Source organism: Hevea brasiliensis, chromosome 1 (assembly GCF_030052815.1).
Source record: "Hevea brasiliensis isolate MT/VB/25A 57/8 chromosome 1, ASM3005281v1, whole genome shotgun sequence".
In the NCBI taxonomy this organism is placed as follows: Eukaryota; Viridiplantae; Streptophyta; class Magnoliopsida; order Malpighiales; family Euphorbiaceae; genus Hevea; species Hevea brasiliensis.
The window spans coordinates 114,670,758-114,742,846 of NC_079493.1; the positions used below are offsets into that span (position 1 = coordinate 114,670,758).

General features: G+C 29.6%; 1 protein-coding gene and 1 non-coding gene across 2 annotated transcripts; both read right to left on the reverse strand.

The window, feature by feature from the left end:
* Positions 1-26,765: 26,765 nt before the first annotated feature.
* LOC110640326 (wall-associated receptor kinase-like 22) lies at positions 26,766-40,168 on the reverse strand. Its single transcript, XM_058154190.1, has 3 exons — positions 39,058-40,168; positions 28,372-28,487; positions 26,766-27,956 (listed from the first exon to the last, which is right to left on the reverse strand). The coding sequence occupies exons 1-3, from the start codon at positions 39,959-39,961 to the stop codon at positions 26,766-26,768; spliced, it is 2,211 nt and encodes a 736-aa protein (XP_058010173.1). The 5' UTR covers positions 39,962-40,168.
* A 15,302-nt stretch (positions 40,169-55,470) lies between these two features.
* On the reverse strand, positions 55,471-55,577 carry LOC131169969 (small nucleolar RNA R71). The gene has a single exon (XR_009140918.1). It is a non-coding gene; the product is annotated as a small nucleolar RNA R71 (small nucleolar RNA).
* Between the last annotated feature and the right edge of the window lie 16,512 nt (positions 55,578-72,089).

Here is a 72,089-nt window from a genome sequence, read left to right on the forward strand (position 1 = left end):
TTTTTACAAAACGTATAAGAAATTGTGATTTATTTTTTTTATATGATTTGTTATTAATTTTTATACATTATATAATATTAGCATAGTATTATAAATATTATAGTTAATTATCTAAATTAACATATTATAATTTTAATATCATTTTAATTATATATATAAAAGAAAAATATCTATCAATTAAAAATTTTTTATTTGATTATATTTTTATGAAAATTATGTGTTATTAACATAGAATATTAATTTACTTATAAAATTAAATGTAATATAATAAAAAAATAATAATAAGTTTTAAATAATGAATAATACATCTCCACTGAAACTTTTTCCCTGCAAACTTCTAAATTATGTTGAAAGGATTGGATTTGGTCGTCCAAACATATATTTCGTGGAAATATCTTGAATTAATTTTATATTCAATGTGCAGAATCCACTTTTGTTGATAGATTTTGGCCAACAAATTAAGTCAATATTGACCATTAAGTATCATAAATTTAATAAATGAATTTTAATATAATAATTAATTATTAAAATCATTTATAAGACTTTAAAATTTTAAATTTAAACTTCAATTAATATTTAATTAATTTAAAAAATATGTAGTGATATTTATACTGATTTTATATTAATAAAAATAAATAATATAATGGTTCTTCAATTTAATTCGTTATCACATATGTCGAATGAAGAATATTTATTATATTTGATAAATTTTTTTGTTTAAACCATTCATCTAAAACTTATATTGCCACATTAACCGAAAACATGAATTACTAAAAATCTATTGGATTAATATTTGTCTAATATTGTAATTATTATTTAAATCATGTTATTTTATAAAAAAAATATTATAATTATTTTTTAGATGATTATGCTTAAATATATTGTATAATAGAAGATTTTTTTTTCTTTAGAATTTCTTAATTGTAATTGATATGAACAGTTCTTTTTGTTGGAGAAAAATTAAGTATATGTACACATGAATTAGTGACGAGAATGAATCACCTGATATCAACAGTTTACGAACTTAATATATTAATGAATAAAAAGTGTTTATTAATTATTTATAATATTTTAAATCTTTAATTGTTTAGACTAATGAAAAAAAAATAAAAAGTAAATAGAGGAACTAAACTATTAAACAATAAAACATATTTAAATATTTATTTTATTTGGCACGTGTTTGTCACTCGATTGGAGCATGACCATTTTGAGCTTAAAGAGATGTTTCTCTGCACCTTCTTATTTGAAAGTACTCTGTTGTCCCTAAACAAAAAATCTATTAATAAAAATAAGTTTTATGTAAATGTAATGATGAATTAAGTATTTAATGTGCGGATCCCACTTCTGTTGAAAAGCAAAGTTGAGAGAGAATATTCAAACGGTTGTAGGAGGTTTTGGCAGAGTGAACTTTTTGTGCATTTGCGGAAAGATACAAAATATTGGACTATAATTTTGGGAAGAAAATCTCAAACTTGAGTTCTAAATTTTGGAGAGAAAAAAATAGGTCAATAAAATAATTCGGTTTAGAAATATAAAAATTTAATCACTAATTGTAACAGTACCTTAGCTCCAATTGATTCAAATAATTTGCAAATCTAAGCCGTTGGTTAAAATCAATAACATAAATTATTTTGCATTGGATTTGGCACTAATGTGGGACAAGGGTCATACAGTCTCTGCCAATTGGTTGATCAAGTGGGAAATCTTATACTTAAGGACATAATGGAATCTACATAATATAATGTACGTGGTATTTTATTTTTATCCTCATGGAAAAAAAATAATATTGATTATTATCATAAGAAATAATATTCAATCTGATTAAAATAGAGAAATGACATTGAAATTTCTAATAATATTAAAGTCTAGTAGTAAAAGTGTACCTTTGATGAGAAAAAAGAAGAAAAAAACGCAAATTTAGTTATTAGAAACATAAGAAATTGTAAGAGAAGTCATTATTTCTTAGAGAAATTTCAACTCTCGGAATCTTTTCTTTTCAAAAACATGCCATTACTAACATATATAAAAGAAGACTTGATTTATCATAAATTCAAAATACAAATATGAGAGTTACACTTATTTTATAGGTGGATTCTATTATATATATACTATGTCTTGAATTCATCGTAGATCGAATTTAGGCAAAGATTTTTTTATAAAGCAAGGCATTATTTAGGTTCTTTAATTGGATTTTTTCTTTAATTAGATTCTTCAACAACTTTCATATAAAAGAGGAAATAGAAGACGATAGTAATGGACCAGTCTAAGAAACAAAATGAGACATCTGCTTTAACAGAAATGCACATAGCCTTCTTCATCTTCAGGTTCTACTAATCAATATTATTACACGTTCTATATAAAAAGAACTAACATTATTATTGCATGTTTTAGAGTTTCTCTAACAACTTTCTTATAAAACAATTGATAGTTCGAAGATCTATTGTTACAGCTTCAACACTGTTAAAATCACAAGTAACTGATGTAGGAACATCATCCATCTCCAACATAATTACTTCAGCAGCCACGACCTTTTCGGTCTCTTCAATATTTTGTTGAACATTCAACTTATTACTTGGTGATGCTCGAATCCTTTCCAACTCTAATGCAACTTATTTCATTGTACGTCATTTCTTTCCATTCAAATTTTTTTTAATTCACTAGAGGATAAGGGTAGAAGCTAGAAAGTGGGGAAATTTTCTTAGTAATAAAAGGAAACTTCTTGTTTTATAATTAATAAGATTCTTGCACTCAATAAAATTAATCCCCCTATAGGGAAGTCATTGTAATAAAAAGGAAGTCATTGTTTTTTTATGTATTAGATACGCCACTGAGTTTGTATAAAATTTTATGATGTTTTGAATTTTTAATTATTTTGACTAATGAAAAAGGAAGAAAAATAAATTTTCTTTGCAATAAAAGGGAACAAAAAGTATTTTTAATTCACTAGAAGACAAGTGTAGAAGATAGAAGTGGGGAAATTTTCTTTGTAATAAAAGGAAAGTCGTTGTTTTTTATATATTAGATACGCCACTGAGTATGCATAAAATTTTGTAATGTTTTAAATTTTTAATTATTTTGACTAATGAAAAAGGTACTAAACTGTTAAACAATCAAATATTAAAAACTAATAATTCAATTTCAAGAACGTAAAGACAAAAATGTGAGCTTTTGCCTTTTATTTTCTGCATTTAAGGATATTAAAAAAATGTTGAAAATATCATAATATTTAAATGTAGTATTATGTCGTAAATAGTGAAATTACTATAAAGAATATACTAATTTTTAAAATATAAGAATTTAATTATTAATTGCAACAAGTACATAAATGATAGAATTTTTTTTTTAATTCACTAGAAGACAAGTGTAGAAGATAGAAAGTGGGGAAATTTTCTTTGTAATAAAAGAGAAGTCGTTATTTTATGATTAGTAAAATTCATGCATTCAATTAAATTAATCTCTCAATAGGGAAGTCATTGTAATAAAAGGATATTTGTTGTTTTTTATATATTAGATATGCCACTGAGTATGTATAAAATTTTATAATATTTTAAATTTTCAATTATTTTGACTAATGAAAAAGGAACAAAAAGTAAATTTTCTTTGTAATAAAAGGGAACAAATTTTTTTTTTTTTTTTTTTACTTCACTAGAAGGCAAGTGTAGAAGATAGAAAGTGGGAAAATTTTCTTTATAATAAAAGAGAAGTCATTGTTTTATAGTTAATAAGATTCATGCGCTCAATTAAATTAATCGCTCTATAGGGAAGTCATTGTAATAAAAGGGAAGTTGTTGTTTTTATCTGTTAGATACGTCTCTGAGTATGCATAAAATTTTATAATATTTTGAATTTTTAATTATTTTGACTAATTCATAAGGAACAAAAAGTAAATAGAGTGACTAAACTATTAAACAATTAAATATTAAAAACTAATAATTCAATTTCAAGAATATAAAGACAAAAATGTGAGCTTTTGCCTTTTATTTTTTACATTCAAGGATAATCTTAAAAAATATCATAATATTTAAATGTAGTATTATGTCGTAAATAGTGAAATTACTATAAAAAATATACTAATTTTTAAAATATAAGAATTTAATTATTAATTGCAACAAGTACACAAATGATAGAAATTTTTTTTTAAAATTCACTAGAAGACAAGTGTAGAAGATAGAAAGTGGGGAAATTTTTTTTGTAATAAAAGGGAAGTCGTTGTTTTATGATTTGTAAGATTCATGCACTCAATTAAATTAATCTCTCTATAGGGAAGTTGTTGTAATAAAAGGGAATTCGTTGTTTTTTATATATTAGATATGCCACTGAGTATGTATAAAATTTTATAGTGTTTTAAATTTTTAATTATTTTGACTAATGAAAAAAGAACAAAAAGTAAATTTTCTTTGTAATAAAAGGGAACAATTTTTTTTTACTTCACTAGAAGGCAAGTGTAGAAAATAGAAAGTGGGAAAATTTTCTTTATAATAAAAGAGAAGTCATTGCTTTGTAGTTAATAATATTCACGCGCTCAATTAAATTAATTCCTCTATAGAGAAGTCGTTATAATAAAAGGAAAGTCGTTGTTTTTTATATGTTATATACACCTTTGAGTATGCAGAAAATTTTATAATGTTTTAAATTTTTAATTATTTTGACTAATGAATAAGGAACAAAAAATAAATAGAGCGCTTAAACTATTAAATAATTAAATATTAAAAACTAATAATTCAATTTCAAGAATATAAAGACAAAAATTTGAGCTTTTGCCATTTATTTTTTACATTCAAGGATAATCTTAAAAAATATCATAATATTTAAATGTGGTACTATGTCGTAAATAGTGAAATTACTATAAAAAAATACTAATTTTTAAAATATAAAAATTTAATTATTAGTTTCTATAATTACTCAAACGATAGAAAAATATTTTATTTAATTTACTATAAGACAAGTGTAGAATAAAGAAAGTGGAGAAATTTTCTTTGTAATAATAGCGAAGTCGTTGTTTTATAATTAGTAAGATTCATGCACTCAATTAAATTAATCCCTCTACAGGGAAGTCGTTGTAATAAAAGGGAAGTCGTTGTTTTTTATATATTAGATACACCACTGAGCATGTGTAAAATTTTATAATGTTTTAAATTTTTAATTATTTTTACTATTGAAAAGGGAACGAAAAGTAAATTTTCTTTGTAATAAAAGGGAACAAAAAAATTTTTTAATTCACTAGAAGATAAGCGTAGAAGATAGAAAGTGGAGAAATTTTCTTTGTAATAAAAGGGAAGTCGTTGTTTTATGATTTGTAAGATTCATGCACTCAATTAAATTAATCTCTCTATAGGGAAGTTGTTGTAATAAAAGGAAATTCGTTGTTTTTTATATATTAGATATGCCACTGAGTATGTATAAAATTTTATAATGTTTTAAATTTTTAATTACTTTGACTAATTAAAAAAGAACAAAAAGTAAATTTTCTTTGTAATAAAAGGAAACAATTTTTTTTTTTTTACGTCACTAGAAGGCAAGTGTAGAAGATAGAAAGTGGGAAAATTTTTCTTTATAATAAAAGAGAAGTCATTGTTTTGTAGTTAATAATATTCATGCGCTCAATTAAATTAATCCCTCTATAGGGAAGTCATTATAATAAAGGGAAAGTCATTGTTTTTTATATGTTAGATACGCTTTTGAGTATGCATAAAATTTTATAATGTTTTAAATTTTTAATTATTTTGACTAATGAATAAGGAACAAAAAATAAATAGAGCGATTAAACTATTAAACAATTAAATATTAAAAACTAATAATATAATTTCAAGAATATAAAGACAAAAATTTGAGCTTTTGCCTTTTATTTTTTACATTCAAGGATAATCTTAAAAAATATCATAATATTTAAATGTAGTATTATGTCGTAAATAGTGAAATTACTATAAAAAATATACTAATTTTTAAAATATAAAAATTTAATTATTAGTTACTATAAGTACTCAAACGATAGAAAAATATTTTTTTTAATTTACTATAAGACAAGTGTAGAATATAGAAAGTGGAGAAATTGTCTTTATAATAATAGGGAAGTCGTTTTATAATTAGTAAGATTCATGCACTCAATTAAATTAATCCCTCTATAGGGAAGTCGTTGTAATAAAAGGGAAGTCGTTGTTTTTTATATATTAGATACACCACCGAGCATGTGTAAAATTTTATAATGTTTTAAATTTTTAATTATTTTGACTAATGAAAAGGGAACGAAAAGTAAATTTTCTTTGTAATAAAAGGGAACAAAAAAATTTTTAATTCACTAGAAGATAAGCGTAGAAGACAGAAAGTGGAGAAATTTTCTTTGTAATAAAAGGGAACAAAAAAATTTTTAATTCACTAGAAGATAAGCGTAGAAGACAGAAAGTGGAGAAATTTTCTTTGTAATAAAAGGGAAGTCGTTGTTTTATGATTTGTAAGATTCATGCACTCAATTAAATTAATCTCTCCATAGGGAAGTTGTTGTAATAAAAGGGAATTCGTTGTTTTTTATATATTAGATATGCCACTGAGTATGTATAAAATTTTATAATGTTTTAAATTTTTAATTATTTTGACTAATGAAAAAAGAACAAAAAGTAAATTTTCTTCATAATAAAAGGGAACAAATTTTTTTTTTTACTTCACTAGAAGGCAAGTGTAGAAGATAGAAAGTGGGAAAATTTTTCCTTATAATAAAAGAGAAGTCATTGTTTTGTAGTTAATAATATTCATGCGCTCAATTAAATTAATCCCTCTATAGGGAAGTCGTTATAATAAAAGGAAAGTGGTTGTTTTTTATATGTTAGATACACCTTTGGGTATGCATAAAATTTTATAATGTTTTAAATTTTTAATTATTTTGACTAATGAATAAGGAACAAAAAATAAATAGAGCGATTAAACTATTAAACAATTAAATATTAAAAACTAATAATTCAATTTCAAGAATATAAAGACAAAAATTTGAGCTTTTGCCTTTTATTTTTTACATTCAAGGATAATCTTAAAAAATATCATAATATATAAATGTAGTATTATGTCGTAAATAGTGAAATTATTATAAAAAATATACTAATTTTTAAAATATAAAAATTTAATTATTAGTTACTATAAGTACTCAAACGATAGAAAAATATTTTTTTTAATTTACTATAAGACAAGTGTAGAATATAGAAAGTGGAGAAATTTTCTTTATAATAATAGGGAAGTCATTGTTTTATAATTAGTAAGTTCATGCACTCAATTAAATTAATCCCTCTATAGGGAAGTCATTGTAATAAAAGGAAAGTCGTTGTTTTTTATATATTAGATACACCACCGAGCATGTGTAAAATTTTATAATGTTTTAAATTTTTAATTATTTTGACTAATGAAAAGGGAACGAAAAGTAAATTTTCTTTGTAATAAAAGGGAACAAAAAATTTTTTTAATTCACTAGAAGATAAGCGTAAAAGATAGAAAGTGGAGAAATTTTTTTTGTAATAAAAGGGAAGTCGTTGTTTTATGATTTGTAAGATTCATGCACTCAATTAAATTAATCTCTCTATAGGAAAGTTGTTGTAATAAAAGGGAATTCGTTGTTTTTTATATATTAGATATGCCACTGAGTATGTATAAAATTTTATAATGTTTTAAATTTTTAATTATTTTGACTAATGAAAAAAGAACAAAAAGTAAATTTTCTTTGTAATAAAAGGGAACATTTTTTTTTTTTACTTCACTAGAAAGCAAGTGTGGAAGATAGAAAGTTGGAAAATTTTTCTTTATAATAAAAGAGAAGTCATTGTTTTGTAGTTAATAATATTCATGCTCTCAATTAAATTAATCCCTCTATAGGGAAGTCGTTATAATAAAAGGAAAGTCGTTGTTTTTTATATGTTAGATACGCCTTTGAGTATGCATAAAATTTTATAACGTTTTAAATTTTTAATTATTTTGACTAATGAATAAGGAACAAAAAATAAATAGAGCGATTAAACTATTAAACAATTAAATATTAAAAACTAATAATTCAATTTCAAGAATATAAAGACAAAAATTTGAGCTTTTGCCTTTTATTTTTTACATTCAAGGATAATCTTAAAAAATATCATAATATTTAAATGTAGTATTTTGTTGTAAATAGTGAAATTACTATAAAAAATATACTAATTTTTAAAATATAAAAATTTAATTATTAGTTACTATAAGTACTCAAACGATAGAAAAATATATTTTTTTAATTTACTATAAGACAAGCGTAGAATATAGAAAGTGGAGAAATTTTCTTTATAATAATAAAGAAGTCGTTGTTTTATAATTAGTAAGATTCATACACTCAATTAAATTAATCCCTCTATAGGGAAGTCGTTGTAATAAAAGAGAAGTCGTTATTTTTTATATATTAGATACACCGCCGAGCATGTGTAAAATTTTATAATGTTTTAAATTTTTAATTATTTTGACTAATGAAAAGGGAACGAAAAGTAAATTTTCTTTGTAATAAAAGGAAACAAAAAATTTTTTTAATTCACTAGAAGATAAGCGTAGAAGATAGAAAGTGGAGAAATTTTCTTTGTAATAAAAGGGAAGTCGTTATTTTATAATTAATAAGATTCATGAACTCATTTAAATTAATTCCTCTATAGGGAAGTCAGAAGTCATTGGTTTTTATATATTAGATATGCCAATGAGTATGCATAAATTTTATAATATTTTAAATTTAATTTTAATTATTTTGACTAATGAAAAATGAACAAAAAGTAAACAGAGGGACTAAACTATTAAACAATTAAATATTAAAAACTAATAATTCAATTTCAAGAATATAAAGATAAAAATGTGAGCTTTTGCCTTTTATTTTCTGCATTCAAGGATATTAAAAAAATGTTAAAAAATATCATAATATTTAAATGTATTATTATGTCATAAATAGTGAAATTACTATAAAATATACTAATTTTTAAAATATAAAATTTTAATTATTAATTACTATAAGTATTCAAATGATAGCATTTATTTAAAAAATTTTCTAAAAGACAGGTGTAGAAGATAGAAAGAGAAGAAATTTTTTTTATAATAAAAGGAAAGTCATTATTTTATAATTAATAAGATTCATACACTCAATTAAATTAATCTTTATGGCATATCAGTCGTTAAGGCACGGTTGTTGAAACTACTGCACTAAAACAGTGCAATTTGAGACTCAAGATTTTTCTATAATTTAAAGGATTTGGTAAATTTAGTGGAAAAATCTTGAATTAATTTTCATATTCAAGGTTTGGAGCCCACTATTATTTATTTGACTGATTCTGACCAATAAATTAAGTCAATACACTATTATTTATTAACTAATTTTTTTAGACAACGTATAAGAAATTGTGATTAATTTTTTTATATGATTTATTAGCATAGTATTATATATTAAATATATGTACACATGAATTAGTAATGAGAATAAATCACCTGATATCAACAATATACGAACTTAATATATTAATGAATAAAAAGTGTTTATTAACTATTTATAAAATTTTATAATATTTTAAATCTTTAATTATTTAGACTAATAAAAAAAACTTAAAAGTAAATAAAGGAGCTAAACTATTAAACAACAAAACATATTTAAATATTTATTTTAATTGGCACGTGTTTCTCACTTGATTGGAGCATGACCATTTTGAGCTTGAAGAGATATTTCTCTGCACCTTCCAATTTGAAAGTACTCTGTTGTTTCTAAACAAAAAATTTATTAATAAAAGTTTCTTTTATGTAAATGTAATGATGAATTAAGTATTTAATGTGCGGATCCCACTTCTGTTGAAAAGCAAAGTTGAGAGAGAATATTCAAACTGTTGTAGGAGGTTTTGGCAGAGTGAACTTTTTGTGCATTTGCCGAAAGATGCAAAATAATTTTGGGAAGAAAATCACAAACTTGCGTTCTAAATTTTGGAGAGAAAAAAATTTAATCACTAATTGTAACGGTACCTTAGCTCCGATTGATTCAAATAATTTGTAGATCTAAGCCATTAGTTAAAATCAATAACACAAATTATTTTGTATTGGATTTGGCACCAATGTGGGACAAGGGTCATACAGTCTCTGCCAATTGGTTGATCAAGTGGGAAATCTTATACTTAAGGACATAGTGGAATCTACATAATATAATGTACGAAGTATTTTATTTTTATAATTTAATTTATTGTTTGCTTGGAGTTTTTATCCTCATGGAAAAAAAAATAATATTGATTATTATCATAAGAAATAATATTCAATCTGATTAAAATAGAGAAATGACATTAAAATTTCTAATAATACTAAAGTCCAATAGTAAAAGTGCACCTTCGATGAGAAAAAAAGAAGAAAAAAACACAAATTTAGTTGTTAGAAACATGCGAATTTGCAAGAGAAGTCATTCAACTCTCAGAATCTTTTTTTTTGTCAAAAACATGTCATCGCTAACATATATAAAAGAAAATTTGATTTATCATAGATTTAAAATATACATATGAGAATTACACTTATTTTATAGGTGGATTCTATTATATATATTATGTCTTCAATTCATTGCAGATCGAATTTAGGTAAAGATTTTTTTATAAAGCAAGATATTATTTTGGTTCTTTAATTGGATTTTTTCTTTGATTAGTTTCTTCAACAACTTTCATATAAAAGAGGAAATAGAAGACAATAGTAATGGACCAGTCTAAGCTTCTTGATCTTCAGGTTCTACTAATCAATATTATTACATGTTCTATATAAAAAGAACTAATATTATTATTGCATGTTCTAGAGTTTCTCTAACAACTTTCTTATAAAACAATCGATAGTTTCAAGATCTATTGTTACAGCTTCAACACTATTAAAATCACAAGTAACTGATGTAGGAACATCATCCATCTCCAACATAATTACTTCAGCAGCCGCGACCTTTTCGGTCTCTTCAATATTTTGTTGAACATTCAACTTATTACTTGGTGATGCTCAAATCCTTTCCAACTATAATGCAACTTATTTCATTGAACGTCGTTTCTTTCCATTCAAATTTAAGCATCTTAGAGCTAGATTAGCTACTGCAACAATTTCTTCTTCATGACAATCCTCCATAATAAGCGCATCAACAATGTCAAAAAGTCTGTTCTCGTCTATCAAAACAATGAAATGTGGGTCAAGACTCATGATTTCTTGTGTGCTATTTGAACAAATTGGCTTTTGTCCGCTTAAAAGCTCCACTAGAACTACTCCAAAGCTACAAACATCACTCCTATCTGTAAATTGGCTAGATTGGAAATACTTTAGATCCAAATAACCAGAAGTACCATGCACGTGAGTTGTCAAATGAGTACCAAAGACTATTACCACAACTCCAATAATCCCACCAACACACTAAATAACACACAAAAGAAAAAAAAATGAATACAAATAAAAATGATTACTTACTAGCTTAACAAAGTCGATGCAAGTAAAAAAATTATGATTACTTAGTCAAAGTAACAATGTAACTTAGAGAAATCGTTAGCCAAACTCATTTATAGATTAATCAATAAAAATTAAGAAATAATAAATCTCATATTTATTTATGATTATATTATCTCATATTATTTATAAATCAAAATTTTTGAAAATAATTAAATCATAAATATATTTATAATTATATTAAAATAACATAATTCCAATAATTTATTTAAGGAAAACATGATATAGACTAATTAAATTCACTTAACATTTTTTTAGATCATAAAAATGGTAAAAAATATTATAGCTCTTTACATTATTAATGATATGATATTGTTGAGCAAAAGAGGACTTACCAATAACATTTTTTTTAATATAATTTGATATAATTAATGAGTTGTTCCACGTATTTCTGTTTTTTGAGTGAAGTTCCATGTATCTTGAGATTGGAATGAGTAAGTCTTTATAATTTGAATTCATTAATGAGTTGGTCTTTTCATCCAAAAAAATATCTTTTCCTTTGACTATATAAGAAGTGAATTCTCAGTTTGGTAAAGTGGGCCTTGGCCGGGTTATCAGAGATGCATAGCGTCAGTTAATAACAGCTTGCATTCTTCTTGTTACGGGTAATTTGGGTTCTTTTCTTGCTGAAGCTCTTAGCTTCCATGAAGCTCTCAGCTGGATTAAAGACAATGGCTGGCATTCGGTTAATTTTGAAACTGATTCTACGCTTCTTGTTCATGCTATTTCAAAGAAGGATTAGGACTATTCTTATGCTGGGTCTATATTTGAAGATTGTTTTACTTTATTGCAGGGATTGAATGATTGTTCACTGCATTTTCTTCGTAAGTCAGCGAATCAGACAGCTCATACTTTAGTAAGAGCTGCTGTTTCTATGTCTGATTTTAGTGAGTGGAGAGATGATTTTAGTGAGTGGAGAGATGTTGCTCCTAGTCTTATTGAAAACGTATTACAATTTGATTTGAGTTTTGAATAAATCATCCTCTTTATTCAAAAAAAAAAAAAGAAAAAAAATATTTTCTAATCCTTGAAATTTTATAGAGTTAATGTTTGAACCCTTACATCATTTTTTCAATAATGGCTTGAGAAAACATTTCTAATAGAAAATTATTTTTTTAAAAAAATTATTTCCAACAATAAAAATTTCAAGAAAAATAAATTTTCACAAGAAAATCTAGAAAATTTTATTTCTTAGAAAAACTTATTTTGAAGAATAATTTTTCCAATAAATTTTAAAAAGAAAAAAAATAGTGTTTAAATTTTACCATAGATAGGTCTCAAAATTTCATAATTATCAATAGGGACATATCCAGAAATTTTTTAAGTGGGGCATTATATTTATATATACATGTCACGACCCAAATTCTGGGCCGACCGGCACTAGGACTTTGGTTAGCATAAGGCCCCCAAAGCCTGTAGTAAGCCTAACTATTTTCTAACCCAACCTTAAAGCCCATATCCAAGCCCATTTTCAAGAAATCAATCGGACAAAATCCGACTATAAATTAGACTATCCAACGGGGAGTTTTTTAACTCGCCTGACTTGTGATCATAATATATATTTATATGAGAAGCTCAGCTCACTCTCACAACCCACAATCAATCAGTTTAATCTTATCCAAAATATATGTCCATCCCCATTCAACCATACATACATAATATTAAGTTTACAATCTCAATTAATAATCTCTTATAGCCCTAAATCAATAAAATATTTCTAGCACATGCAGAGTTCTAGAGTTTAAATCAATAACGTAACATAAATATAAATATAACGATTAGTAGACCTGCAAGAAAGAAAGCAGGTAAGTCACAAAGAAAAGCACTCCTGTAGCTTGAAAAAAATGGTGAACAGGAGTGAGTGTTCAATTTATAGAGTAAGATATTGATTTTACATATAATTTCTATAACTATCTAAGTCTAGTGCATCCTTAAGAATGAAATGCAACATTTTCACACAATTCAAACAAGTCAAGTCATAATCACACCAAAGGCAATCTGGAACACTCATACATCCGTGTGTCAGATCCATATTCGCACATATATATATATATAGAAAGAGAGAGAGAGAGTAAGATATTAATTTTACATACAATTTCTATAACTATCTAAGTCTAGTGCACCCCTAAGAATGAAATGCAACATCTTCACACAATTCAAACAAGTTAAGTCCTAATCACACCAAAGGCAATCTGGAGCACTCACACATCCGTGTGTCAAATCCATACTCGCACATATATGTATGGGAGCTGATCCTCTATACAGCTCTCTTAGTCCCAACCTCTGCCAGCGAGATCAACTCAAAGTCAGACTTTCTCTTAATATCCAAATGTGGGGGCCAGCGAAATCAACTTGAGCCATGCCTACCCTGACTTATCCATAATAAGGATCGAGTCCTAGTGAGTCAGGCTCTAGCCGTGACTACCCGTCCTACCCATATCCCTATACACACCACATGCACACCAACTCACATGCGTAACTCTAGGTTGCCGTAAAGCATCAACCATAGCAATGTTATCAAATACAAATGCAATACAAGACATGCATAGCAAATAACTATGTACATATATCTATAAGTGATGCATTAACATATGTTGAATACATAATAATATTGAGATTATAAGTAAAATCAATATCTACTCATAAAACTTCACAAGTCACTGCAGCAGCTGGGCGGAGGAGGAAGGCTGGCCTAGCTCATCTAAAGAATTACGTTACAAACTGATCAATATTTATTTAAAATAAAACTTTGAAAGAGTCAAAGATAGCCTAGGTTTTGCCAAAAATTTAGCAGAATTTTTTCTATACCTAGGACCTACCCAACCTGCAAAATAGCTTAAATCACACTTCTAAAATTACAAGTCTCAAATTCACATCTCAATAATATCATCTGGCCCCTCCTGAGCCCTCCAACTAGTTAAAACTCACATACTACACATAAAATAACATTTAAAAATTCGGAGTGTTATATTATTCCCCCCATACAAAAAATTCATCTTTGAATTTTATACAAGGCAGAACAATGACACAGAGTCACATATCAAATAAATATGGGTACTTGCTGCTCATATCTCGCTCTGACTCCTAAGTGCATTCCTCTACATATTGACTCCTCCATAGAACTTTAACCATAGGCATCTATCTTGACCGAAGTTGTCTCATCTGATAGTCTACTATGGCTACTGGTTGCTCCTCAAAGGTCAAATTCTCATTTAACTCCACTGTGTCTGGTTGCAACACATGAGAATGATCGGGAACATACTTCCTAATTATAAAAATGTGGAATAGTGGGTGAACATGAGAAAAGTTTGGTGGAAACTCCAACCGATAAGTAACTACTCCCACTCTGTCTGTGATCTCAAAAGGTCCTATATAATGGGGTGTTAATTTGCCTTTCTTTTCAAATTTCATAACCCCTTTCATATAAGAGACCTTTAAGAACACATAATCACCTACTGCAAATTCTATATCTTTCTTTCTTAGATCTGCATAACTCTTCTGCCTGCTCAAAGTTGTCTTTAAATGTTCCTGAAGGAGCGGAAGCATGTTGATTAGTTCATTGGAGCATTAAATTTCAAAATTTTCTTGTAGGGTTTCATGCATCATGCCACATCTCTTATATGCCTAATTAATTTTAATGCTCAATTGCATATTAAAACACTTTTAATATGTATTAAGATCTATGTTTGCCATTCAAGATTGTGAATTAACAAATTAATTCATTTAAACCCTAGTTTAAAGTATGAGTTTAAGCACTAACCTCTTTAATGCACTATGGATGTAATTGGCACCTTTAGGAAGCACTTAGGACCCCAAGTGTTATCCCTCTAGCTTGTCCACACCAAGATCACCAATGGGCAGCCCCCAATTTGCTTCTCAAGCCTTTGCCAACCAATTATAAATTAAGTTTTTGCCTTTAGAGATGTTATATGTATATATAGGACACTAGAAATAATTTCTAGCAATTTTAATTCAAAGGGAATGGAGTGATTCTCTTTGAATTGATGAGAAAAGGTGAAGAGGAGAGGGAGAGCAATGTGTGCCGCCACCTTGAGGGAAAATAAGAGTGTTATGTTTCATCTTTTCTTTTCCCTTTTATATAAATAGGTCATTAAGTCACTTAAACCCTATGCCACATGTCACCACCTCATTGCATCTTATTTTTAATTGAGTCAATCACATTAAGCCAAGTATCAAAGCTAGACTTAATTTTGACTTTGATCATCTTACATGATAGGAAGACAAATGGCAAGCTTATATGATGCCCTGTGTCACCATCTCATGGTGCCACATGTCACCATGTGAAATGACCAAATTACCCTTATATTTTAATTTTGAGTTCTCAATCCAAAAATCATTATTTCTCCTCTTCTAATCAATTTATATCAAATATAAATTAATTAATTAATCTCCATTAATTAATTTCTCACAATTAAATTCATATTTAAACACTTTAAATATAAATTTAGCTTATACTATACATCCAATAACCTAGATTTAGTTTTAAGCCATGCTAGGGACTTTGCAATCTTATTGCAAACCAAACCTATTTAATTAATCAATTAAACTCTTTAATTAATCAATTAAATCACATTTTTCTTGGTGATTACCTTGTGTATGTGTGTGACTCACTAGGCTCATCACTAATTGGCAATGAGATATGATATTAACTCTTAATATCATCAAAACTCTTTCTTACCATAAATGATTTCTCTAAATCATTTTAGGCATCTCATAGACCATGGTTGACACCTAGCATAGCATGCCATAGCCACCCAATCAGTAATAAGGAATACCTTAAATGAACCTATAATCATATGTTACCATGCACTAGAATCTCTCTGTTATAAAATCCCAATTCAAGCTGGAGTCATGGTTAATGTCAAATCCCATTTGCTATGAACATTATGTTCTCTTTTAATTCTAGTTCTTGATTAATTAGATTTTCTTATCAGAAACTCTTTTCTGAATAAATCTGTCTGTTCTGGCCAGGAACTTGAAACATCAAGAATAATTAAATGAACATAGGATTTTATCCCTATTTACTTAGGGTAACAGATTCTATTTTGATCAACACTTATCTCCATATATAACTAGTAGGAGCCAACACATGTCCATATACCCATACACAATACAAGTATGAAAGCAGTATCAAACTCAAACCACCTATATACAAGATAACTATGTTATCTCAGGTCTAAAGATTATATGCACGGATATGATATATGACAATGCATTGACAAGAGTAAACTCCATGTGCTTGTCATAAGTGTCACTGGTTCGGCCTACTTATCATGTATAAGTGCCTATCATGTTTGTTATGTGGCATGAGACTCACCACTCCATCTTATTTATATCTCATATAAATACCTTGGGAACAAACATGATTACAATCTTTTTGGATAAGTCATGTCCTTTGTGAAGTATCTTCGTTTGTGAACCAATTTATGATACTTTATGCTAGAAATACTGTCACTCATATTCTTAACAACTTAAAAATAAAGTTTCTAATAAAATATCAATGGACCTTTTCTATTATACATAAATATATTATGTAAACGAAAAAGTGAAATTGCTTTTTATTAATAAAATATATACTAGATACATACAAAATAATATGCTCTAGAGCATACTACTAAGAATCTTCCACTAGCACTAGATCCATTCATTACAATATCTTATATCCATCTTCTCAAGATGTCGATCTAACTGAGTTTGTGACATAGACTTTGTGAATGGATCAGCTAGATTTTTAGCTGATGCTATTTTTTGCATGGCTACATCGCCTCGCTCAACTATCTCTCTAATAATGTGATAGTGCCTTTCTATGTGTTTGGATTTCTGGTGAGATCGGGGTTCCTTAGCCTGTATGACCACTCTATTGTTGTCACAATAGAGAGGAACTGCTAACTCAATGGAAGGAACTGCTGCAAGTTCTGTCACGAACTTCTTTATCCAAACAGCCTCTTTTACAGCATATGATGCAGTAATATACACAGGCTCTGTAGTGGAATCAATAGTCGTACTCTATTTTGAACTCTTCCAACTAACTGCACCTCTATTACAAATGAACACAAACCCAGAGGTAGACTTTCTATCATCGATATCTGATTGAAAATCAGAATCAGTATAACAATCCAATTGCAAGTCACTACCTCCATAAATCAAGAATAAATCCTTAGTTCTTCTCAAATACTTAAGGATATTCTTGACAGCTATTCAGTGTTCCAAACCTGGATTGAATTGAAACCTGCTAGTCAAACTAACAGCATATGCGATATTCGGCCTAGTACATATCATTGCATACATCAAACTTCCAATAGCAGAAGCATATGGAATCCTGGCCATTTTATCTCTTTCTTCTGGTGTCTTTGGAGACATCTCTTTAGAAAGGTGGATACCATGTCTCACGGGTAACAATCCTCTCTTGGAATCAAGCATGTTAAACCTCTTTAACACCTTTTCCAAGTATAGACTTTAGGATAAACCAACTATTCTTTTCGCTCTATCTCTATAGATGCGAATTCCAAGAATATAGGTTGCCTCCCCTAAGTCTTTCATAGAGAATGTATTTGACAATCATACCTTGACAGTTGTCAACATACCTATGTCATTATTAATCAATAGAATGTTATCCATATATAAGACAAGGAAGGTGACAGCACTATCACTAACCTTCTTATATACACATGGTTCATCCACATTTTTGATAAAACCAAATGACTTAATGGCTTCATCAAAACGGACGTTCCAACTCCTCGAAGCTTGTTTCAACCCATAAATGGATCGCTTTAGCTTGCATACCTTGGAACCATCTTGGGATTCAAAACACTTAGGTTGTTCCATGAAAATATTTTCATCAATGTATCCATTTCGAAAAGCTGTTTTGACATTTATCTGCCAAATCTCATAATCATAGTATGCAGCTATTGCTAATAGAGTCCTAATTGATTTAAGCATGGCAACAGGAGTTTTATAGGGTTTTACATAAATTAGGGTTAACGGGCACTAGGGCAAAATTTTCTCCACAAAGTTCATTTTGGTCCCTAAATTTCGTAGTCAGTGTGCAATTTGGTCCAATTTTTAAATATATATATATATATATATATATATATATATATATATATATATATATATATATATATATAATTATTTACTTTTATTAAACTTTGTATGTAGTTGTATACTTAAAATTTCTAGTTATTTTATTGATGTGTTCATATTTTATACGGTTTTAGGATATCATTTGAATGTGTTTTATTTATATTTTATTTAATTATTTTCTGTTAATTAATAATGGTTATCACAATTTCTCAACTGAAAAATAATTCATTATCTAGATTTTGATAAAAAATAAATAAATATAATTAATTTTTTAAAATATTATTTTTATTTTGAAATAAACCACAACCGATAATTAACTTGAAATTCTTACTACATGGTGATCTAATAAATAATCTAAATTAATATTTAATCTATTCTTACTTATATTCTTCTAAAAAAAAAGATGAGACCTAGTTTTGTTCACCACCTCTAGTGCATACTAGCGTTTCTGCTTTTTTTTTAATGGTGTTTGATTTATAATTTTATTTAAATTTTATATTGTGTTTTACTTTTATCCTTTAATTTTAATTTATTATTCAAAAATTTTTAAATTTTAATTTTGTTTTAAAGTAATACTTCTAACTTACAATAATAGGTTTTTAGAAAAAAAAAAATCTCTCTAAATAATAATATAATATTTATAAATACAATTTCAATACTTTTAAGTAACGAGTAAGTTCTCCTTTTATAGAAAATATCGTTGCATTGATATTTTTGTGATAGGTCTAAATAATTTTTTTTAACATGAAAATCTATGTAGCATGTTAGAAATATTTTTATGCAGTAAAATTAAAATTAAAAAATTTTTTAATAACAAATTAAAATTAAAAGGTAGAATTAAAATATATAATAAAATACAGAAACCTGCTATAAAAATTACCTATTTGTGAAAGTAGGTGGTAATATGATTTTTGGAAGGAGGGAATATGTCACCCCTCATCTTTTTCTGGTCATCCTAATTGCTAACATCAATTAGGCGAACAATTGTGATTTGTAGCAATCCACCAAAACCTTTTTTTATTTTTGGGCTTCACATCAAAACTGTTAACCCTCAATAAACTCAGTTTGTTCAGGCTCGCTTGAAAATTAAGAGAGGAATGAGAAAGATGATCCGCCAAGGCTCACCAACTTATACACTCACTGCTTTCTGGTTATTTATCTTATCGCTTTGGTTTAATTTGCCTAAATCAGAAAATGATTAATGTTGCCGTAGTTTATATCTCTCCAATTTGTGGCCTGTAAATTTTTAAATTTTAAATTCTGTTCTAATAGGCTAAAATTTGTTGAAAAAATTATGTATTCAATGAATATATTTATTTTTCATTATTACTGCTCAACAATGCCACTATCAAAATCTACTGTAACTTCATACTTCATTATCCACAGTACTCTACACAAGCTAAAAATTCAAGCAGCCATAGTTTTTTAAAAGGATAACATGTTTATTAATCCCCAACATGTTTTAGCATAACAAGTTACTACTTAAAGTTTAATTTTTGTCAATAAATTAATACCTTCAATCTAAATTAAATGTTAACTCAATCAAATACTTTTCAATTTAAAATAATTTAGCCTTTAAAATTTTATTTTATTAGGAAATTCAAAGTGGAGAATGAGGCTTAAGGGTCAAAGTAGTCAAAACACGATCTCCCTTTTCTCGCGATAAAAGTTCCTTCAATCGTTTGCATTTTGTAGCTTAGGACACAGTGTGTAACACCCTAGGCAAATCCCACATCGGCAAAACACGGGAGAGATGCTGGGTTTATAAGTTGGTGGTTCGTAACTCCTAGTGACCCGTTTTAAAACCGTGAGGGCTTCGGCCCAGAGCGGTCTATATCACTAGTGGGCCGGGCCATTACATTTGTGGTATCAGAGCCGCTCCGCGTGCAACCTTGAGCGATGGTGGGGCAAACCTCAGCGAGGACGCTGAGTCCCATAAGGGGGGTGGATTGTAACACCCTAGGCAAATCCCACATCGGCGAAACACGGGAGAGATGCTGGGTTCATAAGTTGGTGGTTCGTAACCCCTATTGACGCGTTTTAAAACCGTGAGGGCTTCGGCCCAGAGCGGACCTCCTATAGGATATTAACGTACATAATATTTTATATTTATTATAATTTCATTTATTGTGAATTAATATTTTATTATCATAAAAAGTAATGCTTAATCTTATTAAATAGAAATTTCTAATAATATTAAAATCAGTAGTAAAAGTCTCCATACCTCCGACGAGGAAAACAAAAACAAATGTAAACTTGAAAACGGAAGAAATTGCAAGAGGTCATTATGTAACGCCCTCACCGTAGGTAGTCCGTACATTTTACTGTTCCGACGACTAATGTCTGTTCGGACAGTCAGGATGTCTGAAACTACACTTAAACTATAGTGAGGATGCATAAATTAATGAAATAAATATTAAAAAAATATAGCAAAAATTTTGAGAAATAAAATAAAATTTAGAGAATTTATTAATTGGTATAAAAAAATAAAAATAATCCAATGAGCACCATGAAAGGCATTTTGGTCATTTCACCCCTAGAGGTGAATTTTGACTTAAATGTCAAATTAAAATTTGGAAATAGAATAATTAACATAAATTAATTTTATGAATTTGAAATTGAAAAATGAGAAGAGAAAGAAGAAGAAAAGAAAAGAAAAGAAAAGAAAAGGAAAGAAAAGAAAAGAAAGGAAAGAAAAGAAAAGAAAGGAAATAGATTTATGAAATTTAAAAACAATAAAGTACACATAAATGTATATATATAAATACCCACAAGAGACAAAATCCCACCAACCATCTTCTTCTTCCTCTTCTCTCTCCCTCCTTGCCGTCTCCCTTAGTGTCTCCCTCCCTCCATTTTTGTTCTTCTTAAAGCTTGATTTTCCAAGCTTTCTCCTCCCCAAAACCCATAGACCCCTTCACAAAAAATTTAGCCCACACCATAAGGAAGCTTTAGATACCCATTAGAAGAAGAAAGATTAAAGTTTGAAGTGGGTCACAAGAGGTTAGTGCACTAATCCCTCTTCTTCTCTTTATTAAACATGAAAAGCATGTTTAGCTAAGCATAAATACCATTAAAACAAAAAAAAAAATCTAGAGGAAAGAACCCTTGAATTTTTGGCAGCCATGGAACTTGAAATTTATTGCTTTTAAGTGATGAAAAATGGTTCTTTGAGAATGTGTAATTAGTTGAAATGTTTGGGTGTTTGATTGTGTAGTGTTTGTGTAAATTTGAAACTTTGAAAACTAGGGTTTGTGTAAATGTTGAGGACTTTGTGTAAAATGTTGAAATTGATCTATTGGGATGAGATTGTTGTTTATAGAAGTGTATTGCATGCAAATTGAAGTAAGGAAGTTGGAGGAGGTTGAGTTTTGGAAGTGTCAATTTTCTGCAGGTTGTGTTTGTTGAGGGCAGTGTACATTTTAGGCCATAAATAAAATTGTGTGACCCCAATTGGTATGAGGCCAATTGGAGGTGAAACTAGACCCAAAATAGCCCATTTTCCATGAAGAAACCATGCCCAAATTCTGTCCAAAACTTGACCTAAATACTGCCCAAATTCGGATTTCCCTGCAACCCAACCCAGAAAATGACCAAATGAACAGTACGTGTTCATTTGGTCATAACTCTCTCTATACTGGTCCAAATGACCTAAAATTTTAACCATGGAAAGTTTAGACATAGGGCTACACTTTTCATGAAGACCACTTAACCCAGTTTTGCCTTTAACCAATTCAAATTGTTAGCACAAGTTGGGTCACTGAAACTGCCAACCCAGAAAATGACCAAATAAACAGTACGTGTTCATTTGGTCATAACTCTCTCTATACTGGTCCAAATGATCTAAAATTTTAACCATGGAAATTTTAGACATAGGGCTACACTTTTCATGAAGACCACTTAACCCAGTTTTGCCTTTAACCAATTCAAATTGTTAGCACAAGTTGGGTCACTGAAACTGCCAACCCAGAAAATGACCAAATGAACAGTACGTGTTCATTTGGTCATAACTCTCTCTATACTGGTCCAAATGACCTAAAATTTTAACCATGGAAAGTTTAGACATAGGGCTACACTTTTCATGAAGACCACTTAACCCAGTTTTGCCTTTAACCAATTCAAATTGTTAGGGGTCACTGAAACTGCCAACCCAGAAAATGACCAAATGAACAGTACGTGTTCATTTGGTCATAACTCTCTCTATACTGGTCCAAATGACCTAAAATTTTAACCATGGAAAGTTTATACATAGGGCTACACTTTTCATGAAGACCACTTAACCCAGTTTTGCTTTTAACCAATTCAAATTGTTAGCACAAGTTGGGTCACTGAAACTGCCAACCCAGAAAATGACCAAATGAACAGTACGTGTTCATTTGGTCATAACTCTCTCTATACTGGTCCAAATGACCTAAAATTTTAACCCTGGAAAGTTTAGACATAGGGCTACACTTTTCATGAAGACCACTTAACCCAGTTTTGCCTTTAACCAAATCAAATTGTTAGCACAATTTGAGTCACTAAAACTGCCAACCCAGAAATTGTCCAAAATACTGTTCCTTTGGTATGCTTGACCAGTTTTGGCAAAAATGCCATAACTTGGTCTCCAAAGCTGCAAATTGAGTGAAACTAGTGCCAAAAGTTTTATAAGACATAGCACAACAATTTTTATGTTTTGACCAAGCTCTAGAAACCATTGCATCCTAGGGAAAATATTAGCCAAAGTTGGGAATTGAAATCTAGAAAATGTTAAGTTGAACCCAGAATGGCATTTGATACCTGTGTGTTCATTTGGCCATAACTCCCACTAGGAAATTCCATTTGAGATTTGCCAATATGATCTAGAAACATGATACTTAGGGCTACAATATTGATTTAGACACCTTTGCCAAATTCTAAGTGTAAAGACCCTAAAAAGAGGGTCAAACATACTGCCCTGAAGTTGATTTTTGCCCTTATAGGACTGAGAGTCCAGGTTAATACATTGACCATAACTCACTATACCAAGCTTGAAAAATTATGAAATTGTACTTGGGAGTCCCTAAGACATAGAGGAACATATCTTGTGAAGGAACCTAAGTCTAAAAATGACCATAAAATGATCAAATGACTGGTCAAAGTTTGTTGACTAGAAATTGTAAATTCTGGACAGCTTAGAGGCAAAGGGACCAGTTATGGTATTTTGACCATAACTTGAGTTCTATAACTCCAAATTCAGTGATTCAAAAACTGAAATTCAAGTTTAAACATAGAGGAACAATTGTTATGAAGGAAGTGTGACTAAATAGACATCCTAACCTAGTCAAATTCCTAGATAAAGATAACACATCAACATGAACCTAAAGAAAGGTTCATGGGAAAAATGCTATATATGATAATTAAAATACTCATAAGGATAATTAAATATTAAAAATGATATGAATATGTAAATTGGGACTAATGTCCCATTAATATGAAATTAATGGTACCAATGAACAGTACTAGAAAATAGTAACAGTGAATAGTGCTAAAATAATTAAAAATGTTTAATTGCCCATAGTATACCTAGACTTATTTATTTAGTTTGGATAAATTGGTATACCAATTAGGGACCACAGATAGCAGTACTGCTTAGAGAGCAAATCATGAACTGACAATATATGTCTGATATGATTGTTCTACAGGCTATATGCCTACTTACTGGCCATTGTGCCTACTTTATTTCTGGCTTTACAAGCTCGACAATGTGAGTCTCGTGCCCGGTGGCCTCGTGCACGGATGTATCTGAGGTAGACATATGGCTGTCTAACCCGTATACTCCCGTGTATCCAGCTTTTATAATTTGTTATAGGTTTCTTGGGCATTGATAATAATTAATTAATACTGAATATACAATAAGTAAACAGGAAAGATCCCAATAATTTTAATTGATTCCAAAGTGTAATAAAAAAATGTAAAAGACCCAGAATTTATGATTTGTAAATATTATTTCAATTGTTTAATTATTGTTATTATAAATTATGCACCACTAAGCGTTATGCTTAGCGCGTTGGTTTTCCATCGCGTAGGTACTGAAGATCGTGACCGCCACGGTAGTATTCGGACGAGTTCGACCCGGATCTGCCACCGATCAGAGTCACCTCATCAGTCTTTTGTATTTTGGTAGGGCCCATGTGTAGCCTAGTATTTTGGTTCATTATGTCTAGTCATGATGTAATTACTAGTTTATGATGTATTTCATTTTGGACTTGTAATTAAACTTTGAGATTGAAATGAAAACTTGTAATTTATTATCTATGAATTTCTATATGAATGCAATAGATAATACTTCATTTTGAGATCTCATAAATAATTGTAAATGATATGATACATGAGAATATGATATGGAAATGTGTAAAATGAATATGAACATGTTAACAGGTGATTAGTGGAATCCGCCAGATGCTAATAAAATAAGGGAGGCTCTGTCCGGGTCTCCACAGAAATAAGATATAAAAAAAAAAAAAAAAAAATTTGCTACACATAGAATACATGTTTTAAATGACATAAAAAGTTTACAATAGATATGATAAAACAAGATAGGGTGCTCCGGCACCGAATGTGGCACTTCTTGCTCGGCTATACGGTAGACGGGTAAGGGGCGTCACACATTATCTCTTAGTTAGGTTCATGCACTCAAGTTTTGTTGAAATTTCAATTCTTGGAATCTTTTGCTTAACTTGGCTTGTTCCAACGATTAAAAGTATATTAGTCATTTTATAGATAGTAAGTTTGAGTATCCAATCTCCTACTAAAAAAAAAATCTCTTGAAATCTTTTCTGTTCAAATATACAAATGTGTGCTTAGTCTAGTTTGATTATGTGACTAAAGGTATATATTATTCACTTGATAAATCTAAGTTTGAGTCTCTACCTTTTCAATCCCTCACTAAAAAAAGAAATACACAAATATATGAGTTTCGTCTTTTTTACATGTAGATCCTACCACACACACACACACACATATATATACACGATGGCAAGGGCAGAGAGGCTAAAATTTACAGTCATATAATTATTATAATTAATAAAAATTAATTGTAAATTATACTTTACAAATCAAGGGGTAGCCTGATTGATCTTCCTTCACTTTTAAGTTATAAGAAGTAGAGATGTCTCTAGTTCAAGTCTCTCCATTTACCTATTCTAAAATTATTCACCTTTATAGTAAGAAATAGAAAGGAGTACCTCCCACTATGTAGCTCATCAATTACATTTGGCCTATTGTTCCTCCAATGAATCCAAAAAATAGTTTAAACTTTTATTAAACAAAAATCAATTTTAATTTTTTTTTTATAAATCATATATTTTTATTAATTTTAAATAATTAGGAAAATTTTAATAAAAAAAAAATCCATGCTACACGATTAGCACATATCCATCCAACATACCTAACCAAAGACCTAAAATGTTAAGTGAAAAAATCTGATAAAAAGATATCATAATACAATGACCAAAATAAAATTCATTTTTGAGATTACAAAAAATAAATATTAAAATGGAACTAAATAAAATTTAATTAAATGTAGAGATAAGATTAAATAATACAAAAAATAAATAAAAATATACATAAAGTACATAGATAGAATAAAAATGAAAATATTGCAGGAGTAAATAATTTTTTTGTTAGGTAAATTCAAGTGGAGGGCAGGACAACAACATAATATACTAAAATTTTTTGGAGAAAATTTTAATTTTAAAAACTTGAGTGACTCCCCATCCTATAACCTAGGTAACTTGAGTGGCTTCCCATCCTATAACCTAGGTTCGCCGCTATACAATGGACAGTATACATAAGAATTTCCCACGAAGCAATGTATATTATTTAGATTCTTTAGTTAGTTTCTTCAACAACTTTAATGTAAAAGAGGAAATTAAAGGCAATAATAAAAAGAGGAAATAAAAGGCACTAATAAAGGACCAGTGTAAGAAAAAAATGAAACATATTTGCTTTGATTGAAATACACACATAGCCTTCTTGATAATCAAGTTCTGTAAGTAATTAATATTATTAAATGTTCTACAAAGCAAGAATTAATATTATTACATGTTATGAAAGAGGAGAAAAAAAAGCAGTAGTAAAAGCTTAAACCGGTCTAAAAAAAAAAAAAAAAAAACTAAAACATACCTTCCAATAGAAGTTTAATCTTCTTGATCATCAAGCTCCGTTAGAAATCAATGGTTTGGGGATGCTTCAACACTACTAAAATCACGAGTAATTGAAGTAGGAACATCATCCAATTCCAACATAATTACTTCAGCAGCCTCTTCAGTATTTTCAGTCTTTTCAGTGTTTTGTTCAACATTCAACTTGTTACTTGGGGATGCTCGAATTCTTTCTAACTCTATTGTAACTTCTTTCATTGTAGGTCGTTTCTTTCCATTCAAATTTAAGCATCTTAGTGCCAAATTAGCTACTGCAACAATTTCTTCATCATGGCAATCCTCTGTAATGCGAGCATCAATAATGTCAAAAAGTCTACTCTCTTCCATCAAAAGAATAAAATTTGTTGCTAAGCTCATAGTTTCTTGTGAGCTACTTAAATAAATTGGCTTTTGTCCACTTAAAAGCTCCACCAGAACCACTCCAAAGCTATAAACATCACTTTTATCTGTAAATTGGCTAGATTGGAAGTACTCTGGATCCAAATAACCAAAAGTCCCATGCACGTGAGTTGTCAAATGAGTTTGATCAATGGCAATTGATCTTGAAGTTCCAAAATCTGATACTTTTGCTCTGTGTTTCTCATCTAAGAGTATATTTGTGGACTTAATGTCACGATGATAAACTGGAATAGAAGCTGCTGAGTGTAAATATGCAAGTGCCCCAGCAATTTCACTAGCAATTCTTACTCTCATTTCCCATGGTAGTGAAGCCTCCTCACTTTGGTCATGGAGATATTGGAAAAGAGATCCATTAGGTATGAATTCATAGACTAGCAAAGGAACTTCGGTCTCCAAGCAACATCCCAACAACCTAACAACATTCCTGTGATTTATCTGAGAAAGAATCACAAGTTCATTAATAAATTCTTGTAAGTTTTCCTCATCAACTAATTTGGACATTTTGACAGCAACAATTCTTCCATCTGCTAGCATTCCCTTGTACACTGTGCCCTGACCTCCCTGACCAAGTATTCTGTTATCATTGAAACGATCAGTGGCTTTTTCCAACTCCTTTGATGTAAATATTTGTGTTTTCTTAACACTACCATCACTTGAAGTTAATTGTTGTCGTAACAGCAAGCCACCATTCCTTTCAAAGAACTTTTTTTTGAGTTGGATGTTCCTTCGTTTCTTCATAAGCTTGCACAACATCTGAATACCAAAGACTATTACCAATACTCCAATAATCCCGCCTGTGCACTAAATAACTCGCACCATAAAAAAAATTGAATACATATTAAAATGATTACTTACTAACTTAACAAAGTCAATATAAGTAAGAAAGAAAAAAAAAACATAGTCATTAGTCAAAGTAACCATGAAACTTAGAGAAATCATTAAGCAAACTCATTTGATTTATAGATTAATCAATAGAAATTAAGAAATAATACATTTCATAATTATATTATCTCATATTATTTATAATTCAAAACTTTTTAAAATAATTAAATCATATATTTATTTATAATTGTATTAATAAAAAATAATTCCATTAAGGATAACATGATATAGACTAATTAAATTTGCTTAAAATTTTTTTAGATCATAAAAATGGTAGAAAATATTATAGCTCTTTACATGATTTAATGATATTATCGGGCAAAAAAAGACTTACTAACAATATAATCCATTTTGCGTCAGGTACACATTTAAATGATCCGGAAGTATTCACACATCTTGTTATTCCCTTGCAATGACCACGAAACTTTGGATCTTCACATTCATCAACATCTAATATAACAAAGTCAAAATGGAAAAGAATAAGTGAATGAAAAAGAATAGTACTATTGGTAGATGGATAATAACATATTAATACCTTCTAATTAAATTATGTGTGCATTTAATTAAGCAGTTGAATTCTCAAATAAGTCCACTTTTAGTATATGAATTTCAAACTCTAAAATAATACATGCACATTTTTTGTAATAATAAATTTTTATTTATCATCATAATTTTATATTTGTTTATAAATTTACTATAATAATTACTATAATTTACTATTAAGAAGAATCAAATAAAATTTTTCAAAATACAGGTAACAACTAATTAGTTTCATTAAAATAGAGAAAGTGAATTATAATTTGATTAGTATTAAAATTTAGTGACTAACGAAAAAACTTACGAAGATACTAAATATATTTTTTTTAATTTAAATACATGATATTTTCATATTCGTCGAATAAGAAGATTTGAACTTACTATAAACATAATAATAATTTTTAAGATATGTAGGAATATAATCTCTACGCAACGTTTTAGTTTATTGAAAAAATTGACATAATTTCTTTTTATCTTTAAACAATAATAATTAACAGCATTAATTATTTAATTATATTTTCATTAAAACAAAATTAATAACATTAATTGTGACGCCCCTTACCCGTCTATTGTATAGCCGAGCAAGAAGTGCCACATTCGATGCCGGAGCACCCTATCTTGTCTTGTCATGTCTATTGTAAATTTTAATGTCCTTTAAATCAGGTAATTTACGTGTAGAAATTTTTTTTTTTTTTTTATATCTTATTTTTGTGGAGACCCGAACAGATCCTCCTCTGTTTTATTAGCATCTGGCGGGTTCCACTATCACCTGTTAACATATTCATAGTCATCTCACATATTTCCATATCATATTCTCTTTTATCATATCATTTGCAACTATTTATGAGATCTCAAAATGAAGTGTCATCTATTGCATTCATATTGAAATTCATAGATAATAAATTATAAGTTTTCATTTCAAGTCCAAAATAAAATACATCATAAACTAGTAATTACATAATGACTAGACATAATGAACCAAAATACTAGGCTACACATGGGCCCTACCAAAATACAAAAGACTGATGAGGTGACTCTGATCGGTGGCAGATCTGGTCGAAACTCTGTCCGAATACTACTGTGGCGGCTGCTGATCTTTAGTACCTACGCGATGGAAAACCAACGCGCTAAGCATAACGCTTAGTGGTGCATAATTTATAATAATAATAATTAAACAATTGAAATAATATTTACAAATCATAAATTCTGGGTCTTTTACATTTTTTTACACTTTGGAATCAATTAAAATTATTGGGGTCTTTCCTGTTTACTTATTGTATATTCAGTATTAATTAATTATTATCAATGCCCAAGAATCCTATAACAAATTATAAAAGCTGGATACACGGGAGTATACGGGTTAGACAGCCATATGTCTACCACAGATACATCCTGCTGCACGAGGCCACCGTCGCACGGACCATTGTCAGGCTTGTAAAGCCAGAAATAAAGTAGGCACAATGGCCAGTAAGTAGGCATATAGCCTGTAGAACAATCATATCAGACATATATTGTCAGTTCATGATTTGCTCTATAAGCAGTACTGTTATCTGTGGTCCCTAATTGGTATACCAATTTATCCAAACTAAATAAATAAGTCTAGGTATACTATGGGCAATTAAACATTTTTTAATTATTTTAGCACTATTCACTGTTACTATTTTCTAGTACTGTTCATTGGTACCATTAATTTCATATTAATGGGACATTAGTCCCAATTTACATATTCATATCATTTTTAATATTTAATTATCCTTATGAGTATTTTAATTATTATATATAGCATTTTTCCCATGAACCTTTCTTTAGGTTCATGTTGATGTGTTATCTTTATCTAGGAATTTGACTAGGTTAGGATGTCTATTTAGTCACACTTCCTTCATAACAATTGTTCCTCTATGTTTAAACTTGAATTTCAGTTTTTGAATCACTGAATTTGGAGTTATAGAACTCAAGTTATGGTCAAAATACCATAACTGGTCCCTTTGCCTCTAAGCTGTCCAGAATTTACAATTTCTAGTCAATAAACTTTGACCAGTCATTTGATCATTTTATGGTCATTTTTAGACTTACGTTCCTTCACAAGATATGTTCCTCTATGTCTTAGGGACTCCCAGGTACAATTTCATAATTTTTCAAGCTTGGTAGAGTGAGTTATGGTCAATGTATTAACCTGGACTCTCAGTCCTATAAGGGCAAAAATCAACTTCAGGGCAGTATGTTTGACCCTCTTTTTAGGGTCTTTACACTTAAAATTTGGCAAAGGTGTCTAAATCAATATTGTATCCCTAAGTATCATGTTTCTACATCATATTGGCAAATCTCAAATGGAATTTCCTAGTGGGAGTTATGGCCAAATGAACACACAGGTATCAAATGGCATTCTGGGTTCAACTTAACATTTTCTAGATTTCAATTCCTAACTTTGGCTAATATTTTCCCTAGGATGCAATGGTTTCTAGAGCTTGGTCAAAACATAAAAATTGTTGTGCTATGTCTTATAAAACTTTTGACACTAGTTTCACTCAATTTGCAGCTTTGGAGACCAAGTTATGGCATTTTTGCCAAAACTGGTCAAGCATACCAAAGGAACAGTATTTTGGTCATTTTCTGGGTTGGCAGTTTCAGTGACCCAACTTGTGCTAATAATTTGAATTGGTTAAAGGCAAAACTGGGTTAAGTGGTCTTCATGAAAAGTGTAGCCCTATGTCTAAACTTTCCATGGGTAAAATTTTAGGTCATTTGGACCAGTATAGAGAGAGTTATGACCAAATGAACACGTACTGTTCATTTGGTCATTTTCTGGGTTGGCAGTTTCAGTGACCCAACTTGTGCTAACAATTTGAATTTGTTAAAGGCAAAACTGGATTAAGTGGTCTTCATGAAAAGTGTATCCCTATGTCTAAACTTTCCATGGTTAAAATTTTAGGTTATTTGGACCAGTATAGAGAGAGTTATGACCAAATGAACACGTACTGTTCATTTGGTCATTTTCTGGGTTGGCAGTTTCAGTGACCCAAATTGTGCTAACAATTTGAATTTGTTAAAGGCAAAACTGGGTTAAGTGGTCTTCATGAAAAGTGTAGCCCTATGTCTAAACTTTCCATGGTTAAAATTTTAGGTTATTTGGACCAGTATAGAGAGAGTTATGACCAAATGAACACGTACTGTTCATTTGGTCATTTTCTGGGTTGGGTTGCAGGGAAATCCGAATTTGGACAGTATTTAGGTCAAGTTTTGGACAGAATTTGGGCATGGTTTCTTCATGGAAAATGGGCTATTTTGGGTCTAGTTTCACCTCCAATTGGCCTCATACCAATTGGGGTCACACAATTTTATTTATGGCCTAAAATGTACACTGCCCTCAACAAACACAACCTGCAGAAAATTGACACTTCCAAAACTCAACCTCCTCCAACTTCCTTACTTCAATTTGCATGCAATACACTTCTATAAGCAACAATCTCATCCCAATAGATCAATTTCAACATTTTACACAAAGTCCTCAACATTTACACAAACCCTAATTTTCAAAGTTTCAAATTTATACAAACACTACACAATCAAACACCCAAACATTTCAACTAATTACACATTCTCATAGAACCATTTTTCATCACTTAAAAGCAATAAATTTCAAGTTCCATGGCTGCCAAAAATTCAAGGGTTCTTTCCTCTAGATTTTCTTTTTGTTTTAATGGTATTTATGCTTAGCTAAACATGCTTTTCATGTTTAATAAAGAGAAGAAGAGGGATTAGTGCACTAACCTCTTGTGACCCACTTCAAACTTTAATCTTTCTTCTTCTAATGGGTATCTAAAGCTTCCTTATGGTGTGGGCTAAATTTTTTGTGAAGGGGTCTATGGGTTTTGGGGAGGAGAAAGCTTGGAAAATCAAGCTTTAAGAAGAACAAAAATGGAGGGAGGGAGACACTAAGGGAGACGGCAAGGAGGGAGAGAGAAGAGGAAGAAGAAGAGGGTTGGTGGGTTTTGTCTCTTGTGGGTATTTATATATATATTTATGTGTACTTTATTGTTTTTAAATTTCATAAATCTATTTCCTTTCTTTTCTTTCCTTTCCTTTCTTTTCTTTTCTTTCCTTTTCTTTTCTTTTCTTTTCTTCTTCTTTCTCTTCTCATTTTTCAATTTCAAATTCATAAAATTAATTTATGTTAATTATTCTATTTCCAAATTTTAATTTGACATTTAAGTCAAAATTCACATCTAGGGGTGAAATGACCAAAATGCCTTTCATGGTGCATATCGGGTTATTTTTATTATTTTTGTACCAAATAAATAAATTCTCTAAATTTTATTTTATTTCTCAAAATTTTTCCTATATTTTTTAATATTTATTTCATTAATTTATGCCTCCTCACTATAGTTTAAGTGTAGTTCCAGACATTTTTATTGTCCGTACAGACATTAGTCATCAGAACAGTAAAATGTACGGACTACCTTTGGTGAGGACGTTACAATTCTTCCCCTCTAAATAAAATTTCGTCCTCGAAATTTACACAGTGTAATTAATCGAGGGACCGCTATCTCCTTGTCTTTTCACCTTTTTGTGTTATAATACTTTACTTTTTTTTTTTTTTTAGTCTGTCTTATTAATCCTAGTTCTACAATCTTATCCTTATCTCGATTTACTATTGGAAATACGTAGCTCTACACAATAGTCCCAAGTCAGTACTGTAATCTGCAGCTTACAGCACAAACATCAAGAGCATTGCATAGTTACCACGGTATATCCCAATAGACTATCTCTTTTTTATTTTTTGTGCTCATCTTCTTTCATCTCACATACAGCCCCCTTCTCATTTCCATCTATTATCTTTAACACGATCCTTTTCGGTTGATAATCTATAATCATCTGGTGACCTAAAGGGTTGGTGACAAGTATGTCATCTTCTGACCCATCTATTGGTATCCTCTTTCAACAGGAGGTACAATGCATATATAGGGGTGAACATAATTAGGGTCTATCAATACATACTTAAAGGTATTATAATTAGAGAATGTACCTCTAACAACGTCTACTAGGTCTGGCTCCTCTCGAGCCATAGTGTACACACAGGGTGCTACTTCAACCTCGGGTTGTTCTATAGTCTCAGAAGCTCTCTGTGATGTACCAGCTATCTCTGGTCTCATTGGTCTTCTACCCCTCTGTACTGTGGGGGCAGACCTCTGAGTCTGTGGTGGAGCTGTGGGAGCACTCCTCCGTGGGCAATCTCTCAAAAAATGCTCTGTGGACCCACATCTGAAACATCCACCCGTTAGCAATCTACACTTTCCTCTGTGGTTCTTCCCACAATGTGTACAAACTGGCATCGGGGTTGATCTCCGTGCTATAGGACCCGCAGAATTGCCAATTGATATACCCGTTTGACCTCCTCTCCTCGGGGTAAATTGGAACCTCTGCCTCTGTTCTCTGCTCTGAATCTGACCCTCAGACCCCCTGGGTCTCTTGCTCTCTGTAGCAACTGCGCTGGACTGGCCAGGTCCAGACCCTCTCTTGCGCTGCCTGTCCCTCCTGAACTGCTCATCATTTCTAACTCTCTCTACTGGGGTCCTATATACTGGCTGGGGAGGTGGTGGCATAGCTCTGGTGACCTGACAGAGCAATTGAGTCATTTGCTCTAGGACCGCCTAAACCTCTGCTCTGATACCACTAAATGTGACGCCCCTTACCCGTCTATTGTATAGCCGAGCAAGAAGTGCCACATTCGATGCCGGAGCACCCTATCTTGTCTTGTCATGTCTATTGTAAATTTTAATGTCCTTTAAATCAGGTAATTTACGTGTAGAAATTTTTTTTTTTTTTTATATCTTATTTTTGTGGAGACCCGAACAGATCCTCCTCTGTTTTATTAGCATCTGGCGGGTTCCACTATCACCTGTTAACATATTCATAGTCATCTCACATATTTCCATATCATATTCTCTTTTATCATATCATTCGCAACTATTTATGAGATCTCAAAATGAAGTGTCATCTATTGCATTCATATTGAAATTCATAGATAATAAATTATAAGTTTTCATTTCAAGTCCAAAATAAAATACATCATAAACTAGTAATTACATAATGACTAGACATAATGAACCAAAATACTAGGCTACACATGGGCCCTACCAAAATACAAAAGACTGATGAGGTGACTCTGATCGGTGGCAGATCTGGTCGAAACTCTGTCCGAATACTACTGTGGCGGCTGCTGATCTTCAGTACCTACGCGATGGAAAACCAACGCGCTAAGCATAACGCTTAGTGGTGCATAATTTATAATAATAATAATTAAACAATTGAAATAATATTTACAAATCATAAATTCATTGACTTTAACATTGTTTTACCCTTTTGAATCAATAAAAATTATTGGGGTATTTCCTGTTTACTTATTTTATATTAATAATTAATTAATTATAATAAATGACCAAGAATCCTATAAAAAAATATAAAAGCTGGATACACGGAGTATACGGTTAGACAGACCATATGTCTACCTCAGATACATCCTGTCAGCACGAGGCCACCGTCGGCACGGACTACCAGCTTGTAAAGCCGTAAATAAAGTAGGCACAATGGCGATAAGTAGGCATATAGCCTGTAGAACAATCATATCAGACATATATTGTCAGTTCATGATTTGCTCTATAAGCAGTACTGTTATCTGTGGTCCCTAATTGGTATACCAATTTATCCAAACTAAATAAATAAGTCTAGGTATACTATGGGCAATTAAACATTTTTAATTATTTTAGCACTATTCACTGTTACTATTTTCTAGTACTGTTCATTGGTACCATTAATTTCATATTAATGGGACATTAGTCCCAATTTACATATTCATATCATTTTTAATATTTAATTATCCTTATGAGTATTTTAATTATTATATATAGCATTTTTCCCATGAACCTTTCTTTAGGTTCATGTTGATGTGTTATCTTTATCTAGGAATTTGACTAGGTTAGGATGTCTATTTAGTCACACTTCCTTCATAACAATTGTTCCTCTATGTTTAAACTTGAATTTCAGTTTTTGAATCACTGAATTTGGAGTTATAGAACTCAAGTTATGGTCAAAATACCATAACTGGTCCCTTTGCCTCTAAGCTGTCCAGAATTTACAATTTCTAGTCAATAAACTTTGACCAGTCATTTGATCATTTTATGGTCATTTTTAGACTTACGTTCCTTCACAAGATATGTTCCTCTATGTCTTAGGGACTCCCAGGTACAATTTCATAATTTTTCAAGCTTGGTAGAGTGAGTTATGGTCAATGTATTAACCTGGACTCTCAGTCCTATAAGGGCAAAAATCAACTTCAGGGCAGTATGTTTGACCCTCTTTTTAGGGTCTTTACACTTAAAATTTGGCAAAGGTGTCTAAATCAATATTGTATCCCTAAGTATCATGTTTCTACATCATATTGGCAAATCTCAAATGGAATTTCCTAGTGGGAGTTATGGCCAAATGAACACACAGGTATCAAATGGCATTCTGGGTTCAACTTAACATTTTCTAGATTTCAATTCCTAACTTTGGCTAATATTTTCCCTAGGATGCAATGGTTTCTAGAGCTTGGTCAAAACATAAAAATTGTTGTGCTATGTCTTATAAAACTTTTGACACTAGTTTCACTCAATTTGCAGCTTTGGAGACCAAGTTATGGCATTTTTGCCAAAACTGGTCAAGCATACCAAAGGAACAGTATTTTGGTCATTTTCTGGGTTGGCAGTTTCAGTGACCCAACTTGTGCTAATAATTTGAATTGGTTAAAGGCAAAACTGGGTTAAGTGGTCTTCATGAAAAGTGTAGCCCTATGTCTAAACTTTCCATGGGTAAAATTTTAGGTCATTTGGACCAGTATAGAGAGAGTTATGACCAAATGAACACGTACTGTTCATTTGGTCATTTTCTGGGTTGGCAGTTTCAGTGACCCAACTTGTGCTAACAATTTGAATTATTTAAAGGCAAAACTGGATTAAGTGGTCTTCATGAAAAGTGTAGCCCTATGTCTAAACTTTCCATGGTTAAAATTTTAGGTTATTTGGACCAGTATAGAGAGAGTTATGACCAAATGAACACGTACTGTTCATTTGGTCATTTTCTGGGTTGGCAGTTTCAGTGACCCAAATTGTGCTAACAATTTGAATTTGTTAAAGGCAAAACTGGGTTAAGTGGTCTTCATGAAAAGTGTAGCCCTATGTCTAAACTTTCCATGGTTAAAATTTTAGGTTATTTGGACCAGTATAGAGAGAGTTATGACCAAATGAACACGTACTGTTCATTTGGTCATTTTCTGGGTTGGGTTGCAGGGAAATCCGAATTTGGACAGTATTTAGGTCAAGTTTTGGACAGAATTTGGGCATGGTTTCTTCATGGAAAATGGGCTATTTTGGGTCTAGTTTCACCTCCAATTGGCCTCATACCAATTGGGGTCACACAATTTTATTTATGGCCTAAAATGTACACTGCCCTCAACAAACACAACCTGCAGAAAATTGACACTTCCAAAACTCAACCTCCTCCAACTTCCTTACTTCAATTTGCACGCAATACACTTCTATAAGCAACAATCTCATCCCAATAGATCAATTTCAACATTTTACACAAAGTCCTCAACATTTACACAAACCCTAATTTTCAAAGTTTCAAATTTATACAAACACTACACAATCAAACACCCAAACATTTCAACTAATTACACATTCTCATAGAACCATTTTTCATCACTTAAAAGCAATAAATTTCAAGTTCCATGGCTGCCAAAAATTCAAGGGTTCTTTCCTCTAGATTTTCTTTTTGTTTTAATGGTATTTATGCTTAGCTAAACATGCTTTTCATGTTTAATAAAGAGAAGAAGAGGGATTAGTGCACTAACCTCTTGTGACCCACTTCAAACTTTAATCTTTCTTCTTCTAATGGGTATCTAAAGCTTCCTTATGGTGTGGGCTAAATTTTTTGTGAAGGGGTCTATGGGTTTTGGGGAGGAGAAAGCTTGGAAAATCAAGCTTTAAGAAGAACAAAAATTGAGGGAGGGAGACACTAAGGGAGACGGCAAGGAGGGAGAGAGAAGAGGAAGAAGAAGAGGGTTGGTGGGTTTTGTCTCTTGTGGGTATTTATATATATATTTATGTGTACTTTATTGTTTTTAAATTTCATAAATCTATTTCCTTTCTTTTCTTTCCTTTCCTTTCTTTTCTTTTCTTTCCTTTTCTTTTCTTTTCTTTTCTTCTTCTTTCTCTTCTCATTTTTCAATTTCAAATTCATAAAATTAATTTATGTTAATTATTCTATTTCCAAATTTTAATTTGACATTTAAGTCAAAATTCACATCTAGGGGTGAAATGACCAAAATGCCTTTCATGGTGCATATCGGGTTATTTTTATTATTTTTGTACCAAATAAATAAATTCTCTAAATTTTATTTTATTTCTCAAAATTTTTCCTATATTTTTTTAATATTTATTTCATTAATTTATGCCTCCTCACTATAGTTTAAGTGTAGTTCCAGACATTTTTATTGTCCGTACAGACATTAGTCATCAGAACAGTAAAATGTACGGACTACCTTTGGTGAGGACGTTACATTAATGATATAAAAAATCATATTTTAATTTAATTAAATACAATATATTCAACATATAAAATGTACTCTTCTTTACAAGAATATCAGCCCGCTCAATACTCCATGCGCGACTCCACTATGCACTCGGCCCCTCTTAAATATCTCTTTTTTTTTTTTTTTTCATTTTCAATTTTTTTTTAGTTTAATAATAAATTATAGTAACACATACATAATATATTACGCAATCAATCTTACTTTTATATATATATATATATAAACTCAATTTTGAGTTTGTATTCAATAAAAATCTTATTATTTTTTTTCCTTTTTATTTTAATTGATTGAAATCTCTCAATTCTTAACTTTAGTTTTTTTTTTTTTATGATATCTAATTTTAAAATATTTTATGTCATTTTAATATTTTTAAATTATTAAATGATTACATTTATCCTAATTATTATATATTATTTTTAAAGGAAAAAAAATAAAAATACACCATGAATATATTGAATATGAGAATTGAGACGAATTTTTTTTTTGTTTATCAAAAATTATCTCTAACTGGTAACTTTAACATATTAATTTATAAAATCATAGTATTATGATTTTTTTTTACAAAACTATATATGAATTTATTTATATGTGTGAGAAATGAAAAATAATTAATTAACTTTTATAATAAAAAAAAAATAATTTAGTTTATAATATATACATAAAAGAGAATTTTATTTATTGATAATATTGTAAAAACTTTGATAATAAAAGATTATAACCGCCGTATCTCGCGGGTGTTATAGCTTGTATTATGTAAATAGATAGCGAATAGATGTCCTGAGTTTATTAATTAGTAGCACTGTAGCCAAAAAAAAAAAAAAAAAGGTAAAAACAACACCACGTTAAATTTACCTGTGCATCGAATGTAAGGATTGCCCTCATACCCACGTCTGCAATAACACCAGAATACTGCTGCCTCATTAATAGAAGAAGAACCGTCGGGGAAGCAAGCCAGAGATTCCGACTCCGAGTTATTGCCACTCCATAGGCTGGAATTGATAATCCAATTATAACTTTCAGTTCGGTTCGAATAGAGCATCCAATCTAGCACCATCGGAAACTGGACATTTGGATCCTTTTTCCTCCAGGAGTTCCCCGGATATGTTCCTGCTAGAAATGCCAGCTTGCAACCATCTGTGCTTTGATTATTTATGGCTTGAAAACTTGCATTGAAAACCTGAAGGGATGAAGGTATTTTAACCTGACAGCAATCGGTGCCGTTACAATAATCGTTCGCTATCAAATAATTACTACTGGAATCCTCTTCTATGAAATTAGGAAGCATTTGTCTCCAATCAACATCCTTCTTATGGCTAAGGCATTTTGAATCACACCCAAGGCGTTGGAGAGATTGATTGATCATTAAAGCACGGGTGTTGCAACCTACTGCAGTGAATACGTTGTAGTCGGAAATGAAGAAAGGACTTCCCGTCAAATTGAAAGGCAAATCGGACACCCAGTCGGAACAATCGGAGGATATTATTGGACTTTTGACGTTAGCCCAGCCTTCTACAGAAATATTGAGGAGCTCCATTTTGATTTTACTTATAAAAGCTCTACTTTCGTTGCACTCAATCTCAAACCATTCATTGAAATAACAATCCTTCTCACCCATTCCGAATGGGTATGGAATATCTATATTTCCGCAATGGTCTGTACAGCTAGGCTTTGCAGTAGGTCCCTTTGCTATTGCCAACTGAATAGTTAACAATAGTGCCAAACTGAAACTGACTTGAGACACTAATTTCACACTCATTTTTGCTTCCCTTTTTTTGGTCTTTGTCTTGAGAGCCTTTTTGAGTTCAAGAAGCTAAACAATATCTGCCTTTATAGAAATTGGAGATTGGAGAATAGAGATGTTTCTTCGCACCTTCTCAATTAAGTCGGAAATAAAGGAGTTCTATAGCTTAGCTTTTGGGGCCATGTGTTTGTTGTTTTGCCTGTGTGGGGTTAGCCTCCTATTTTTCTCTGTTAGTGCATGTCTGTTTCAATTCTCCTCTTATCTCTTTTCTTTTCCTTAATAAAATCTTTGTTTGTTAGTGCATGACTCGGTCGTCTCTAAATAATAAAATAAAATTTGTGGAAATACCTTGGTGAGAATCACACTTTTGTTGGGAAACAAAGTCAGAGAGAATTTTCACATTTGCTGAAAGAGACAAAATACAAGACTTCCATGCGGAGAATATTTTTCAAGGTTGGTTTGTAATCTAAAAGGTTAAATATATCTTTAGACACTTGAAGACTTTAAATTTTCTTTGTAATAAAAAGAAAATAGTTATTTTATAATTAATAAGATTCATGCACTCAGTTAAATTGCGTAGAAATTTCTGCAAACATTTTCAATCAAAATCCTGGTGGCATATCTTATCGGTCATCAAAGCACGAGCGTTGAAGCTACTGACCTAAAGCAGTGCAATCGGAGACTCAAGATTTTTATTTGATTCAAAGGATTTGGAAAAGTCTTGAATTAATTTTCATATTCAAGGTGCGGAACCCACTTTTATTTGACAGATTTTGACCAATAAATTAAGTCAATTCACTATTATTTATTAACTATTTTTTTTACATATACATTATTATATTTGTTATAAAAAATTATAATTTATTTTTTTATATAATTTACTATTAATTTATATATATTATATAATATTATCATACTATTATAAATATTATATTTAATTATTTAAAATAAAATATTAATTTTAATGTCATTTTAATTATATATATATATAAATAAAAATATCTATCAATTTAAATTTTTTATTTTATCATATTTTTATAAAAATTATGTGTAATATTAACTTAATTATAATATTAAGTGTAATATAGTGAAAAAGATATAATAATAAGTTTTAAAAATATAAATAGGTGAAAATATTATCTCATTGAATTTAATTTATTTAAACTCTATTATTTTATTTTTTAAAAAATATTTAATTTGCATCTATTTTATTTTAATTTTTTATAATTTAAAATAATTTTAACTTCCATAATAAAATTGTATATCTAGATTAATTTGAAAGAAAATTATTTGTAAAATTAAAAAATAGAATAATTTTTGAAATAAATTTTTATTACTCTAGTGCATTATTAATATAAAATTTTTATTTTTATTATATTGATATCTTGAAATTTTATATTGTCATATTGTCTAATATAAAATATTTTAAAATCTATTTAATATATTTAATTAGTATTTTTATTTTTTAAATTATAAATATTATATATTTTATAAATACATTATATATTAAAATATAAATATAAATTTAATCTTGCATGTTCTAATTAAATTTGAATATATATATATATATATATATATATATATATATATATATATATATATATATATATATATATATATTTCTAATTCTAAAATAAAATTTGTAAAAAAATTCTGTAAAATAATTTTAAAAAAAATAAAATCTAAGAAAGAAAAATATAAATTTATATTATTACTATTAATAAGAATATTTTTACAGTCCAAAAAGTTGGTCCTTCAATTCATTCATAGTTGTTTATATATTATAGTGCATATAGTTTATTATTATAAATATAATATATGTATTGCGTGTTTAAATTTTAATCATATTAAAATTATATTATATTTCTAAAAAGATTTTAAATAATAATTTTATAAAATTGATTTTATTTTATTTATTTTTTTATTTGGTATTCAGTATAATTGAGTATAATATGATTCTTACTTCAATTATCAATAGAAAATTAGAATTATATCATTACAATAAAATAAATTTAGTCCAATCCTATTTTATTTTTATGATATTTTTTTTATTTCAATTCTTATTATTTTTTTTTATTTCATTCAAAAGATAAAAATCATAAACACTATTATTTTCAATGCTAAAAAAAATAAAAATAAAAAACATTAATAACTAAATAATATAAATACAAATTTAATTAATTAATATATTATTAATATTCTCCTTTATTTATTATTAACGCAAGAATAATATTTTATAAGTGGTATAATGTGAGCTTATAATAACAATTTTTAAGAAATCATACTTGCGGTAATAATATAAGCATCCACGGGAAATAATTAATTAATTAGGTTTAATTAAACAATAAAACATATTTAAATGTTTATTTTATTTGGCCCGTGTTTCACACTTGATTAGAGCATGACGATTTTGAGCTTAAAGAGATGTTTATCTGCACCTTCTAAGTTAAGTTGAAAGGATTCTATCGTTGCTAAACAAAAAAATTTATTAATAAAAATAAGTTTTATGTAAATGTGTTGATGAATTAATTATTTAATGTGCGAATCCCACTTCTGTTGAAAAGCAAAGTTGAGAGAGAATATTCAAACGGTTGTAAGAAGTTTTGGCAGAGTGAGCTTTATGTGCATTTGCTGAAAGATACAAAATACAAGACTTCCTAGCATGCAGTGAAGAATATTGATTGCACTGTTATTTTGGGAAGAAAATCTCAAACTTGCGTTCTACAATTTTGAAGAAAAAAAAAATTAGAAATATAAAATTTAATCATTAATTGTAACAGTACGTCAGCTCCAATTGATTCAAATAAATCAATAACCTAAATTATTTTAGTAACAGGATTTGGGCTATATATAAATTCTTTAGCTCATTTTTGGTATAGTCTTTGCGATACTACTCTCGTGTTTGTTGGTTAAATTACAATAAATTAAATAATAATTAAAATATAAAGAAGGAGATTAATGAGAAAGTTTGACATCAAAATATAAAGTTTGACATCTAATTGTGAAAGCTTGAGTGCTTTGGTTTAGTCCACCGGATTAACAATTATTTTTGCAAGAAAAATCACATCCTCGCACTCCTCAATTTTTAGAGAAAGGAAAATATGGGAAATCTTATACTTAAGGACATATGGAATCTGCATAATATATTTTATTTTTATAATTTAATTTATTGTTTAGCTTGGAGTTTTTATCCTCATGAAAAAAAATATTGATTATTTTTTTTAATTTAGATCAATTGATATTATGAATTAATTTGTTAATATCATAAGAAATAATATTCAATCTGATTGAAATAGAGATATTACATTGAAATTTCTAATAATACTAAAGTCGAGTAGTAAAAGTGTACCTTCGATGAGAAAAAAAAGAAGAAAAAAACACAAATGTAGTTGTTAGAAACAGAAGAGATTGCAAGAGAAGTCATTATTTCTTAGTAAGGTTCATGCACTCAAGTTTTGTTAGAAATTTCAACTCTCGGAATCTTTTCATTTCAAAAACATGTGATCACTATCATTATTTTAGCAGTCACGACCCTTTCAGTCTCTTTAGTATTTTGTCGAACATTCAACTTATTACTTGATGATGCATCTACTGTAAATATAATATAATTATACCAAATAAGTTATTCAATATAGTTCTTCAATATTTTAGAGTAGGTTATTAAAAGTTTACACAAATTGTTTTTAGTGATTTATATATTAATCAACATTGAAATTTATAATTTTATTTGATATAATTGGCTCTAATTGGGGATTTGAATTTGAAATCTCCAATACCACTAGTTAAAGGTCATTGGTAATTTTATAATTTTTTTTAGTGATAATGATTATTGTATAATTACATTATTATTACTTGATAATTTAATCTCTTTTTAATAAAAAAATAAAAGATTAAAAATATTTATTTATAGTCTGACTTTATTATTTAAATTCAAGTAAGGAGTAGCATTAATAATGCAAAAGGTTAGAATTTAAATTTTAAAATTTATAAAATAAAATAAAAAATAAAGAACAGGACAAGCAAACCTACTTCGTTCCTCCCAACTTACGGGTCAAACTAGCTAAGAGTAGAAAGGAACCTCTTCAGTCAAATCTTGATTCGTAGTGCAGATATATGGTTGATAATAATAAAATTATTTAAATATTTAATGTTAAAATTATTGGTGAAAAGACATGTGACCTATCTTAAAAAAGTGACCGAATCTAACAAACCTAAAAGCTAATTAAAAAGAATGATGTTTTGTCATCTTGCTTTGCAAAATTGGTCTGCCATGTAATTTTCTTCCATAATTTTCCAGGTCTATTGTTGATTTTTGAAACCCAAGACAATACAAATTTTAGATCACTTTGGACGATCGATTTCCTTCTACCATTCAAATAAGAATTTGGAAAAATCTCTTGTGCTTTTTCAATTGCAAGGAGATTCAATAAAAGGTGAATTACATTTTAATCCCTACTATCTTCGATAGTTAATAATGAGAATGACAATAATAAATAGATATCCATATTCTTTAAGAGAAGAATAAAGAGTCAATTACCATTTTTTAATATAATTTGATATAATTAATAAGTTGTTCTATATATTTCTTTTTTCGAGCGAAGTTCTATGTATCTCGAGAAGTCTTTATAATTTGAATTCATTAACCAGTTGGTCTTTTCATCCAAAAAAAAAATATCATTTCCGTTAAATATATATGAAATGATATTCTTACACTTAATTAAATAAAATATTTTTTAATCCTTAAAATTTTATAGAATTAATTTTTCAACCCTGACATTTTTTATTCAAGAATTGTTCAAAAAAACATTTCTCATAGAAAATTATTTTTGAAAACTTTATTTCCAAGAAAAATTTTCATTATATATATATATATATATATATATATATATATATAAAATCTAATGACTTTTCATTAAACTCAAAATTATTATAATTCAAATATAATATATGAGCAATTTAATTTATGGGAATAAGTGAATAATATAAAGTAAGAAAATAATTATTAAAGCACATATTTAAATTTAAAGGTAAATATATACCTTTAAAAGTGGGGCAAACTCAAATTACTATATACAATTTTTTAAATATATATTTAAATCAATTTTTAATATTCTTTAATTAAAATATTTAAGGAATGTATTCTAACAAATCTTCTTGCCCTATTAAATATATATGAAATGATATTCTTACACTTAATTAAATGAAATATTTTTTAATCCTTGAAATTTTATAGAATTAATGTTTCAACCCTAACATTTTTTATTCAAGAATTGTTCGAAAAAACATTTATCATAGAAAATTATTTTTGAAAACTTTATTTCCAAGAAAAATTTTCAAGAAAATAATTTTTTACAAGAAAATTGAGAAAATTTTATTTCTTATAAAAACTTATTTTGAAGAATAATTGTTTTCCAATAAATTTAAAAAAGGAAAAAAAATAGTATTCAAATTTCACCATATGCATATATAGGTAGGTCTCAAAATTTCATGACTATCAACTGGAACAGATCTAGAAATTTTTATCTAAGTGGGAGCATTATACATATGAGAATTTCTTATATAGATTCTATTCTTTATGGATTTAAATACAAAATGTATAATGAAACTCATATATTTGTATGGAGCCATAATGAATCAGGTCTAGGTAAGTTTTACTTTATATATACATATAAATTTAGAATTTTTTTTTTTCTCTAGATAAGTCAATATTGAATAAGACATAAGATATATAGTAGTATTTATATACTTGTAATGACTGGTGCATATCCATCTACATTTTTAGTCCTACATTAAAATTTATCAGTAAATTTATATTATTTTTCATTTTATATTTTTTTCATTATATATATATATATATAATCTAATGACTTTTCATTAAACTCAAAATTATTATAATTCAAATTTAATATATGAGCAATTTAATTTATGGGAATAAGTGAAAAATATAGAGGAAGAAAATAATTATTAAAGCACATATTTAAACTTAAAGGTAAATATATACCTTTAAAAGTGGGGCAAACTCAAATTATTATATACAATTTTTAAAATATATATTTAAATCAATTTTTAATATTCTTTAATTAAAATATTTAAGGAATGTATTCTAATAATTCTTCTTGCCCTATTATTTAAGACAAGTGCTCTTTGTTTCTTATCATATGTCCGTTTAGTGGCTTCAATGAACTTCAGTAAATTTTATCTTTGATTTTTAAATAAATAAAAAAAAAACTCCAACATTAATGACAAGCAAAGCCTCATTAAATTTTATTGAAAATTTTAAATCGGATAGGAACTATTTCAATTTTTATTTGGTTTTTTCCCTTTTAGTTTCTTAACCAATTGGAATAATTAGTTAGCGACTTTAGGAAGCATTTCTGGGCAATTAACATCCTTTTTGGGGCAGGCATGTTAAGTCACACCAATGCGTTGGAGATGGAGACTGAAGCTTTTTCGTTGCAACTTCTACCATTCAATGTGCGGAACCCACTTTCGTTGACAGATTTTGGCCAACAAATTAAGTCAATACTCATTTATTGAACATTTAAGTAAATATCATTGTTTTCATCAAAGAATTTTAATTTAATAATTAATTGTTAAAGTCATTCATAAGGCTATAATTAAAATTTAAAATTTAAACTCCAATAAAAATTTGATAAATTTAAAAAATAGTAATACTTAAGTTGTTTTTTTATATTTATAAGAAAATAAATAATATGTTTCGGTTTACTTAGTTCTTCAATTAATTATCACAGGTTTTGAATGAAAAATATATATTATATTTGATAAATTTTTTTATATTTTTTAAATCTATGGAATTTATATTTGTCAATATAAAAATCTATTTTTATATTTTCGAACCATTCATTTAAAACTTATATCACCGTGTGAACGTTGGTTCGAACCACAAGCTAGACTGTGATTGAATCGAGTCAGTGTTCCGGTTCATGAGCTGGCCCAGAGCTGAGTTACAGGGGTCAGTTTCAGTCCCCTTCCTTGAACCTAAAATTGGCCCGATTACACAATTTTTTTGTTCAAATATTGAATTCTTTTAATTTTTCACATTAAAATCAGGACAAACAATGAAACCGAATCAAAAATCATATCGAACCATTTCAAACTAGGATAATATTGAACTGAAACTGTAACTGATTAGAGCCATTGTGAACAAAAATCAATTCGAATTGTGAAGCTGACTGAACCATCGATTTTGATCCAAATCGAATAGAAACTGATCCATGGCCAGGTCTAATATATATACATAAACTAAGATCATGTTGTTTTTATATATAAAAAAAAAAAATTATACTTTCTTGTTTTAGATGGTTAAATATTGTATAATAGAAGATTTTTTTTCTTTTTTCTATAAGAATTTCTTAATCCTAATTAATATGAACAGTTTACTTTTAATCAAAATGAACCTAATATATATTAATCAATAAAAATATTTATTAATAAACATTACTTATAAAATTATAACGTTTTAAATCTTTAATTATTTTGACTAATGAAAAAGAACAAAAAGTAAATAGAGGGGCTAAACTATTGAACAATAAAAATATTTAAATATTTATTTTATTTGGCAAGTGTTTCTCTCTTGATTAGAGCATGATGGTTTTGAACTTAAATTGAATGTTTTGTGTAATTGAGCTCAAAATTAAAAAAAAAAAAGATTAAATTGGACATTGCTCAATAAATATTAGGGTAAATTGAGTGTTATTATATTAAATAATTAAATATTAAAAGTTCTCTAATTCAATTTTATATTTAAAATATAGGGAGAAAAATGTGAACTTTTTCCATTTAAAAAGTATTATTTTCAATGCTAAAAAAAAATAAAAATAAAAAACAATAATAACTAAATAATATAAATACTAATTTAATTAATTGGTATATTATTAATATTCTTCTTTATTTATTATTAGCGCAAGAGTAATATATTATGAGTGGTATAATGCTAGCTCTACAATAACAATTTTTAAGAAATCATACTTGTGGTAATAATATAGGCATACTTGGGAAATAATTAATTAATTAGGTTTAATTAAACAATAAAACATATTTAAATATTTATTTTATTTGGCCCTTGTTTCTCACTTGATTAGAGCATGACGATTTTGAGCTTAAAGAGATGTTTATCTGCACCTTCTAAGTTAAGTTGAAAGGACTCTATCGTCCCTAAACAAAAAAAAAAATTAATAATAAAAATAAGTTTTATGCAAACGTGTTGATGAATTAATTATTTAATGTGCGAATCCCACTTCTGTTGAAAAGCAAAGTTGAGAGAGAATATTGAAACAGTTGTAGGAAGTTTTGGCAGGGTGAGCTTTATGTGCATTTGCTGAAAGATACAAAATACAAGACTTCCTAGCATGCAGGGAAGAATATTGATTGCACTGTTATTTTGGGAAGAAAATCTCAAACTTGCGTTCTACAATTTTGGAGAGAAAAAAATTAGAAATATAAAATTTAATCATTAATTGTAACAGTACGTAAGCTCCAATTGATTCAAATAAATCTATAACCTAAATTATTTTAGTAATTGGATTTGGGCTATATATAAATTCTTTAGCTCATTTTTGGTATAGTCTTTGCGATACTACTCTCGTGTTTGTTGGTTAAATTACAATAAATTAAATAATAACTAAAATATAAAGAAGGAAATTAATGAGAAAATTTGACATGTGATTGATGTGCTGCGTTTCACCAGTGGACGTTGTCGTTGCTCCTTGATTGCGTTGTGTGCTATGGGCCTAGCGTTGCTGGATCTAGTGGGTATTTGGCCCAGCTTGATGCTAAAGAGGAACATTTCAAGAAGGGAGGTATGTTTTATTGAAAAAGAAAAAAAAAAAAAAAAAGATTTTTGTAGAAAAGTCAAATCCTCGCACTCCATAATTTTGGACAGAGAAAAATAGAGGATTAGATTTCTTCTTTTCCATTCTTGATAAGTTATAGCTAGTCAATCAATCAATGAAACGAGAAGTTCCTCAAAACTAATTTTTGTGCTGATTGATTGATGAATTGAGAAATCATATCCCTAAAGACCTCCTACACTTTTATATTTATTATAATTTCATTTATTGTTTAGCTTGCACAGTTTATTCTCATATGAAAAAAATAATATTATTTTTTTTTTTATTTAGATAGATTGATATTGTGAATTAATATTTTATTATCATAAAATGTAATATTCAATCTTATTAAATTGAAATTTCTAATAATATTAATATCAGTAGTCAAAGTCTCCATACCTCCGATGAGGAAAAAAAAAAAAAATGTAGACTTAGAAACGAAAGAAATTGCGAGAGGTCATTATCTTTTAGTTAGGTTTATGCACTCTAAGTTTTATTGAAATTTAAATTCTTGGAATCTTTTGCTTAACTTGGCTTGATCCAACGATTAAAAGTATATTACTCACTTCGTAGATAATAAGTTCGAGTCTCCAATCTCCTACTAAAAAAAAATTACTTGAAATCTTTTCTTTTTAAAACAGTGTTATCATTATATCGTAAATAAAGGAAAAAAACAACATATTTATTATGTATTAAATATACAAATGTGTGCTTAGTCTGGTTTGATTTCGTGATTGAAGATATATATTATTTACTTAATAACTCTAAGTTTGAGTCTCTACTTTTTTAATCCCCTACTAAAAAAGAAATACACAAATATGTGAATTTTATCTTTTTTACATGTAGATCCTACTATATATATTGTGTTTTGAATATACGATGGTAAGGGTAGAGAGGCTAAAATTTATAGTCATATAATTATTATAATTAATAAAAATTTATTATAAATTATACTTTGCAAATCAAGGGAAAACTTGATTTATCTTTCTTCACTTTTAGGGTCTAAGAAATAGAAAGGTCTCGAGTTTGAATTTCTCCATCTACCTATTCTAATATTATTTACCTTTATGATGAGAAACAGAAAATGGTACCTCCCGCTATGTAGCTCCATATTGGGCTTATTGTGCCTCCAGTGAATCCAAAAAATAAGTTAAACTTTTATTAAATAAAAATCAATCTTTAATTTTTTTTATAAGTCATATATTTTTATTATTTTAAATAATTAGAAAAATTTTAATAAAAAAATCCACACTACACGTTAGCACATATCCATCCAATATACCAAACAAAAAGACTAAAATATTAAGTAAAAAAATCTGATAAAAGGATATCAGAATATAGGGACCAAAATTAAATTCATCTTTGAGAGTACAAAAAATAAATATTAAAGAGGAACTAAATAAAATCTAATTAAATATAGAGATCAAGATTAAATAATATAAAAAAATGAATAAAATATACATAAAGTACATAGATCGAATAAAAATGAAAATATTGGAAGAGTAAATAATTTTTTTAATAGGTAAATTTTTAATTTTACAAATGGAGAGGAGGACAACAGCATAATATACTAAATTTTATGGACAAAATTTTAATTTTAAAAACTTGAGTGGCTCCCTGCCCTATAACCTAGGTTTGCCCCAATACAGCAGACTAAATATAAGTAAAAATTTCCCATAAAGGAATACGTATTTTTTAGATTCTTTAGTTAGTTTCTTCAACAACTTTAATATAGAAGAGGAAATAAAAGGCAATAATAAAGGATCAGTGTAAGTAAAAAATGAAACATATATGCTTTGATTGAAATAGACACATAGCTTTCTTGATCATCAGGTTCTGTAAGTAATTAATATTATTAAATGTTCTACAAAGCAAGAACTAATATTATTAGATGTTATAAGAGAAGGAAAAAAAGGCAGTAGTAAAGGCTTAAACCAGTCTAAAAAAAAAAAAACTAAAACATATCTTCCAATAGAAGTTTAATCTTCTTGATCTTTCAAGCCCCGTTAGAAATCAATGGTTTGAGATCTAATGCTACAGCTTCAACACTACTAAAATCACAAGTAATTGAAGTAGGAACATCATCCAACTCCAACACAATTACTTCAGCAGTCTCTTCAGTATTTTCATAATATGCTTATTTATCAAAGCATATAAATATATATAAATATAAAGAGTATTTAACAAAAAAAAAGGATTTTTCATATATTAGATTCGTCACTGAATATGTATAATGTTTTAAATTTTTAATTATTTTGACTAATGAAGGTACTAAACTATTAAACAATTAAATATTAAACACTAATAATTCAATTTTAAGAATATAAAGACAAAAATGTGAGCTTTTGCCTTTTATTTTCTGCATTCAAGGATATTAAAAACATTCTAAAAAAATATCATAATATTTAATGTAGTATTATGTCATGAATGGTGAAATTAATATAAAAAAATACTAATTTTAAAATATAAAAATTTAATTATTAATTACTATAAGTACTCAAATGATAGGAAAAAAAAATATAATTCACTAGAAGATAAGTACAGAAGGTTTTTTTTTTTTTTTTATCTCAGACAAGTGTAGAAATTAGAAAATAAAAAAATTTTCTTTGTAATAAAAAGAAAATCGTTATTTTATAATTAATAAGATTCATGTACTCAATTAAATTGCGTAAAAATTTCTGCAAATATTTTCAATCAAAATCCTGGTGGCATATCTTATCGGTCATCAAAGCACGGGCGTTGAAGCTACTGACCTAAAGCAGTGCAATTGGAGACTTAAGATTTTTATTTGATTCAAAGGATTTGGAAAAGTCTTGAATTAATTTTCATATTCAAGGTGCCGAACCCACTTTTATTTGACAGATTTTGACCAATAAATTAAGTCAATGCACTATTATTTATTAACTTTTTTTTTACATATACATTATTATATTTGTTATAAAAAATTATAATTTATTTTTTTATATAATTTACTATTAATTTTATATATATTATATAATATTATCATACTATTATAAATATTATATTTAATTATTTAAATTAAAATATTAATTTTAATGTCATTTTAATTTTATATATATAAATAAAAATATCTATCTATTTAAATTTTTTATTTTATCATATTTTTATAAAAATTACGTGTAATATTAACTTAATTATAAAATTAAGTGTAATATAATGAAAAAGATATAATAATAAGTTTTAAAAATATAAATAGGCGAAAATATTATCTCATTGAATTTAATTTATTTAAACTCTATTATTTTATTTTTTAAAAAATATTTAATTTGCATCTATTTTATTTTAATTTTTTATAATTTAATCTATTTTATTTTAATTTTTTATAATTTAAAATAATTTTAACTTCCATAATAAAATTGTATATCTAGATTAATTTGAAAGAAAATTATTTGTAAAATTAAAAAATAGAATAATTTTTGAAATAAATTTTTATTACTCTAGTGCATTATCAATATAAAATTTTTATTTTTATTATATTGGTATCTTGAAATTTTATATTGTCATATTGTCTAATATAAAATATTTTAAAATCTATTTAATATATTTAATAAGTATTTTTATTTTTTAAATTATAAATATTATATATTTTATAAATACATTATATATTAAAATATAAATATAAATTTAATCTTGCATGTTCTAATTAAATTTGAATATATATATATATATTTTAATCATTATCATTATTTTAGCAGTCACGACACTTTCAGTCTCTTTAGTATTTTGTCGAATATTCAACTTATTACTTGATGGTGCATTTACTGTAAATATAATATAATTATACCAAATAAGTTATTCAATATAGTTCTTCAATATTTTAGAGTAGATTATTAAAAGTTTACACAAATTGTTTTTAGTGATTTATATATTAATCAACATTGAAATTTATAATTTTATTTGATATAATTGGCTCTAATTGGGATTTGAATTTGAAATCTCCAATACCACTAGTTAAAGGTCATTGGTAATTTTATAATTTTTTTTAGTGATAATGATTATTGTATAATTACATTATTATTACTTGATAATTTAATCTCTTTTTAATAAAAAAAATAAAAGATTAAAAATATTTATTTATAGTCTGACTTTATTATTTAAATTCAAGTAAGGAGTAGCATTAATAATGCAAAAGTTTAGAATTTAAATTTTGACAGCATCTATTCATTTTAAAATTTATAAAATAAAATAAAAAATAAAGAACAGGACAAGCAAATCTACTTCGTTCCTCCCAACTTACCGGTCAAACCAGCTAAGAGTAGAAAGGAACCTCTTCAATTAAATCTTGATTTGTAGTGCAGATATATGGTTGATAATAATAAAATTATTTAAATATTTAATGTTAAAATTATTGGTGAAAAGACATGTGACCTATCTTAAAAAAGTGACCGAATCTAACGTTATACTCATTTCATATAGGCATTTTAGGGTAGTTTTGCATCCATTTTGCCCTCATATTTTAGTGTATTTTATGTTTTTAGCTTTATTTTATCTTATTTGTTAATTTTAGATACTTTATATTTGATTTTCGTAATTTTGTTGTTTTTGATAGGATTTTGTGGCAAATCGAAGATCAATGAGTGCAATAGGAAGTGATTTGAAGAAATTTGGAGTTCTTTAAGCATAGATGAAAGTTGAAGAAATCAAGCCTTGAAAGAGCAAGTTAGCCGAAATTTGCTTGAGACTTTGCTTAAGATCCTGCTTAGGGTAAAGCAGCGGCTTAAGGTGCAACACAAGTCAAGCATGAGCAGAAAAGTCTATTTTACTCTAAGTCTGCCGAGATTTCTTGAGGGTCCGCAACCTTAAGCGAGGCGCAGAAGCTGAAATTTGCTAAGAAGCTGCTTAGGGTTAAGCCGAACCCTAAGCAGACTGCCCAGAACGTGAAAAATGCTACTGACTTGGATAATTTTACACCTCATTTCCTATCCACTCCTTGGCTCTTATTTACTTTTAGGGCAACTTTTAGGGACCATATAAATTCATCATTTCCTAATTTTTGCCACAAGAGGAAAGGAAGAAAAGAAAAAAAGGAAAGAAAATTTAATAGAGAGAGAGAGGAGACGCCATTTTTCTCTTGGGGAGGAGCTGCTGCACCAGTTTTGGAGCTCCAGAAACCAGAGATTTTGGTTCTTCTACCTGGGTTTTTCTATTTTAGTCCTCTTATCATGTTTTTCTTTACTTTTCCATCAATCTTTCTTGTAAATACCATCATGAGTGAGTAAACTCTTTAGATTTCAGAGTTGGGAAATATGTTTTAGATTAATTTGTGGATTTGAACTGGATATTTCCTTATTTTACATAAATATGAGTTTTGATTCTTTCCTTGTGTGCTTGATTTACTTGCCTAATGTTGGTACCCATTGGGTATTGTGTTAATCTTTGATTAAAGGACCGAAAGGTGAAAGTCATTGATAGATAATCAAGGATTGGAACTTAAAATCACCTAGATTTAGAAATAAACTAGGATTTTAAGAGGAATTAATTATTGGTTACAAAACTTAATGGGTTTTAAAGTAATCAAATAACATACGAAAGTAGGTTTGGTTATTTTAGAACACACTTTGGTTTGCTTGAAAAAGATATCAAAGGAATTTAGAATCAATTTCCTTCAAACTCTATTTTTCCCTAAAAATTGGAATGCCCAAGATAAATCCCAATTAATTTATGCATAAACCCCCAACTCTGGAATCACTTTTCGCATAATTAGACTTTGATTTAAATTATCCATTGTTAATTTAGTTTAATTGCAAACTAGATCTAGAATTTATTTGTTTGCTCTTTACCCATTTCAATTAGATTAATCAATTTACCTTGCTTATTTACATTTACCATTTATTCATTAATCATTAGCTCAAATAATCACTTCATTCATAGTTTGGTACTCAAACAGCAAATCCTCGTGGGAACGATACTTGATTCATCACTTTATTACTTGAGACGACCCGTATACTTGCGGATTCGCCCCATCAAGTTTTTGGCGCCGTTGCTGGGGATTTGATTTTTGTTTGATATTCAACAATTGTTTGTTTGGTTAATTTGGGCATTTCATTTTATTTTCTTTTTACCATTTTACTTTGAGAATTTGTTTATTTTGTTTTTTAGGTACTTTATTTTATGAGAAGGACAAAAAGTGAAGAAATCAATTTATTCTTTGACCCAGAAATAGAAAAGACAGCAAAAGCTTTAAGAGCAGAATCTAAGAGGAGAAAAGCTGAAATTAAAGCTCAACAATAACAAGAAAGAGTATAAGAGCAAGAGCAATTACAAGAAGAAATGGCCAACAACAATAACAACCGCTTTGTGAAGGATCATGCCTATCCTAACATTGGAGATTTCATGCCAAGTATCACAAGACCAAGGGTAGAAGCTAATAATTTTGAACTGAAGCCTGCACTCTGTCAGATGGTACAACAATCACAATTTGGAGGAAATCCAAATGAAAGTCCACATGTGCATCTAGCACACTTTCTTGAGATCAGTGATATGTTGAAGATAAATGGAGTTTCTGATGATGCAATTCGACTCAGATTATTTCCTTTTTCTCTGAAGGACCGAGCTAGAGAGTGGTTACATTCTTTGCCACCGGGTTCTATCACAACATGGGATGAACTTTCTCAAGCATTTTTAGCTCAATATTTTCCACCAAGCAAGACAGTTAAGCTAAGAAATGAGCTGACTTCTTTCAAACCTAGAGATGATGAGAGCTTGTATGAAGCATGGGAGAGGTACAAGGATTTGCAAAGGAGATGTCCACATCATGGGATTCCTAAGTGGATGCTTGTTCAACACTTTTATAATGGACTTTCACCTGCTACTAGAAGTAAAATTGATGCATTTTCTGGAGGTGATCTTATGGAAAAATCTGAAGATGAAGCTTTTTCTGCTCTTGATAAAATTGCTTATAACAACTACCAATGGAGTTGTGAGAGGAATGAGATCAAGAAACCAGCTGGTATGTTTGAGCTTGATGCCATGAATATGATTAATGCTAAGTTTGATGCTTTGACGAGAAAAATGGACAAGCTAAGCATGAAAGTAGATTCTTCAGCTGGAGGTTCTAGTAATTCAGTAGAAGTTGGAGCTGCAAATGTCAATTGTGCAGCAGATTTTTCTGCACTTAATCAAGATTTTTCAAGTGAGCAAGTGGATTATGTGGGGAACTACAATCAAAGACCAAGTGGTAACCCATTTTCTGCAACTTATGATCCAGCATGGAGAAACCACCCCAATTTCTCTTGGGGAGGTAGACAGGGGCAAAATCAGAATTTTCAGCAACCTTCTGGGTATCAACAACATCAGAATTTTCAGCAGAATAGAGGTCCTCCTCCTGGAATTCCTAAACCTCAAAATGCACCTGCTGCACCTCTACCACAACAAGCACAACCAGACAAGACAGCTAGATTGGAAGCCATGATTGAGACTCTACTTGTGAGCCATCAAAGTCAACAAGAAATGATTTCTCAATTAGCATCTAAAGTGGATCAAATGGCAACACACAACAAAATGTTAGAGAATCAAATAGCTCAACAAGCTAGCTCTTCAAGTAACAAAGCATTTGGGAAGCTCCCTAGCCAGCCAGAAAATTCAAGGGAGCATTGCAAGGCTATTACATTGAGGAGTGGAAAAATATTAGAGAATGGAGATAAAAAGATTGAAGAGAAAATTGAAGAAGAGAAAAACAGAGAAGGAGATGAACAAACTAAAGCTGGAGTTAGAATTGGAGCTGAGAAAGAAAATTCAGTGGAAGAAAAAGGAAGTAAGGAGAGGGAGAGCAAAGAGGAAGAACCAAAATATGTTGCACCTAAAGCCTACATGCCACCTTTACCATTCCCACAAAGGTTTCAGAAAGCAAAATTGGATAAACAATTTGGGAAGTTCTTGGAGGTATTGAAGTCTTTGCATGTGACTATTCCTTTCACTGATGCTTTAGCACAAATGCCTTCTTATGCTAAATTTTTGAAGGAGATTTTATCTAACAAGAAGAAATTGGAGGAATTTGAGACTGTAGCTCTCACGGAAGAAAGCAGTGCTATTTTGCAAAATAAGCTTCCACCCAAACTGAAAGATCCTAGAAGTTTCTCCATACCATGTCACATTGGGGATATCAGTATAGATAAGGCTTTATGTGATCTTGGAGCCAGTGTTAGTCTAATGCCATTGTCTATCTATGAGAAAGTGAAGATTGGAGAAATGAAGCCTACTACCATCTCACTACAGTTAGCAGATAGGTCTATTAAATTTCCAATTGGGGTAATTGAGAATGTTCCTCTGAAAGTTGGAAAATTTTTCATACCAGTGGATTTTGTGGTATTGGAGATGGAGGAGGATGTACACATTCCTATTATTCTTAGTAGACCTTTCCTTGCTACTGCTGGAGCTGTGATTGATGTAAAAAATGGGAGGCTTACATTAGAAGTTGGGGAAGAGAAAGTTGAATTTAATTTGTTTCAAGCAATGAAAGAGAAAGATGATTCAAATTCATGCTTGAGAATTGATGTGATAGATGAAGAGGTCAGAGAAGTGCTTAAAAAGCAACATCCTAAAGATCCCTTAGAAGCTTGTTTGGTTCATAACATCAAAAAAGGGGATGAGATCGAAGAAGCTGCAAAATATGCTACAATTTTGGAAGGAAATCCACCTTTGCCTATGGCTGATATTGAAAAGATTGGGGACTTGAAGCAAGATACAACTTCATCATCAAAGCTTGAAAAAAGTGGAGCACCTAAGGTAGAGTTGAAACCTCTTCCAACAAATCTCAGGTATGCTTTTCTAGGTCAAAATTCTACATATCCTGTGATTGTTAGTGCTAAATTGACTGATTGTGAGGTTGAAAAATTATTAAGAGTTCTTAGAACGCATAGAAGGATAATTGGTTATACCATTGATGATATTAAAGGAATACATCCTTCTGTGTGCATGCATAGAATTTTGTTGGAAAATAATCATAAAGCCTCTCGAGAATCACAGAGGAGATTGAATCCAAATATGAAAGAGGTTGTGAAAAAGGAAATATTGAAATTGCTTGATGCAGGTATCATTTACCCTGTTTCTGACAGCAATTGGGTAAGTCCAGTTCATGTTGTACCCAAGAAAGGGGGCATCACAGTAGTGAAAAATGAAAATGATGAACTAATACCTACAAGGACTGTAACTGGATGGAGAATGTGTATAGACTATAGAAAATTGAATAATGCAACTAGAAAGGACCATTTTTCATTACCATTTATAGATCAAATGCTTGAGAGACTAGCTCATCATTCTTATTTTTGCTATTTGGATGGCTATTCAGGGTTCTTTTAGATCCCTATTCACCCAAATGATCAGGATAAAACTACCTTCACATGTCCTTATGGTACTTTTGCATATCGAAGGATGCCATTTGGACTATGTAATGCCCCTGCTACATTTCAAAGATGTATGATGTCCATATTTTCTGACATGATTGAGGGTATTATGGAAGTGTTCATGGATGATTTTTCTGTGTATGGTAAATCTTTCGATGAATACTTATCTAACTTGTCTAAGGTCTTGCAGAGATGTGAAGAGTTCAATTTAGTTTTGAATTGGGAAAAGTGCCATTTTATGGTACAAGAAGGAATTGTTTTGGGACATCTTGTGTCAAATAAGGGTATTGAAGTGGATAAAGCAAAGGTAGAAATTATTGAGAAAATGCCACCCCCAACATCCGTGAAGGGAGTGAGGAGTTTCTTGGGGCATGCTGGATTTTACAGGAGATTCATCAAGGATTTCTCTAAGATTTCTAAGCCTCTTACTAATTTATTGAGTAAAGATGTGGAATTCCATTTTGATACTAATTGTATGAATGCTTTTTGCAGGATAAAGGAAGCTTTGATATCTGCTCCTATTATGCGACCTCAGATTGGTCATTACCTTTTGAGTTAATGTGCGATGCTAGTGATTATGCCATTGGGGCTGTTTTGGGACAAAGGAGAGATAAGAAGGTGTATGCAATATACTATACAAGTAGAACCTTAGATGATGCTCAAATAAACTACTCTACTACAGAGAAAGAGTTTTTGGCAGTGGTATTTGCAGTAGACAAATTCAGGTCCTATCTTGTGGGGTCAAAGGTAATAGTGTACACGGATCACGCAGCTATCAAGTATCTCCTTCAGAAAAAAGAGGCTAAACCTAGATTGATAAGGTGGGTGCTACTCCTTCAAGAGTTTGACTTGGAAATTAAAGATAAGAAAGGAGTAGAAAATGTGGTAGCAAATCATCTGTCTAGATTGAGGCAAGAACAAGGAGATAATTTGGGAAAAGAGCCCCTAATAGATGATTATTTTCCTGATGAGCAACTGTTAGTAATCATGAATGCACAAGCCCCTTGGTATGCAGATTTTGTGAACTATCTAGTGTGTGGAATCCTTCCACCTGACCTAACATGGCAGCAAAAGAAGAGATTTCTTTTTGATGTAAAGGATTATGATTGGGAAGAGCCATTTTTGTTTAAGAGATGTGGAGATGGGTTGATTAGAAGATGTTTAGCTGATGAGGAGATAGGGAATGTTATTAAAGATTGCCATTCTTCACTTTTTGGGGGTCATATGAGTGTGACAAAGACTGCAGAAAAAGTTCTTCAAGCAGAGTTCTTTTGGCCACATATGTTTAAAGATGTGAGAAAATTTGTAAATGCACGTGATAGGTGTCAAAGGATGGGTAATATCTCAAAGAGAGATGAAATGCCCCTCCAAAATATATTGGAAGTGGAACTATTTGATGTGTGGGGCATTGATTTCATGGGACCTTTTCCATCGTCCTTTGGACACAAATACATTTTAGTTGGAGTAGATTATGTCAGCAAATGGGTTGAAGCTATACCATCTCCAACTAATGATGTTAGAGTTGTGATTAAATTCCTTAAAAAGTTCATTTTTACAAGATTTGGAACTCCACGTGCCATTATAAGTGATGGAGGTTCTCATTTTTGCAACCATCAATTTGAAAGATTATTACAAAAATATAGAGTGAAGCATAAGGTTGCAACACCCTACCATCCACAAACTAGTGGTCAAGTGGAGATCTCAAATAGAGAGTTGAAAAGAATTCTTGAGAAAACAGTGAATAGTTCAAGAAAAGATTGGTCACTAAAGTTAGATGATGCTCTTTGGGCCTATAGAACAGCTTTTAAAACTCCTATTGGCACCACCCCATTTAGATTGGTTTATGGGAAAGCTTGTCATTTACCTTTGGAGTTGGAGCATAGAGCATATTGGGCCATAAGGACACTGAATTTTGACTTAAAAACTGCAGGAGAAAAAAGAATGCTGCAACTAAATGAACTTGAGGAACTTAGATTGGATGCTTATGAAAATGCCAAGCTTTACAAGGAAAGAACTAAGAGATGGCATGATAAGCATATTAGGAGAAAAGAATTTCAGGAAGGGGATGTTGTTCTTCTATACAACTCTACTTTAAGGTTATTTCCCGGAAAATTAAAGTCAAGATGGTCTGGGCCCTACGCTATTATAAAGGTATACCCCTATGGAGCTGTTGAGATAGGCAATGAAACCTCAGGGACTTTCAAAGTTAATGGGCAGAGATTAAAGCATTATATTGTGGGAGAACCCACACAAAAGGTTGTAGAGGTTTCATGGCTTGGTTCTCAAATCAGGGATATTTAGGTGATTTGGAGTGGAAGGTCAAGCTTAAGACCTTAAACAAACGCTTCTTGGGAGGCAACCCAAGCGTATCCTTTTATAGATTATTAATTTTCCATTTCATTTTATTTTCAGTTTTTACCCTCACTAAACTCAAAAGTGACATTTGTTTATCTTTTGTAGGTCATTCATGAAGATTGGGCAAATTTACACTTGTGGCAAAAACAAAGAATTGAAAGGGAGCAAGTATAAGCAAAATTCTACACTTTATCCAGTACCTGTGAACAGTAACACCTTTAAACTTATGCTAAATTACTGATATTGCAATCTACTTGATAGCACATATTTGATTTTATGTCTTGTGTAAATTCTGTGAAATGCAACTTGAATGAGGATCAATTTTGATATTTGGGACTGATATGAGCTTTATTGAAGTGCAAAGATAGTGTTTGTTATAGTGTATATATAATTTTGTAGTCTGTTAGGAATTTACATTTTTTGTTTGAATTGCTGCTAGTTTTTGCGATCTGTGATTTTATTCTTGTTCATGCTACTGTTCATGCTTAAGAAGTCAATTTTTATGTCTTTTCTGCAATTTTTGAATGTTTGGAACTTGTCTCAAATGCTGCTCAAAATGTGCTTTTGGTATAAGTTTAGAAAGGAGACCATTTCATTAAGTGTGTAAAAAGGTAGTCACAATTGGTGCCTAAATTGAACCATGATTGCAAAAAGCTAAATGAACATGTACAATGCTTACTAAGTTTATGAGAGATGATGAGCTTAAATTTTTCAATTTGGTGGTATTAATGTGAATTTGGTAATTGCTGAGGGTCATGATAGCATTCCATAGCATTTGGACTTTTTTTGGTAAGTAAAATCACAATTTTTCCCAAAACCTGCCAAAACTTGCTGATGATGTTGCTTACTAAGCAGCATCCTATGCAAATTCTGTTGAACCCTATGCTTAACCCCAAGCACAGCCCAAATTACCAGTTGTCTGCCCCACATTTTAAAAAGCCCAAAACTTTCGCCATTTCTATGAAACCCTCACCCAAACTCCCGATAAGCCACAACTCTCATTCTGCCGACTCCCTTCCCGCACCATTTTTTCCGGCAAATTTTAAGGGAAGCTGAAAAGTCTCTTTCTCTTCATTAAATGGTGAGAACCAAAATGTGGTCCACCCACAAACCCAAACCCAGAAGATTTCGACACTCTGTCAAATCGAAAATGGGTATTCCATCCTCTCTACCCACAAACCCTAATCCCAGTCCCAGTCCGCCGCTCCCTCAGTCACCACCACCGCAAACGCCACCGCTACCTCAATCACCACTGCCTCAATCACCACTACCCACAGGCCAAACACCAACCCTGATTCCGCCGACCCCCCTTTCGCCACAAACTGAGCCGCAAAATGAGACACCCGTTTTCTACACTCAGTTCCCAGAACCAATGCCTGAACCTGCGCCTACTCAAATGAAGTCTAAAGGTAAAACTAAAAAGGCTTCAGGTAGACCCAAGAAAGCCCCTATCGGAAAACGAAAAAGAGCACCCTCTGTTCCTTTCAACCTAAACTCTCCACCTCAACCTTCCTCTGAACCAGTCAGCAAAAGGACTAGGTCCTCCTCGCAAATTCCACCACCTGCGGTCCAAGCCCCTGTAATCTCAGTCACCCTTAAACTCTCCAGCAGCACCTGCGTCATCTGCCAATGATATAGAGGAGGTACTTTCTCCATTACCCTGGGCTTTTAGAGACATGGATATGAAAAATGCTTATGACAGTTTAGTTTCTAAACCTATTTTGGCAAACAAATATATGGATGAGCAGATTTTAAAAGAATTAGACATTTATGACTCTGTATTTGCCTATTTAGATGCTGTCAACTGGACAAAATTTGCTAGGATTAGGGAACCAGTGTACAAGGATTTGACCTTGGAATTTTTGAGTTCCTTAAGGCTGAATTTCAAACCAACAGCACCTGAGCATAAGGATGTGATATATTTTCGATGTGCTGGAATTAATAGGGAGTTAGACATGGATGCTATGAATGCAATCTTTGGTTTTCAGGATTCGGGCTATAAAAATATTGAGTGGCAACAAACTATCTATGACCCTATTCAATTTTGGAAAGATATTGCACCTTTTGGGGGTTATTATAGACAGAGGACTGCAAAAGCCTCTAGGATAATTGATCATGTGTTGAAATACCTCCATAGGTTCATTTCTTACACTGTTTTAGGAAGGGGACACGATACTTGATATTGTGGGTCTTTGGAGACTTATTTTTCTTGTGGTGCATGAAGGAGAGAAAAAAAGTAAGCACAGCCCATTTCATAGCTACTCATTGGCACCAAATTGTCACAAAGCATACCAGAGGTAGTATAGTTTTTGGAGGATATATAACTGCTATAGCAAACTCATTTAGCTTTGATGTTAGTCTATATAAGCTGCTGCCAGTTTCTGGTGAATCATATATAGACAGCACAATGTTGCTACACTTGGATATTTGTGAGAAAGTAGGCCATACCTATGCTTTGTTACAGCAGCATCCTGAAGCCAGTGGTACTGCAGACCCCACTACCTTTCCACCAGCAGAACCCCAACCAACCACTGCCCCACAGTTTTCAGCAGACATTTTGTCCCTCTTAAGATCCTTGGAATCCAAAATAGCAAGTTTCACTGTCCAACCATCTATTCCCTCACCTGACACCACAGATATCCTTGCTACCTTGAAGAACTTAGAAGTCAAAATTGATACCATGGGTCAGTAGTAGGTCAACCAAAAGAAGAAGCTAGAAAAGAAACTTAAAAAGAGATTTTCATCTCTTAAAAAAAAACAGAAGCAGCAAAAAATTCAAATGCTGGAGTTCTACAACAAATTGGCCCAATCTTACAACAATTTATATCATTGGGGCCAAGATATGCTTCAAGAAATGAAAGACCTCACAGAAAATTTGAAAGCCTTACGAAGCTTGGATCACAATGAACCTCTTGCAAAACACAGGCGGACACGATGCGACAACAAAGCCTTGGCAGAGCTTGAGCGATGTGACAATTTAGTATTAGTTTTAGTACGATTAGTAGTAGCGATATGATGCTAGTTTTTCAATTCAGTTTCTGTTTTAGGTTTATTTTGTAATCTGTTTATTTTAATCTTCAAACTTTAGTAATAGTTGTAATACTTTGGTAATTAGTTTTTATGATTATACTTGCACTTCTTTCCTTTAGTTTACTTTATTTTATTTTATCTTCTGCTATGGACATAGTTATTTTGTGAATGCTTTTTGATTTAATTCTTGATTTAACTGTTAGATCTTATTTCTTTACACTTTTTCATCTTCTTGCACATTATTTTTGCACTTTAGCTTTTCTTCAATCCTAATTTTGCTGACATTGATGAGTTGCACAATTTTCTTTGAGCCGCATATGTTTCACATCATTTGGAGGTAACAGCTTACCCTTTTACTATTTATGCTTATGGTATGTTGCCAATGCTTATGCTTTCGCTTTACCCTACGCAACAGGTTAAGCAACATCTTAAGCAGTGTAAATTCATACATTTGGGATACTTTTTCACATTTTTCTCTCTAAAGCTTCATTGTTAATATCATTTTGAGCTAATTTTGAAATACTTGAGCTTACATTGATTTAATCCCCAATTGTATATATTTCATTAATTGATTACTTCACACAATTTTGCCCATCTTTGCGTTCATTTTAAACATTGAGGACAATGTTTCATTTGAGTTTGGGGGTGAGGGCAAAATTTTTGCAAAATTTTTAAAAAATTTTCTTTCATTCATTTATTGCATTTCATTCATCCATATATAGATAATCCGTACACTTATACATATACCACACACATGTCTATACTTATATACATACATTTGCATATAGTTTTCATATAGATTACACTTAGTTTTAATTTGATTTATGCATTCATTTTAGGATCATGCATATCATAAAAATAATTTTTTACCTTGTCCTTAGAGGATTGAGAATTGCTTCGAAGAGCAATTGAGCTTACTTTTAGAAAGGTTTGATGGATTGAAAGTTTTAGATAGGTGCAAAGTTATTAGATTCTTGCTTTAGTTTATATCTTCTTAGCCAAGGGCCACCCAATCAATTGCATTGATTTTGAGTACTTAGAGAAAACTCTAGAGTGAGAAGTAGCTAATTGATGTCTCACCAATCCTAGAACAATCTTTCTAAACCTTTCAAGGCGAAATCATAGCATACACTTGAAAAAGAAATGATCTAGGCATTCTTTGAATTTTAAACCCATATTTTAGCCTTAGCCAACCTCACTTCAAAATTTCCCTTTGGAACCAATTTGAGCCTACATTTATCCCTCTTATTTCTTTGGAACCCACATTAATGCCTAGCCATAAACCCAAACACTTACCTGCCCTCCATGAGAATAATTCTTTGAGTGATAGATACACATAAAAAAAAAAGAGAAAAAAATATATATATAACAACTAGTTGGGAGAAGTGACTAAAATAAAAAGGCTAGCAAATTCAATTATGGTATGTAAAGTAATTCACCACCCAAGTACACAAAGAAATGAGTTTGGGGGTGAATTGAAAGGGACAATTATAATTCAAAGTCAATGTTAATTATGTAGTCCCTCTAAAAGCTTCAAAATTATATGCTAGCATTGGTGAATAGTTGTAAAGCTCCTTCCCCCATTAGATTAAAAAAAAAAAAAAAATTGTGTGTCTTGATCTTTTAATAATTTGATTATTCTCATATTTTGTTACCTTTATCTTTTCCTTATTAGCCACATTATCACCCCCTTGGCCCCATTACAACCCTTGAAAGTCCTTTTGATCTTTTGATGGTGTTTGCTACATTAGTGGAGATTGGAATAGGAGAATTGCTTATGGGATTGTGATATCACTAATCCATTCATCTACTTCCATCATTATTTGAGACACTTTAGTTTACGGATTACCCTATAGTCTATTTAGGCATGATTATTCTTTGTGATTGATTAGTTTGGGCTTGATGATATGGATAATTGACCCAAGGCTAAGCGGTGATAACTTTGGTAAGGATTGAATTCTTTGTACCTTGAAAGTGGGTATATGGTGTGTTGGTGGCTAAAAGTAAGTTTGAAAGTTTGGATGAGTAATTTTCATAAATTTAAGGTAAGGTACCCCAAATTGCATTAATTGTTTTAAATTTGTTTGAGGACAAGCAAAGGTTTGAGTTTGGGGGAATTTGTTACACTCATTTCATATAGGCATTTTAGGGTAGTTTTACATCCATTTTGCCCTCATATTTTAGTGTATTTTATGTTTTTATGTTTATTTTATCTTATTTGTTAATTTTAGATACTTTATATTTGATTTTCGTAATTTTGTTATTTTTGATAGGATTTTGTGGCAAATCGAAGATCAATGAGTGCAATAGGAAGTGATTTGAAGAAATTTGGAGTTCTTTAAGCATAGATGAAAGTTGAAGAAATCAAGTCTTGAAAGAGCAAGTTAGCTGAAATTTGTTTGAGACTATGCTTAAGATCCTGCTTAGGGTAAAACGGCAATGCTTAAGGTGCAGCACAAGTCAAGCATGAGCAGAAAAGTCTATTTTACTCTAAGTCTGCTGAGATTTGCTGAGGGTCTGCTTAACCTTAAGCAGAAAGTGCGACCAGAAGCTGAAATTTGTTAAGAAGCTGCTTAGGGTTAAGCCGAACCCTAAGCAGACTGCCCAGAACGTGAAAAATGCTGCTGACTTGGATAATTTTACACCTCATTTCCTATCCACTCCTTGGCTCTTATTTACTTTTAGGGCAACTTTTAGGGACCATATAAATTCATCATTTCCTAATTTTTGCCACAAGAGGAAAGGAAGAAAAGAAAAAAAGGAAAGAAAATTTAATAGAGAGAGAGAGGAGACGCCATTTTTCTCTTGGGGAGGAGTTCTTTGCACAGTTTTGGAGCTCGAACCAGAAATTTTGGTTCTTCTACCTGGGTTTTTCTATTATTTTTCATTATATTTTTTCATTATATATATATATATATATAATCTAATGACTTTTCATTAAACTCAAAATTATTATAATTCAAATTTAATATATGAGCAATTTAATTTATGGGAATAAGTGAATAATATAAAGTAAGAAAATAATTATTAAAGCACATATTTAAATTTAAAGGTAAATATATACCTTTAAAAGTGGGCCAAACTCAAATTATTATATACAATTTTTTAAATATATATTTAAATCAATTTTTAATATTCTTTAATTAAAATATTTAAGGAATGTATTCTAACAATTCTCCTTGCCCTATTATTTAAGACAAGTGCTCTTTGTTTCTTATCATATGTCCGTTTAGTGGCTTCAATGAACTTCAGTGAATTTTATCTTTGATTTTTAAATAAATAAAAAAAAATTCCAACATTAATGACAAGCAAAGCCTCATTAAATTTTGTTGAAAATTTTAAATCGGATATGAACTATTTCAATTTTTATTTGGTTTTTTCACGTTAGTTTCTTAACCAATTGGAATAATTAGTTAGCGACTTTAGGAAGCATTTCTCGGCAATTAACATCCTTTTTGGGGCAGGCATGTTAAGTCACACCAATGCGTTGGAGATGGAGACTGAAGCTTTTTCTTTGCAACTTCTACCTCTAAATTATGTTGAATGGATCTGATTTGGTCGTCCAAACATAAATTTCGTGGAAATGTCTTTCATTAATTTTACATCCAATGTGCGGAACCCACTTTCGTTGACAGATTTTGGCCAACAAATTAAGTCAATACACTATCATTTATTGAACATTAAGTAAATATCATTGTTTTCATCAAAGAATTTTAATTTAATAAGGCTATAAAATTTTAAATTTAAACTCCAACAAAAATTTAATAAATTTAAAAAATAATAATACTTTAGGATTTTATCCTATTTACTTAGGGTAACAGATTCCATCTTGATCAACACCTATCTCCATATATAACTAGTAGGAGCCAACACATGCCTATATACCCATACACAGTATAAGTATGAAAGCAGTATCAAACTCAAACCACCTATATACAAAATAACTGTGTTATCTCAGGTCTAAATATTATATGCACTGATATGATATATGACAATACATTGATAATAGTAAACTCCATGTGCTTGTCATAAGCATCACTGGTTCGGCCTACTTATCATGTATAAGTGCCTATCATGTTTGTTATGTGGCATGAGACTCATCACTCCATCTTATTTATATCTCATATAAATACTTTGGGAACAAATATGATTACAATCTTTCTAGATAAGTCATGTCCTTTGTGAAGTATTCTCGATTGTGAACCAATTTATGATACTTTGTGTTAGAAATACTATCACTTATATTCTTAACAACTTAAGAATAAAATTTCTAACAAAATATCAATGGACCTTTTCTATTACACATAAATATATTATGTAAATAGAAAAGTGAAATTACCTTTTATTAATAAAATATATACTAGATACATACAAAATGATATGCTCTAGGGCATACTACAAAATAATTAATTAATTAGGTTTAATTAAACAATAAAACATATTTAAATATTTATTTTATTTGGCCCGTGTTTCTCACTTGATTAGAGCATGACGATTTTGAGCTTAAAGAGATGTTTCTCCGCACCTTCTAAGTTAAGTTGAAAGGATTCTATCGTTGCTAAACAAAAAAATTTATTAATAAAAATAAGTTTTATGTAAATGTGTTGATGAATTAATTATTTAATGTGTGAATCCCACTTCTATTGAAAAGCAAAGTTGAGAGAGAATATTCAAACGGTTGTAAGAAGTTTTGGCAGAGTGAGCTTTATGTGCATTTGCTGAAAGATACAAAATACAAGACTTCCTAGCATGCAGTGAAGAATATTGATTGCACTGTTATTTTGGGAAGAAAATCTCAAACTTGCGTTCTACAATTTTGAAGAGAAAAAAAATTAGAAATATAAAATTTAATCATTAATTGTAACAGTACGTCAGCTCCAATTGATTCAAATAAATCAATAACCTAAATTATTTTAGTAATAGGATTTGGGCTATATATAAATTCTTTAGCTCATTTTTGGTATAGTCTTTGAGATACTACTCTCATGTTTGTTGGTTAAATTACAATAAATTAAATAATAATTAAAATATAAAGAAGGAGATTAATGAGAAAGTTTGACATCAAAATATAAAGTTTGACATCTAATTGTGAAAGCTTGAGTGCTTTGGTTTAGTCCACTGGATTAACAATTATTTTTGCAAGAAAAATCACATCCTCGCACTCCACAATTTTTAGAGAAAGGAAAATAAAGCATTTAATTTCTTCTTTTAAATGCATGATATGTGTTATAGCTAATCAATCAGTTAACGAAACTAGAAGTTCCTCAAAACTAATTTCTCTGCCAATTAGTTGATCAATTGGGAAATTTTATACTTAAGGACATATGGAATCTACATAATATATTTTATTTTTATAATTTAATTTATTGTTTAGCTTGGAGTTTTTATCCTCATGAAAAAAAATATTGATTATTTTTTTTTAATTTAGATCAATTAATATTATGAATTAATTTGTTAATATCATAAGAAATAATATTCAATCTGATTGAAATAGAGATATTACGTTGAAATTTCTAATAACACTAAAGTCTAGTAGTAAAAGTGTACCTTCAATGAGAAAAAAGAAGAAAAAAACACAAATGTAGTTGTTAGAAATAGAAGAGATTGCAAGAGAAGTCGTTATTTCTTAGTAAGGTTCATGCAGTCAAATTTTGTTAGAAATTTCAACTCTCGGAATCTTTTCATTTCAAAAACGCGTGATCACTATAATTATTTTAGCAATCACGACCCTTTCAGTCTCTTTAGTATTTTGTGGAACATTCAACTTATTACTTGATGATGCATCTACTGTAAATATAATATAATTATACCAAATAAGTTATTCAATATGGTTCTTCAATATTTTAGAGTAGGTTATTAAAAGTTTACACATTATTTTTAGTGATTTATATATTAATCAACATTGAAATTTATAATTTTATTTGATATAATTGGCTCTAATTGGGATTTGAATTTAATAAAATAAAAAATAAAGAACAGGACAAGCAAACCTACTTCGTTCCTCCCAACTTACCGGTCAAACTAGCTAAGAGTAGAAAGGAACCTCTTCAATCAAATCTTGATTTGTAGTGCAGATATATGGTTGATAATAATAAAATTATTTAAATATTTAATGTTAAAATTATTGGTGAAAAGACATGTGACCTATCTTAAAAAAGTGACCGAATCTAACAAACCTAAAAGCTAATTAAAAAGAATGAAGTTTTATCATCTTGCTTTGCAAAATTGGTCTGCCATGTAATTTTCTTCCATAATTTTCCAGGTCTATTGTTGATTTTTGAAACCCAAGACAATACAAATTTTAGATCACTTTGGACGATCGATTTTCTTCTACCATTCAAATAAGAATTTGGAAAAATCTCTTGTGCTTTTTCAATTGCAAGGAGATTCAATAAAAGGTGAATTACATTTTAATCCCTACTATCTTTGATATTTAATAATGAGAATGACAATAATAAATAGATATCCACATTCTTTAAGAGAAGAATAAAAAGTCAATTATAATTTTTTAATATAATTTAATATAATTAATGAGTTATTTCATATATTTCTTTTTTCAAGTGAAATTTTATATATCTCAATAAATCTTTATAATTTAAATTCATTAACGAGTTGGTCTTTTCATAAAAAAAAATATCATTTCCGTTAAATATATATGAAATGATATTCTTATACTTAATTAAATAAAATATTTTTAATCCTTGAAATTTTATAGAATTAATGTTTCAACCCTGACATTTTTTATTCAAGAATTGTTCGAAAAAACATTTCTCATAGAAAATTATTTTTGAAAACTTTATTTCCAAGAAAAATTTTCAAGAAAATAATTTTTTACAAGAAAATTGAGAAGTTCGTGACAGAACTTGTAGTAGTTCCTTCCATTGAGTCAGCAGTTCCACTCCACTGTGACAACAATGAAGCAGTCATACAGGCTAAGGAACCCCGGTCTCACCAGAAATTCAAACACATAGAAAGGCGCTACCACATTATTAGAGAAATAGTTGGGCACGGCGATGTAGCCATGCAGAAAATAGCATCAGCTGAAAATCCAGCTGATCCATTCACTAAGCCTATGTCACAAACTCAACTAGATCGACATCTTGAGAAGATGGGTCTAAGATATTGTAATGAATGGCTCTAGTGCTAGTGGGAGATTGTTAGTAGTATGCTCTAGAGCATATCATTTAGTATGTATGTATCTTGTACATGTTTTATTAATAAAAGGCATTTTCACTTTTCCGTTTACATAATATATTTATGTGTAATAGAAAAGGTCCATTGATATTTTGTTAGAAATTCTATTATTAAGTTGTTAAGAATATGAGTGATAATATTTCTAGTACAAAGTATCATAAATTAGTTCACAATCGAGGATACTTCACACAGAACATGACTTATCCAGAAAGATTGTATTCATGTTTATTCCCAATGTATTTATATGAGATATAAATAAGATGGAATGGTGAGTCTCATGCCATATAACAAACATAATAGGCATTTATGCATGATAAGTAGGCCGAACCAGTGACATTTATGACAAGCACATGGAGTTTACTCTTGTCTATGCATTGTCATAAATCATATCAGTGCATATAATCTTTAGATTTGAGATAGCACAGTTATCTTGTATATAGGTGGTTTGAGTTTGATACTGCTTTCATACTTGTACTGTGTATGGGTATATAGGCATGTGTTGGCTCCTACTAGTTATATATGGAGGTAGGTGTTGATCAAGATGGAATCTATTGCCCTAAGTAAATAGGGATAAAATCCCATGTTCATTTAATTATTCTTAATGTTTCAAGTTCCTGGCCAGGACAGATAGATTTAATTAGAAAAGAGTTTCTGATGAGAAAATCTTTTTAATCAAGAACTGGAATTAAAAGAGAACATAGTATTCATAGCATATGGGTTTTGACATAAACCATGACTCCAGCTCGAATTGGGATTTTGTAATAGAGAGGTAACATATGATTATAGGTTCATTAAAGATAAACCTTATTACTGATTGGGTGGCCATGACATACTATGCTGGGTGTTAACCATGGTCTATGAGGTGCATGAAATGATTTAGAGAAATCATTTATGGTAAGAAGGAGTTCTGATGATATTAAGAGTTGATATCATATCTCATTGCCAATTAGTGATGAGCCTACTAAGTCACACACATACACAAGTAATCACCAAATTAAATGTGATTTAATTAATTAGTTAAAGAGTTTAATTGATTAATTAAATAGGTTTGGTTTGCAATTAGATTGCAAAGTCCCTAGCATGGCTTGAAACCAAATATAGGTTATTGGATGTATAATATAAGTTAAATTTATATTTAAAGTGTTTAAATATGAATTTAATTATGAAAAATTAATTAATAGAGATTAATTAATTAATTTATATTTGATATAAATTGATTAGAAGAGGAAAAATAATTATTTTGGGTTGAGAACTCAAAATTAAGACACAAGGGTATTTTGGTCATTTCACAGGGTGACATGTGGCACCATGAGATGGTGACACATGGCACTACACATAAGCTTGTCATTTGTC

Excerpts from the sequence above, each read along its gene's own strand:
- LOC110640326 (XM_058154190.1), bottom strand. The coding sequence starts at position 39,961 with ATGAGTGTGAAATTAGTGTCTCAAGTCAGTTTCAGTTTGGCACTATTG. Across the intron at positions 28,488-39,057 it reads TCCTTACATTCGATGCACAG|ATGTTGATGAATGTGAAGAT; the intron begins GTAAATTTAACG and ends TTGTTATATTAG. Across the intron at positions 27,957-28,371 it reads CAAAATGGATTATATTGTTA|TGCACAGGCGGGATTATTGG; the intron begins GTAAGTCTTTTT and ends CGAGTTATTTAG.